General features: G+C 31.4%; 2 protein-coding genes across 2 annotated transcripts; both read right to left on the bottom strand.

The window, feature by feature from the left end:
- Positions 1-2,271: 2,271 nt before the first annotated feature.
- Positions 2,272-2,802, bottom strand: LOC117906247 (methanol O-anthraniloyltransferase-like). The gene has a single exon (XM_034819228.1). It carries the CDS (start codon positions 2,800-2,802, stop codon positions 2,272-2,274), a length of 531 nt encoding a protein of 176 aa, XP_034675119.1.
- Positions 2,803-49,117: 46,315 nt separating this feature from the next.
- Positions 49,118-51,242, bottom strand: LOC117934038 (methanol O-anthraniloyltransferase-like). The gene is made up of 2 exons (XM_034855633.1): positions 50,764-51,242; positions 49,118-50,123 (listed from the first exon to the last, which is right to left on the bottom strand). The coding sequence occupies exons 1-2, from the start codon at positions 51,208-51,210 to the stop codon at positions 49,215-49,217; spliced, it is 1,356 nt and encodes a 451-aa protein (XP_034711524.1). The 5' UTR covers positions 51,211-51,242; the 3' UTR covers positions 49,118-49,214.
- Between the last annotated feature and the right edge of the window lie 20,847 nt (positions 51,243-72,089).

The raw sequence follows: 72,089 nt of genomic DNA, 5'->3' as shown, positions 1-72,089 counted from the left end.
CTTTCATTTATAGCAAGGACAACTCCCATCTTTGCATCTAGCTTCCATCGCTCCAAGAAATGTAAAACCTAGCCACTCATCCCCTGAAATCATCCTCAGAGGTTGTTTGGCTAGAAAGAAAAGTGAAAACAAAATGAGAAGGAAAGGCAGAGCAGAAACTCTGTATATTTCTTACTACGGGAATTTACAAGTGTTTCATTTGATTCCCTCTTTTTGAGGTTATACAAAGAGAGAGATATATAGAGAGGTCTTTCTAACCCCCCACCCCCTTTATAGTTCCTAACCAAGAAATCCTATCATTGGTTGATTACAAGGAGAAAATAGGAAATTACACAAAATATCTGGAGATAAAAATCTAATGGAGTCGGCACACAGGAAGATTTCGCATACTGTGCAAAATTTCGCATGGTGTGCGAAATTTCTTTAGCTGCCTCTTGTGGTTTCGCATGGTGTGCAAAATTTCGCACAGTGTATGCAAAATTGTCTTTCACTCAGTCCTGCTCTCAGTCCTACAATCGCTCCTCCTCTTGATTTCGCATGCTATGCGAAATTTCCACATAGCCATGCGAAAATGTTGGTTGTTGGATTTCTTCCTCTGGTTTTCTTCCTTGCATCCCTGATTGGCTTGACAACTTATTACCAAGCTTGGAAAAGGGTTATGAAGTGCTCCAAAGCTCTGATTCTTCCTGTATTTGAGCTTCAACTTGCATTGCCATGGATTTCACAAAATTTTCCCTCATTCTTGGCTTGTTTCAATGATCAAATAGCTACTAAAAACACCAAAACTTGCCAAAAACTTATTAGTAACCCTTGCTAGGTTCCGTAATGTGCCAATTGAGTTAAAATGTATTAACTACTACTCAAAAGTGTTTAAAACAATTAGTTTCAAGCTATAAAAGAGTACTTTTTGAGTAGTAATTACTACCTTATGGTACCTTCCCAATAGGTAACTTGACCCCTAGACTTGGACTAGATTTTCAAAGACACATTTTTCTAAATAAAGAGTCATTTCTAGGGTTTTATTTCTTATTTTGTTTTTCCTTTCAAAAATAAACAAAAATAAGTGACAACTCAAATTTTTACGAAAATCAATTTTGCACTAAAAAAGAGTCTGGCCATTGAGCGGGAATGTGCATGAAAAATGCGAGTCCATACTATGGTACACCATTAGATTGTTTTTGGTTCCACCCACTAATATGTGAGGAACATCTAAAGCTACTTGCTTCCATAAGTTTCACTATGTTTGGCACTTCTATTAACAATGTATCAGAATTTTTTTAATATATGTACATTTGTCGAAAAATATATATGATTTAAGACTTTATGAAAAATAATTATTTCATATGATTAAGCTCATATTACAAACATTCTCTATTTCATTTTTTTAAATAAATATATTTGATCTCTATCCTTTATTTGCATTCAAGTTCACTCCTTTTATTAAATATTTTTAGGAATACTTGATTTTGGGAATAAGTGACATGGGTATGAAGGGTTCAAAAACCCCTTTATTTCTTTAGCTAATTGGATATTTTTTTTGTATTAATGGTTCACTTTACTACTACTTTTTGGGAGATTTCTCATAATTTAATTTATGGATTTTTGCATGAAAAGATAAATTTCTAGTTAAACCTTTTTTGTTAGCTTAATTACTACTTCTCATGTCAAACCTTTGGATTACACATGTGAAATGATCATGGTGTCCTAAACTCTGGGTTTGAGTCACATTATTAGCTCACATTTCCATGAGAAGGGTTATGATAAATTAGCAATGATGTTTCATGCTAACATGCCTTCAAATTTTAAGGTTGATGTTTTTCTAGTTGCACTATATCTCATCAACAAGATGCCTTCCACAATTTTAAGGGTTATGACACTCCACATATAAAGTTAATATTTCTCAAAAGGTATAGCAAACACAAATTCACCAAGAAGACCTACCGTTTTGTCTTCCTAGCCTATAGCTCTCTTCAAAAGAGATACAAATGCTTGCATGCATCCCCAAACAAATGGAGTTTATCAAGACATGTTTCTACTTGCAAACACTAATGCTATGCATGGAAATCGATAGCTCAGTTCCTTTCCTAAGATGATGAATGGCTCACACCACTGGCCGAAATAAGTATTCAACAGCACTCGAGCCTTCAAGCCAAATACAGTGTCATAGACTGATACATTGCCTACTATTGATATAACACCTATCACTAGTAATCTGCACCCTGCTACATTTAAACTGCTTAATTCATAAAATCCATGTAGATGCTCTTTAATTTAGAGCTTGGATGTAATAAGTCTAACAGGCTCTTCCTCTTTTGTCATTTTCTTTAGCTCCTGTTCAAACCTTTCCATGACTGTCGAAGGCAGGCATATAGGTATAACATTCCCTTCTTCTCCTTTGCTGTTCCTGAACCGCACACACAAGCTAATAATAGATATAGCCCTAGCAGGCCCACTATAGACGGGCTTCCCCCACCCGAAATCGACCTCTCCAAACCCTGCACGCGTGACATCTGAAACAATATAGTTCCCTGGCTGCGTAATTAAGGGCCGGCCCTTGATGACCATAAGATCTGCCACTGATTTAATGTACTCCTGGCTCATTTCCGCCTTGGCTTTCTTCACTAACCTTATCGCAAATTCCAATGGATTTTTACATAGCATTCCAGCCTTAGTAATTGAAGCTGGAGCCACAAAAGCATTTCCATAGTATCCTGGAGGCAGTTCGAAACCGCGCTTGCCTCGCATATTGGTTAAGCATGAAATGCGAACAACCTCATCAGGGTCTACTGCAAATGTCAACATGTGACATACCATTCAAAAGAGGATACTTAGTGAAATTTGAAAGACTACAAAATTAAATCTTACAAAATAAAAACAAATATGTCAATTGAAGTTCAAAAGAGAATTATAAATAAATATTTTTTAATTGGTAAATTTCTTGAACAAAAGAAACAAATCTTTTTATTAAAATAAAAAAAAAGAACTAAAAATAAATAAATATTCTTTTGTTAGCAAATCTCTTTAATATGGAAGACAAGTTTCTAAAATCAAAATGTCAAATTCTTTGAATTAAACAAATTAAATCTTGGGGAGTCCAAATTTAATTCTCTAACTTCACCAATGAATAATAATGACTTCCTTCAATGAAGGGAATCAATAAAATTTTTTCATATGGGAAAAATGTCTTCACAAAAAGAAAAATGTTTCATAAAATTTCTCTGTAAGTTTGAGAAATGATAAAAGCATTATACATGTGATCTTGTCTTTTGATAAAGTCATTTGGGAATAAGTCACTTGAAACCCTTAATTGATTTTCAAAACAAAGAAACACTTCATTATTGTCTATTAAATTATGATCAAAGTAAAGGAATGAGAGAAAAAAATATTCTTTTGTAAAGAATATTATTAAAGAGTTTGTACCCCACAATTATTTTAATAAAAACAATTGTTAGCATATTTTTTTCAATTATTTTAATTGTTTCATTATCTTTAAAGAACAACAATAAAATAATAATATAAAATTTTAAAATAAATGTACAAATATTATTTACAATTTATTTATATTCTCCAATTTCATTCTCATGTTTTACTTTATATTGAAATACAATCAAATTATCATTTCAACCTTATCAACTTACTCTACGTGTATGGTGTCCATTGGTTTCTGTGTTTGTTTCATGACCCCCTTAAAAGCCATGGTCCTTTCCTCTACGTTATGTCTCTTTCAATGTCAACACGGTCCTCTCCTATCATAAAATTACCAGAAATTATTGTCCTCCATTGTGCAATACATGCCCTTCTCTCTCTCTCTCTCTCTCTCTCTTTGTACACATACAAAATTTCAGTTAATTAAATTATTATTAAATTCCTCTTTAGAATTTTGATTTCTTAGTGAGATGTCAACATGTGACATACCATTGAAAAGAGGATACTTAGTGAAATTTGAAAGACTACAAAATTAAATCTTACAAAACAAAGACAAATACGTCAATTGAAGTTCAAAAGAGAATTATAAATAAATATTTTTTAATTGGTAAATTTCTTGAACAAAAGAAACAAATCTTTTTATTAAAATAAAAAAAGAATTAAAAAAATAAATATTTTTTTGTTAGCAAATCTCTTTAATATGGAAGACAAGTTTCTAAAATCAAAATGTCAAATTCTTTGAATTAAACAAATTAAATCTTGAGGAGTCCAAATTTAATTCTCTAACTTCACTAATAAATAATAATGACTTCCATCAATGAAGGGAATCAATAAAAGTTTTTCATATGGGAAAAATGTCTTCACGAAAAGAAAAATGTTTCATAAAATTTCTCTGTAAGTTCGAGAAATGATAAAAGCATTATACATGTGATCTCGTCTTTCAATAAAGTCATTTGGGAATAAGTCACTTTAAACCCTTAATTGATTTTCAAAACAAAGAAACACTTCATCATTGTCTATTAAATTACGATCAAAGTAAAGGAATGAGAGAAAAAAATATTCTTTTGTAAAGAATATTATGAAAGAGTTTGTACCCCACAATTATTTTAATAAAAACAATTGTTAGCATATTTTTTCAATTATTTTAATTGTTTCGCAAGACTTCACACAATTTGTACGTATAAATTTATGGCAAGGAAAGTTGATAGAATTTTCTTTTGGTTTAGTTTTTTAGGAAAATGTTGAGAACTATAAAAATTAAAGGCATGTTTGATAAATGTTTTCGAAAACAATTTTGAAAAATAGTTTTTGAGAATGATTTTTAAAAATTATTCTCTGATTTTTATCGAACAAAAGTTTATTTAAAAACTTAAAATGTTTTCAACTTGTTCTTAATATTTTTAAACATGTTTTAAAAATAATTTTTATATTTAGTATTTTATTTTTAATCATTCTACATATTTGTATAATTATTTCTTAAAATAATTCTTAAAAAACATGTTAAAACAATAGAAAACTACACAAAGATGTTATCTAAAAACACTTTATTTTCTATTTTTAAAAATAAAAAATAGTTTTTTATTATCTAATATGTTTTCTGTGTTTTTTTTTTAAACAAAATACTATTCTAAAAAATATTTCCAATTAGGCACTAAATCTTTTAGAATACCCTGTCCCCAAACTTTCATCACCTTTTTTTATAGGAAAAATGGGAAAGAAATTCTTTTAACATTTTCCTTTATTCTTACATTTTTTTCACGTTATCCATAGATAATAAAATCATTTCCCAATCTTTTCTCACTTTCTTTCATTGGTAAATGAGGAAAATTGGTTATGCAATGCATTAAATTTAGCAGTTTGCAACAATTAACCTTGTGTAATATTTTTTTTTTATATAAATTGCAAAAATATATATGTCGATTTATTTTTATATTTTCTTAGAAACCAAATGGTGATTATTCTTACTTTATTTATTTTTATATATTTTTAATTGGAGTGTTTTTTGTCACATGTTGATCTTGCAAATCAACAGGTTCTCTTAAAAAGCTCGTCAGATTGGAAATCCACACACCGCAAAAAAAACCCATTAGATATCAAAGTTATACTCTTCATGACATTCTTCATGGTAAGTTATATTCAAATTCAACAACATAAAGTTTATACCAAATTAGATATCAAATATTTCTCAGTTTCCATGAATGCAGTTTCATGCTTAGACTTACTTAAAGAGCTCTCTTTACATGGATGAGTAGACTGACTTATCACTATTGATTTATTCTGATTAGGATGCTGCTTGATGTTATGGCCATGTGAAACCATGTTTAATATTTTAGTTTTGTACTTTAGGCAACTTAATCCAGCAAAAATCCATTTGCACAATATCAGGACATTGCTTGTGTCATTTTTGTCAAGTAATGAAGTCCATGTATAACTAGACTTCACATCGTGTGCTTTATTTGATCTAATATTATTTCTTCTATTGATCGACAACATAGTCTAGGAGATTATTACTAGGCAGAAACATAGGTAACCAATCTTTTATAGAACTGTGGAGGTATTTATTTGTTTGCTTCAATAAAAATAATATGTTTGTGTATGATTTAAGTGAAGGGAATTAAGCCAAATTCCCAACCTGTGAGAAACAAAAAAAATAGAGAAAACACACGCCAAAGAAAAACAATCACATGCACAAGACAGTATTTACGTGGTTTGGCAATTTGCCTACATCCACGGAATTGCAGGGATATCACTATTATCAGGGAAGAATACAGAGTACCACATGCGCCTACAATATTTTCTCTCTATATATAACACAACAACCACACCACACTAAAAAAACCCTAATTACAAAAGGTGGTTCCACAATGGGCTAAATGGGCCTATCGGCCCAAGCCTTCGCTCCATGGACTAAGCCTCAGTAAATCTCCCATTAAAAAACCACACAATATTATTCGGGTCGGGTCGTCAAATCGGATCAAACAAAACTAGGCTCCACAAAGCCCAACATTAAGTGGTTTGTTTTGTAAATGTAGAGATGAAGGGTGTTAAAGGAGCACAACTTGTAGAGTACCTCACCTTTGACCTAAGATTGGTGTTTTCAATGGAACCACATTGCAGGGGCATAATGGAACAAATTATGCGATTACCACAAACCATGGGGTACAACTCAAGTCAATGGTCAATGACAACTACCCTAATGAATCCTCGTACAGTTGCATAAGCTTGTACAATTGTATTCCTTATACAGCTTATATGGACAATTTGATATATTAATAGAGCATTACAATCATTCACACAAAATCTTGTATGTATATGGATAGTTGTTCCTATTGAAATTTCAATAAATTAAACCTACCCTTATGTAGATAGAATTTTTATTCATTAGGGTAATAATATCTAATCATTTTGATTTATGGTTGTGATTTTTCAGGATTATATATATATATATATATATATATTAATGCCAGAGATCTATCTTATGTTACTATCATTTCAAATGGGTATTTTCAAAGACTATGAATAGTCGTTGTAGTGGTATATATTGGAACCTCCATGTTGGTAGTATACATCCCAATAGTATTCATAAAGGAGTGGCTTCTGAATACTATGAAATCAAGCTCTTCTAAAAGTGAAAATGATGAAGAAAAGGCATATGAGCTTGATCTGCCAATGGAACACAAGGGTGAGCTCGATACTTTTGAACTAGAAAATCAAATTTCCATAGTAAATAATATAGATAGAAGTTTCGTGTTTGCTTCTACATCCTGGACTCTATCTCTATCCAGCTATCACACGGAGAGGCTTCGTCTACTGATAGGCTTCCTAATAACATGATCTACTTCAAGAAAGAATAGTTTGTAGCTGGACTATGCCTACCCATTCCCTCCTTGGTGAAGCAATTTTTGCATTTTTCTCGAATCCCTCTTACCTTTATTCATCCCAACATCATCTAGATTTTGATGGGATGCAGTGTGCTAAACACCTCTACCAATTGGATTTATCTCTGTTGGAGGTGTTGTTTGTCTACACCATAAAGATGAGCCCTAAGGAATTCTTCAATCTGTCGGCTCACACCCCTTCCTTGCAGTTTGTAATCGAATAGTCGGACTCCAATAAGGGTTGCGCCCAAGAACATGTATTAGTGTCCGATCTGTGGGATGGATCAACTGAGGGTCCGAACTGTTAGGAAGTGTCCCAAATTCCTAATTAGTATAGATTCCTTTATGTAAAGAATATTATATAGAATATTTCTAGGTTGATATATTATTGCAATATTAGACTTCCTTATAGAATAAGGAAGGTTGTTGGAAATATCTCTATAAATATTCTAGGTCATGAGGGGAAAAAGTTATGAGATGGAGATGAGCCCGTACAGACTATACGAGGTGGATAAAGATGTGAGGAAGAATGGGAGATACTCGGTGGAGCGAGATGACTCATAGTAGGGTATGGATACAAGGAGTGGGGAAACATGGGATGTTTCGGGAACCCAATAGTTGTATCTGGTTCTGTCCTCTGTAATATTCTCTATTGTATAGTAGAATCATTATCTCTCATCCGTGGACGTAGGCATGGTTGGCCGAACCACGTTAAAACCTCGTGTACCGTATGTGTGATTGTTTTATCTTTGTGTTCTTGAACTAACATTGTTGGCATCAAAGCTTTCGTTGGCACTACAACTGGTATCAGAGCTTGGGTTGAAGATTTCTGGAAGAGCAAAAGATCACAAAGCACACAAGATGAAAACAAAAGGAATTTTCACTGAAGGTGGAGTCGATTGCTCTTTCGTGGTGATATGATACAAAAAAGGTTTGTGTCATGGAGAGATTGAAGATTAACTTCATGGAATTTGGTCAAAGGTGGAGATTGTTAGGAAGTGTCCCAAATTCCTAATTAGTATAGATTCCTTTTTGTAAAGAATATTATATAGAATATTTCTAGGTTGATATATTATTGTAATATTAGACTTCCTTATAGAATAAGGAAGGTTGTTGGAAATATCTCTATAAATATTCTAGGTCATGAGGGGAAAAAGTTATGAGATGGAGATGGGCCTGTAGAGACTATACAAGGTGGATAAAGATGTGAGGAAGAACGGGAGGTACCCGATGGAGCGAGATGGCTCGTATTAAGGTATGGATACAAGGAGTGGGGAAACATGGGATGTTTCGGGAACCCAATAGTTGTATCTGGTTCTGTCCTCTGTAATATTCTCTATTGTATAGTAGAATCATTATCTCTCATCCGTGTACGTAGGCATGGTTGGCCGAACCACGTTAAAACCTCGTGTACCGTATGTGTGATTGTTTTATCTTTGTGTTCTTGAACTAACATTGTTGGCATCAAAGCTTTTGTTGGCACTACACGAACAAGTTTTTTAAGCCCACATGATCTCTGGAGATACCAACTATTGAATGCTTTCATGACTTGCATATTTCTTATTCTCATTTTTTTTTTTTGTGAGTTCAACTAATATGTGTCTTGTCCGCCTAGGAAAAGATAGGCATGGTCACTTGGTTGAGTGGGTACAGAAGTCGTCATTTGCCCGTCTCAACAAATTGTTTGAGATTGACCAGTTCGAGCCGAGTCACAGTGTGCTGCTCACTGAGAAGAACCTGAGGATCGTTCTTTCTCAAGCCAAGCCGTTTGTAATCCCTTTTCTTCCAAGGCTAGCACCACCGACCCTTGTGCTGGGCAAGCACTTCATGCTAAAAGGACTTGCCTTTCCATGAGGTCGCCCAACTCACTGACACTAAGGCAAGACAAGCTCGCCTAAACACTCATAAGAAAAAATTCCAAGACTGCACTTTACGCCAAGCCCCTGGTTCCACTTCCCGGGTGACTTCAAATCCTGTCCCTTGGCTAGCAAAGAAGAAGACCAATGACAAACGCCAAGAATGGAATGTTTTCCATAACGACCATAGTTAAAATGGAGCATGCTAGGCACACAAATTGTGCATTAATGGGTATGTGAATGCATGATGGACGATCAAGCCTTAGTTATGATGTATCTGTGTAGGATTTATTCATCTGACCTACTTTGAGATAGAGCAGTCACTTAGCCCAATGGTCGTTGTGCCATTCGACTGAGGATGGTTTCCCAGACACCTCCTTTAGCCAAATGACCTTAAGAGAATGGTGGACTTCAGGATGGCCTTGCATAGAGGGTCCCACAATAATCTCATGCAAACATTAAGCGAAGAGTTTTATTTGGAGGCTTAGGACATGCTCATTACTTTCTCAACTTGGAAGTTTGAAGCTTTTATGGCGGTATCTTTGTTTCCCAAACAAAGTATCTTAGAGACTTCCTTAATGGGAGGAAAATGCTTGAGTACTCTCACTTAAACATGCTCATGGATATCAAACCTATGAGGAACCCAATTGATGATCATCCAATTGATCAAACCCTTTATAGGTAACTTATTGGTTCCTTGGAATATCTCACATTTACAAGATAGGGTATTGTCCATGCAATAAACAAAGCCTATCAACAATTTCAATCTCCCATAGAAGCTGACTTGCAAGTTATGAAAGTATTTTGAGATATTTAAAGGGAACCATGGATTATGGACTTCGCTTTCTTAAAGAAAGTTCCTTTTATTTAACAGGCTATTGCAATGCAAATTGGGCTAGATGCACCATTTACATGTCCCATGAATGAAAACTCCATGATCTAGTTTTTCAAACAATGCCACTTCCACTCTGCCACTTACATTTGACAATTGTCACCAACTATAAATATTTAGCAACCATTGGTGACATCAATATTGGTAATCTGGTTCTTTGATAGGCTAGGACTTAATGATTTTTAACACATAAATGTTTTCAAATAAGAAAATTGTTAACGAAATTGTAAGATGATTTATTTATACTTTACAATCATTAATATGCCCCTTGATTCTTCTAATAAATACACAAACACCATTTTAAATAATTCAATGTTTAATTTTGGATCAAAAGGATGGGGTTTCAAAAATAGACACTAGATAATAAATTCTTTCAATGAAAAAATTCTTTGAATCATCAAATATTTCCCTAATAAATCTTTGATATTCTTTAACTCTTTGGGAGATCTTCAAATATTCATCTTTTCAAGAAATCTTGAATCTTGAAGGAATTTCTTTAACAACTATTAAAATTTTCATCGGTCTTCAATGTGTGCTTTCAAATAAGAGGAACCCTATACTTATTGGGTTAGAAATTTTATTTTGATATTATCTCTTGCTTTCCTAGACATAATCATCTTTTTTATTGTGATAATTATTATTTATTTTAATTATTATAATTAATTAATTAAGATAATTATAATATTCTTTTGCTTCATCACAATTAACTGATTTCTTATTATTGTTTTTGTAAGATTGTCAACATATTATTAGGTAATTATTAACACATGACTTTTAATGAGTAGACAAATCTTTTCTTTGTACATATTTCTTTCAACATTGATCATTGTTAGTTATTGGCGACAATCTACTAAAACCGGTAGGGAGTTCTTTATACACCTAATGATTTCTTGAAATATCACAAATTTCTTTTAATATTTAGGTTTATTTTTCAATAATGGTCAATGCTAAGGCTAAGGGTTGGGTTAGTTAGGTTAAGAACAAGGTTATGTTTCATAGGTTTATTTCTATTGTGATTTTAGATAGAGAGGTCCTTATGTTCTTTTGCGAGTTTGATGTAAATTTTTATGTTAGTTCCATTTCACCATAGTTTTAAATACATCTACCTTGTTATATTATATATATATATATATATATATATATATATATATATTATATATATATATATTGGCTTCTCTTTCACATGAGCTCCATTTTTTTTGCTATTGTATTCATGACTTCAATTTCATTCTTTGTTTCCATTCCACTTATGGTGGCATCTTATTGTCTAAGGTTTGTGTAAGAATTTCTAAATTTCATCCTTTGTATCATTTTCATCCCACTTCTCCAAAATAAGAGGAGAATGATTGGTTACTTTCATGGCAAGTTTTTACTTTAAGTCTTTGCACTTATACTATCTCTCCTTATTCATGCATCTAGAATTTAATACTTAATGATGCTTCATTTTCATTTTTAAAAATATGCATAGGAAAGAAAAGAGAAAATAAGAAAACACATATACTTAGCAAGCTTGAAGGAACAATCAAGGTAGATTGCCTTAGTGGAATGAAACTCACGTGAGAAGAAAATGGAGTTGTCAATATTATGCCTAGGAAGGTGGTGCAATTCTTATCCAACTAGTGTTAAGGTTGAATATGTGAAAGTAGAGCAAGATGGGGTGTTTACAAAAGGTTAAAGGTACGTGGGTTTTGTATTAAGATAGATACTATAATAGTTTAAAATCATTCACACTTTTAACTTATATTAATCCAGTCTTCCTACTTCGGTTAATTATATGGTAAAAACCCATAAAAACAAATACATTTAGACTATTGGGAACATAGATCATTCTTTTGAGTTAAATAGCATAATAATTAAGTTGCCAAAATTTTCCATTGTGGATACAAACACAACTTTTTGGTGAGCCATATGTTATTATTTTCAATAATTATAAATTTTATGTAATTGAACATAGATTGGCCATTGTTCAACTCTCATTGCAACCATGGAATTACACCTCAACATTCAATATTAAAAATGAGCAAATTCTTAGCCTTGAATTCAAGAAACTCCTAGCCATTGGTTGGGCCTTAAACCAACCATAGATTAAACTCCTTTTTGGGTTGTTTTGCTTGCCATGGTGGTATGCACCGAAGGCCCTTCCTATACGCATGCACTTAGAAGTACATTATCTCAATTTCTTTTCCATATCTTTGATCACTCATTAGGCTAGTATATATATTAAGTTGGAATGTGAGATTGTTTAGTATTCAAAATACTATATTTTGTTGAAAAAAAAGTACATCTTATTTTTACTTCGATGTAAAAAAAAATTGAATTATTACTAGTTCATTAAACATGAAACATTTTACACAGTAACCTAAAATAAGGGTTTTTTCTGATTTTTGTTTTTTTAATAATTCCTTGTGTGTGAAAAATCTTTCCAAAGAGAGGAACCTTAATATATATATATATATATATATATATATATATATATATATATATTAAAATTCAAGTAAAATCTCTTAATGTGTGGACACAATATGGTGTTAAATTGTAAAAGACTAATCACACATATTACTTGAGCATTGTAGTCCTATTATATATAATTCTAGCTAAGGTGGGACTCACTCTTCTTAGAAACCTAATACACATTGATTCATTGAACCTTAGCCTTCAAATATATAAAACCTAACACATATTGGCTAGTTGAACCTTAGCCGCCAAACAATGGTCAATGAAATTCTTAATTCTAGCATAAGAAGAAGAAGATACCAAACATGAGTCTATCTTCGATTAATAGTTTGCAAGATTGGATCAAAGACTTAGCATATGGTAATCTTATTCATGTTTAGATTGTATTACTTTGGGATTTCTTTAACTTTTGCTCATTTCAAAGTAGATCGAGTCATATCTTTAAATTTTTATAGTGTCTCTATTTTCTTATTGAAAATTGAATAAATTTTATGCTTATACAAGGAGCTAATTTGGATTTAATTTTTGAGAAAATAAAACCCTAGATTTAGAAGTATTTTTTAATTCATAAGAAATTATTATAATATTAAATTCTCTTCAATTTTCTAAAATTTACACATATACATTTTGTGAACCCTAAATTGAAAGAATAACAGTCGTAAAATGGGAAGGTCATTGTTTCAAACAAGTGGGCCTCAGTGTACTTCATACTTGAGAGCCATAAAATTTTAGTCCTCATATGAATAAAATCAAAGATGCTTTGAATTTTATGTGAGAAATGGAATTTCCTTGATTTTTTCTAGTTTCTTTAAGTTACTAGTATAAAGAGAAATAAGAGGATGAAGTCTTCATTATTATTATTATTATTATTATTACTACTACTTTTTTTATATATATTTTAATATTATTTGATGTCATTCTAAATCAATGACATCCTTTATCATTTTCTTACCTTTTTTTTTTCTTTTATGTTTTCATGGTTTAATAGATTTGACCTATGGAAGAATATGCAAGCATACGTTTTATGCATGTTTGAGTAATAGCAATGAGATTCCCTATTATCATGCTAAGAATAGTTAGGATTTCCAGAAAAAAAAAAATGTCATTCATTTGATGAGAAATAAAAAGGAATATAAAAAATTTGAGTGGTTGAAGCTAAAGCAGCTTCGAAGTAACAAAAAAAAAAAAGCAACAACTGGATGGGGAGAGTCAGAGTTGAAAAGAGGATTCCTCACTTCTTTTTCTCATTCAAAACCGTGCATGAGACTTTCCTCTTGCACGACTCCTAAGTGATAAAAGAAAGAAAAACTCATCTTCTTTGTTTTTTTTTATTACCTTCCTCGTGTATGTATAAGACCGAATCCATTCAATTTCTAAAAAGGATTAGTAATCGTTAACTTTTCGAGGAATCTTTCATTAGTGGTTGTGAATGACTGATTTTTTCAATCTTTTTTACCTTGGTTCCATAGGAGCAAGTTAGAAAGATTGAGAAATAGAAGCTTTTGATTTGATTCATTCTCAATAGCCATGAGATGATCATCTTAGGGTGTTCCTTTTGTCGATGGATGGTCCTATTACACTTGTAGTCTCTAAAGGATGAGAACCAACTATGTATCATCTACATCAAGAATTCAAGTATTGTATACGCCATTAGTTTGATCCTTTGTGGGAACTACCCGTAATAATGAACTTGCAAAATGGATCTATTTATCATAAAGAGATTCATTGTTCCTGACCCTACTTTAACTTAATTGTTATTTGAACAAGTAAAAGTTCTTGTTGATCTAAGATTAAACACTTATGCAGAATATATATTTTTCGGTTGCTGGAACACATATTTTATTGATGAAGAGTGTTGGATTTATACATGAGCTTGTAATTGAAATGGCATTAAAATAGCATAAAATCAAGCTACTAGATGATGAACAACTACTTCCTATAAAATAGAAACCAAATCTCGACCAAATAAAAACAAGAAAATATTTGTATGTTGCAGATTATGTGCAAGACTCTAACTGCAATATTTAACTTCAAAATTCAAATTCCAGTAGATACTAAGGTAAAATTCAAAATTCAACACTCTTCCTTGACTTAGTAGATGCAAACTCCAAGTCTTCCACGTGGAAACTCAAACCAAACTTCGAAAGGGGTATGCTTCTTTAACGTTTTGTTGGCAATCTGTTAAGCAAATATATTGTTGTACTTGCAGCTTCAGCCCAAATTTTTTAGGTGGATCTTTTTCATGCAGAAGGCATCTTATCATCTCCAAAATCGTTCTATTTTTCCTTTCCACGACTCCATTTTGTTGTGGATTATATGGTGCAATGAGCTGGCGAACAATGCCTGCATTCCCTTTTAAGGATGGTGTCTTTTGATGTCCACCAACATCAGTATGCACCAGTTGCAGTTTTTGGGTTGCTCTCCAGGATGTTTTCTTTAGATAGGGAAGTTTAGTTTGCTTCCCATATTGACAAGTAGCACATATAGGAAGTTTTTTTTCTAAGTCAGGAAGTCCTTTAGCTATTCGATTTTTCTTCATGTACAGCACAACATCATGATGAAAGTGCCCGAGCCTACTGTGCCAAACTATTGTTGTGCTATCTTGTTGTAAAACAACAACATGCTCATCTTCCAGTAAATTCAAGGAAAAACTCTTGCCCTTCATTTTTTATGCTGAATACCTCTTTGCCTTCAACATCCTTGATAATGCAATTCCTATATTCAAAATAAACTTTAAATCTTTTCTCAATGAGTTGTCCAACACTGAGTAAGTTTTGGTCAATGTCAGGTATAAACAAAACATCATAAATGAGTTTCAAACCTGTTTGTGCAACATAGTCTTTAACAGCATCAGACTCCCTCATTTTCTTCAATTCAAATTCTCGAATCAATTTCAGCACCTGCATGTTCTTGATTCTTTCCTCTCCTTTGTATTCCTCCTTGAGATACTCCCAAATTTCTATAGCTAAATCAATTTTCGTGATCTTGATGAGAATTGATGGTGAAACTGCAGCAAACAAGCAAGCCTTCGCTTTAGCCTTTCTTGTCTTTCTTTCTTTATGCAACTTCATTTGAGCCATAGTTGGATTGGCTCCCAGGGGAGGAACTTCATAATTTTCTTCCACTACTTCCCAAACATCAAGTGCTTGTATATGAACTGTCATTCTAACAACCCAAGTTTCATAATTGTCTCCATCAAGAATTGATGGTGCAGTTGTGAAACTTGACTCCTCCATTGCTAAATAATTTTAGAAGGTGTTTGGGTTCACTTGTGGTGTTTTGGGTTCACTCACCTCATGGGTCTTTACGTGTTTAGGCACTCTCAAGGTATTCAGGCTCACTCAACTCACTGGCCCCTCAAGATAACTTCTGCTCTGATACCACAATGTTGATCTAAGATTAAACACTTATGCATAATATATATTTTTGGCCTATTGGAACACATATTTTATTGATGAAGAGTGCTGGATTTATACATGATCGAGCTTGTAACTGATATGACATTAAAATAGCAAAAAATCAAGCTACTAGATGATGAACAACTACTTCTTATAAAATATAAACCAAATCTTGACCAAATAAAAACAAGAAAATATTTGGATGTTGCAGATTCTGTGCAGGACTCCAGCTGCAATATTTAACTTCAAAATTCAACAGCTATGTCTTGGTCCAAGTGGGGATAACATTTCTCTTCTGCATGTCCATGGAGTTTTGAAAAATCCAAACATCTCAGAGGTAGATAGAAAGGTAGGAATTTCTCAAACGAATTGCTTATATGGCTTTTTTGAGGCAACACACAAGTAAGACGAGTCATGTCATGAGTGGAAAAGCCATAAAGCACAAACCAAGATCCATAACATAATGCTAAAACCAAAATGAGAATGAGCTTGGTCTACGATCATGGATATTTGACATACATCGACTAAAGACTCTTTCCTGCTGATCTTATTTAGACCTAAAGTGGATTCCCTATTTAATTTATATATATATATATATAAATGGCTGCTTAGTAGACAAGGCATAAAATATATTCTTTCCATAGATGCCCCATTTGTTTCCGATATGCTCTTCCCTTCCATCCGAATACATTGAACTCCTCCTAAAAAAGCATGTAAGGTGCCACCCACTCTTTCCCCTTACCCCTTACCCCTCTCACTCTCTAAGGAATGAAAGGTTAGATCTAACTTGGTCCAAAAAACTTGAATAGGAATGAGATTCACAATACCATCATTAAGCTTTTCTTTTCCTTGTACAAAGCTTCTCTTCTTTTGCTAACTCACTACTTGCCTCTAAAAAAGAAGATTTTGAACCCCAATGCAACGCTTTATTAACGGGCATTTTCGGGGACTAGTCTGCCTCTTCTTTGAGAGATGAAACCCTCAATCAGAATACAAGTAAGATTAGAAAGGACATCATTAAGGCAACAATGCAATTGCTTGATATGATATGCAGCAGATCACGGGCATAGTAGAAAAAAAGAATAGAAATAAAATTATAAAACATATGAACTATGAATGGGGAACAAAGGGGCTATTTAACTCAGTTATGGTTGATAGTATGGCGTGATAATATTTACTTTTGTCTCGACTGTTTGAAAGATTTTTTAAGAATTGCTTAAGTTTCCGATTTCTGGAAACTGGTTCCAGCTCCATGGTATCGGATAACCAAATATCGATACCTGCATGGATATTGTTTGTATCTTCTATGTGCACTCCTTTTTTCTTCAAAATCTCAACCATAACTTCAAATATCTTATTGTATGATAAGTTAATTCCTAAAGGTTAGGTTAAGGAAGTGATCTTGTTTCAATTCTTGAAGAAAATCTTGGCGAGTCCTACCATGTCCTTCTGAAGTTGCTGTATTTGTTGGATCCTGGGACTCGTTTCCCTAAGCTGGAAGAAAGAAAGAGGGCTCCCCAAAAGCACCTAGTGGTGTACATGATCTACCATACATTCCCCCCGACGTGGATGGGTAGAATTGAGCAACGACTTTATGGAGCTCATCCATGAGGAGATACCTAAGGGAAAGGACCACCTTTAATAGAATAAGAGCAAAGGGGAGGGTTCCAAAAAAAAAAAAAAAAGAAAAGAAAAGAAAAAGATTTTAACTCATTTTGGAATTTGATTTTTCAGTGTTTGAGAAAGAACACAAATAGATGGAATAGTAGCAAATAACATCTTTCTAGCCTGCATATTCGTGGAACTCAATCTCATTTATTAGAGAACTTATCTCTGTCTTTCAGAAAATGAACGAGAAGTGGTTTAAGAAAGGACTTTAGAATCGGATGTGCTCGCCCAACCAGAAAGGCCCTACCAACCAAGTCCAAATAAAAAAGAAAGAAGAGAATGAAAAGAGAAGAGAACTTCGTATTTTGGTAATTCTCTGGGAGTCATGTTTAACCTTGAATGCTATTAATAGATTCACCCCTTCGTATTAGTATGTCCTTTGATACATATCATTTGGAGGATGTAAGTCAAACATGAGTTTTTGAATTAATCCTAAACTTACATATACTTTCCCTATTCTTTATATTTCATGGTTAATTGTAAAATGTGATCTATATTAATCCTAAAATTACATATGGTTCTCCTATAATTAATAGTTGATTATGAACTTTGAAATTTGTTATTATTCCAACTCTAAAATAACTCATTAAATAAATGTACCTTCTTATTTTATTTGGGCTAGATATTGATCTCTATGTCCTTTTACTATTGTCATTTTAAATGTTATTAGTTATTTATTTTGATTTTCTTGTCTTCTAATACTTTGTGCAAATACTAGCACCATGTTTAACTTCAAGAAGATTGTGGTCTTGCTAGCCTAAAACTAATAGAATTAAGAGAACTAAGAAATAGAAATTTCCCTTGCAAATGTTTTACTGAAGGTAATTTCCATCTCTGAGAAGATTCCAGATTCACACATCATGTTCAGGCATGGTTAGTCTCCACTGAAGATTAGAGGAAGATTTGGGCAGCTTTACACAATTTGGATAATATGGACTAATTCAATACTAGTTCGAAATGAAACAATAAAACCATAATGTCTATTGGTAGGTGTTTAAGCATGGATAAAATTGCTTCTATGTGTACACCATGTGTACATAAAGGTAATGTAGGACCCTTTCTGCAAGGGCATCCAACAACCATTCGCACTTGCGGCTGTCTAGGGGAAATGCACTTACGACCGTTTGCCAGAAGGGCCTTAAGGTCATATGACTGATCTATCTATCCCAAAACTAGAATGCAAACGAACGATCCTTAGACAGAAACAACAAGTCTAGTGCCTGAATAACCTCCAAATGTAGATTGTGCACCAGGCCTGCTCCATAATAAATATAATTGTTACAAGGAAACATTCCATTATTGGTGGCTCATCAAGGCATGACAGCCATTATGCATCAATAGTCAATGCCATAATATCGCATAATCAAGTGCAACTAAGGTGTTATTAAGATGCCTGAAAAAGGCGTTACACATGAAGAAGAATAAATAGCCACACAGAATCCAAGAAAGGTATGTTGCTTTCTTTCTACAAACACCATTTTCTTGCTTAAGCCAATTATTGACTTAAGCATCGGAGGAGAGTGTCTGGACAACCTGTTTGGACATCCTTTTGTGTAGGGAACAAAGTCGGCCATGTCTCGAATAGGCTAGACGGGCAAACATAGTTGATCGCTCTATCTAGCCCTTGAGATCTGGACGACACACTACATTCGAACCATGCACCAATAGGTAGGACTATAGATGGGACAAAATAAACAATGACAAGGCTCAAGTTAGCATGGGTATTCGAGGACTATTGTAAAAAAAAATAAAAATGACTCTATGCTTGTGTTAAATATAAATATGTAGTTATGCTTGTAACATTGTGTTGACAATATTAGCACCTAGAAAGTGCTTATATATATATATATATATATATATATATATATATATATATATATATATATCACCTCAATTTTACATCATAGATTGTTCATGGTTCCTACTCATGGGATATCTTTCACCAGAATTGATAATCAAAAGCAATATAGAATATTTTCTCTACTATTGGTTCACATGTGATATGAGGGAAAATACTATGATCATGTTTGTCAAGCAATGTCAATTTTATTCCACCATTTACATCTATCAACTGTCACAATTATATATAGACATTTAGCAACCATTGGTGACATCAACATTGGTAATTTGGTTCTTTGATAGGCTAAGGCTGATGATTTTTTACACATAAATTTTCTAAAATAACAAAATTGTTGACAAAATTGTAAGTTGATTTATTTATACTTTACAATCTTTAATATGCCTTTTGATTCTTCTTATAAAGACACAAACACCCTTTTAAACAATTTAATATATAATTTTAGATCAAAAGGTCAGTGTTTTGTAAATAGATACTAGATAACAAATTTTTCAATAAAAAAAATCTTCAAATCATTAACTTCTTCAAGAAATCTTCTCAGATTCTTTAACTATTCAAGAGATCTTGAAATTTCATATTTTCAAGAAATCTTGAATCTTGGAGGAATTTGTTCAACGACTGCAAATTTTTTTATCTGTATTCAATGTGTGCTTTGAAATGAGAGGAACCCTTTACTTATTGGGTTGAAAATTTGATATTATCTCTTGCTTTCCTAGAGAATCATCTTATTTATTACAATAATTATCATTTATTTCATTATCACAACTAATTAATTAAGATAATTATAATATTCTTTTTCTTTGTCACAATTAATTGATATCTTATTATTTTTAATTTGTAAAAATATTTTTTTATAAGGCCCATCTAACAAGTGTCAACATATTATTAGTTAATTGTTGACATGCAATATTAATGAGTGGAAAAATTTGTCTTCATACATATTTATTTCAACATTGATCATTGTTAGTTAGTGGCGGCCATTTACTCAAACTAGTAGGGAGTTCTTTATACACCTAATGATTTCTTGAAACATCACAAATGTAATTGAATGTTTAGGATTATTTTTTCAACAATGACTAATGTTGAGGCTAAGGATGGATTAGTTATGTTAAGAACAAGGTTATGATTTATATGTTTATTTTTATTGTGATTTTAGATAGGGGGGTCCTTATGTTGTTTTGTGAGTTTGATGTAAAGTTTTATGCTAGTCCCATTTCACCATAGTTTTAAATATCAACTACCTTGTCATATTTTATTTTATTTTATATTTTTTTTGGGTTTTTCTTTCATATGGACTCCATCTTCTTTATTGTTGTTTGCATGATTTTCATTTCATTTTTTGTTTCCATTCCACTTGGTGTTGGAATCTTATTGTCTAAGGTTTGTGTAAGAGTTTTTAAATTTCCAAAGTAGAGTATGGTATTCATCCTTTTCATCATTTTCACCACTTTTATAAGATAAGAGGAGAATGATTGGTCATTTTCATGGAAAGGTTTTATTTTAAGTCTTTGCTCTTATACTATCTCTCCTTATTCATGCTTATAGAATTTAATACATTAATGATACGTTATTTTCATTTTAAAAAATATTTATAGAAAAAAAAAAGAGAAAATAAGAAAACATACTTAGTAAGCTTGAAGGAATAGTCAAGGTAGATTGCCTTAGCTAGCAAAATGAAACTCATGTGAGTAAAAAATGGAGTTGTCAATATATGCCCCCTAATAGGGTGGTGTAATTCTCAACCAACTAGCTAGTGTTACAATTGAATATGTGAAAGCAGAGCAAGATGTGGTGTTTACAAAAGGTTAAAGGTACGTGGGTTTGTATTAAGATAGATACTATAATATCTAAAATCATTCACAATCATTGAGATATGTTTAATTTATATTAATTCGGTCTTCCCACTTTGGTTAATTATATGGTAAAAACCTATAAAAACAAATACATTTACTGTTGGTAATATAAATCATTCTTTTGAGTTAAATGGCATAATAATTAAGTTGTCAAAATTTTCCATTATAGTTACAAACACAACTTTTTGGTGAACCATATGTTGTTATTTTCAATAATTATATACTCTATGTAATTGGACATAGGTTGGCCATTGTTCAACTCTCATTGTAGCCATGAAATTACACCTCAACATTCAATACTACAAATGAGAAAATTCTTAGCCTTGTATTCAAGTAACTCCCAACCACTGGTTGGGCCTTAAACCAACCATAGATTAGATTCCTACCTGGGTTGTTTTGCTTGCCATGGTGGTGTGCACCGAAGGCCCCTCCTATAGGCTCTTAGAGGCACATTATCCCAATTTCTTTTCCATATCTATGATCACTTATTATGATAGTATATTAAGTTGGAATGTGAGATTATTTTGTATTAAAATACTATATTTTATTGTAAAAAAAGTACAACTATTAATAGCTTCAATAAATATAAAGTATCTTATTTTTACTTAAATGTAAACAAAATTCAAATTATTACAATTTCATTAAACAAGAAACATCTTACACAATGACCCAAAATAAGGGTTTTTTTTTGAAATTTTTTTATAATTCCTTGTGTGTGAAAAATCTTTTCAAAGAGAGAAACCGTAATATATATATATATATATATATATATATATATATATATATATATATATATATTAAAATTCAAGTAAAATCTCTTAATGAGTGGACACAACACAGTGTTAAATTGTAAACGGCTAATCACACACAATACTTCAGAATAGTAATCCCATTATAGATAATTGTAGCTAAGGTGGGCCCCATTCTCTTTAGAAACCTAATACACATTGATTCATTGAACCCTATCCTTTAAATATATAAAACCCAACACATATTGGCTAGTTGAACCCTAGCCGCCAAACAATGATCTATGAAATTCTCAATTCTCGCATAAGAAGAAGCAGAAGATACCAAACATGAGTCTATCTTTGATTAACAAATTATGAGATTGGATCAAAGATTTAGCATATGGTAATCTTATTCTTGTTTAGTTTGTATTACTTTGGGATTTATTTAATTTTTGCTCATTTGAAAGTAGATTGAGTCATATCTTTAAATTTTTATAGTTTTTCTATTTTCTTATTGAAAATTGAAGAAATTTTATGCTTATACAAGGAGCTTCTTTGGATTTAATTTTTGGGAAAACAAAAGCCTAGATTCGAATGTATTTTTTTAATGCCTAAATTATTATAATATTAAATTCTCTTCAATTTTTTGAAATTTACACATACATTTGGTGAACCCTAAATTGAAAGAACAGTAGTCGTAAAATGGGAGTGTCATTGTGTCAAACAAGAGGGCCTCTATGTACTTCATACTCGAGAGCCATAAAGTTCTAGTCCCCATATGAATAAAATCAAAGATGCTTTTAATTTTATGTGAGAAATGAAATTTCCTTGATTTTTTCTAATTTCTCTAAGTTACTAGTATAAAGAGAAATAAGAGGACGAAGTATTCATTTTTTTTTTTACTTTTTCTTTATTTTTCTTTATATTTTAATAATATTTGATGTCATTCTAAATCAATGACATCCTTTATCATTTTCTTACCCCTTTTTAGGTTTTCATGGTTTAATAATAGTTAGTATGCTCTTTGATACATAACATTTGTGGGATATATGTCAAATATGAGTTTTTGAATTAATCCTAAACTTACATATAATTTCCCCATTTTTTATATTTCATGATTAATTGTAAAATGTGATTTATATTAATCCTAAACTTACATATGGTTCTCCTATAATTAATATTTGATTGTGAATTTTGAAATTTGTTATTATTCCAACTCTAAAATAACTCATTAAATAAATGTACATTTGTATTTTATTTGGGCTAGATATTGATCACTATGTCCTTTTACTATTTTCATTTTAAATGTGATTAGTTATTTATTTTGAATTAGCACATTGCAGTAATTGGAAGTCGGATTGACTGAAACAGAGGGTTGATCACATCCATCTGTAAACCTTACAGACCGACCACCCTCAAAGAAAAGGTCTCCAAGAAAAAGGGCTTCATCTTCATGACAGACAGCATTCTCTATTTCAGAGTTGCAACTGGCCCTGTTATACCACACCATGAAGCAAGCAAGATTCACTATAACAGGATCTAATAGCAGCAACAAAAAGGGTGATCCTGAAGTAATGTGCATTTCGAACAGAGAACCCCAAAAAATTGAAGCAACTTCTGCATCCAACTAAATCATATCCGGAACCCGGTTTAACGACTTTCTTGCCTTGAAGAGGAAATACCCAATTTGATTCAACAATCTGCTATCATGTGCCAAACCCCACAAACGGCCCACGTTCTACACAGCCTTTATAAAGTTTCTACCTTTCATGAAATACTCATGCCATCATGGTCTCCATAGCCTAGAACACCAAAGGGGAAAGGGAAGAAATATGGATGCGAAAGCAAAGAAAAAAAAATAATCCAAGAAAAACAAAGCAAGGGAAATAAAGGTGGGTAAGCGGATAAACCACATTCCATTATTTTCAAAAGGGCTTTGAAGAATTTGAACATGTTAAGACAAGCTTAGTTAAAATTATATCAAGATTCCACAAACATTAAAGTTCAAACATAGGTCTCTGTTTCAGCTATTTATAAAAAAAATATCAGAGAAATCAAGAACTCAATCATAATAGAGCAAGCTTGAAGGAAAATTTCGATTCAACAACGCAAATAAGTGGCCCTCAATGTCCACTCCAATCAGCATGAACAACTTCTCGAAAACAGCCGGAGAATCTAGAGTGGAATGTAAACGGGAATACCCAAAATTAAAAAAAGAACAAGAAGCGTACCTGGCAGAACCCGGCTGCAATCTCCCTCTTCCGCTCTTGTGCACCTTTCCACCTTTGACCATCAAAGAATCCCACCTTTCTTCTTTTCCCCTCTCACGTATATATATCAGCCTTCCCCAAAGAACCCCCCAAATCTGTTGGAAGAAAGTCCCCTCTTTTTCTTTGCTTTTCCTTTTTTTTTTTTGTCTTTCTACCAAGATCCTCAAAATAAAATAAAAAATCTCCCTCTCTAAAAAAAAAAAAAAAAGAAATCCCCTTTCCTTTCTTATTTTCTTCCCTTTTATAACCGATTCCCCTATGGAAATAATATATGTGCTATCCTTCTAAAAACAAAATCTCCTATTTTCCAAAATTCTGTTGATTCTCCTTCCAAATAGATGGCGACCCGTTTCCTCCTGTCCAAAAAGCCAAGAAATACGATTTAGAAAACTTATAATAAAATAAAATAAAAATAATAAAGAAATCCATATAAGCTATACAAGTCATGTAGGTCATGCAATTATGCAAGTCATATAAAGAAGTGGGTTTAGAAGTACTTGAATGGGCCTAAGGTGGCGCCTAGTGGGCCAAATGTATCTAAAAACTATCCTAAAAATGAATGAAAAGCCTAATTCTAACTTAGGGTTGCCAAAGGTCATAATAAGGGATTAGGCAATCCCTCAACCAAAGTCTCTGAGGTGGTTCAAGAAAGGTAAGTAGTATGAGTAGCTATGGGCCACCAAGGAACTACTGTAAAGTATCGAATAAGTATCTAATAGGACATGTGCTAGGAGGAAAAAATTGAGGGTCTACACTATCATATGGGCTCCATCTTCTTTATTGTTGTTTAAATGATTTTCATTTCAGTCTTTGTTTTCATTCCACTTGGTGCTAGTATCTTATTGTCTAAGGTTTGTGTAAGTTTTTAAATTTTCAAAGTAGGGTATGGTACTCATCCTTTGCATCATTTTTATCCCGCTTTTCTAAGATAAGAGGAGAATGATTGGTCATTTTCATGGAAAGCTTTTTATTTTTAAGTCTTTTCACTTATACTATCTCTCCTTATTCATGCTTATAGAATTTAATACATTAATGACATTTCATTTTCATTTAAAAAAATATGAATAAGGAAAAAAAAGAAAAAAAAAGGAAACATACTTAGCAAGCTTGAAAGAACAGTTAAGGTACATTGCCTTAGTGGAACGAAATTCATGTGAATAAAAAATGGAGTTGTTAGTATTATGCCCCCTAAAAAGGTGGTGCAATTCTTAACCAACTAGTGTTAAGGTTGAATGTGTGAAAGTAGAGCAAGATTTGGTGTTGATGAAAGGTTAAAGGTACATGCATTTTCGTGTGGGGAACGGGCCAAGCCCAATAAGGATAGCACACCCCAAGAGTCATCTCGTCTAAAACACCCTATCTGAATTTTCTAGTATGAGGACAACATGGTTAATTAAACTAAGATAGTACTATAATATCTAAAATCATTCATAATCATTGAGATATATTTAATTTATATTAATTCATCGTTTCTACTTTTTTTAATTTATATCTGTGAAACTTTCAATCTAGTAATCAAATGTACAAGGATTCATTTGATCCTCTCACTTATAGTCTCTTTAAAATGGACTATGAGGCAACTATATGTCAATAATGCCTTTTTACATTGGTTTCTCAAGGAGTAGGTGTTCATGGAGTAGCTAGCCCATAGCTTTGTAAATGAAGACTTTCCCAATCATGAATGTTGTCTTAATCATTCTCTCTATGGTTTGAAACAAACTTCGAGAGCCTAGTTCAATAGACTCTCTTAGTTTCCTTCTCCACATGGGTTTTCATTGTGCTAAAGTTGTCCTATCCTTACTTATCTAAACATATAGGTCACCTCATTATTCTAATATTGATTTACGTGGATGATGTTATAGTCATCGAAAATGATACAATCACCATTGATAATCTCATGCATACATTAAGCAAATAGTTTTCTTTGGAGGACTTGGGCAAGTTCATTACTTTCTCAGGTTGGAAGTTCAAAACTTTTATGGCAATATTTTTGTTTCCTAAACAAAGTATCTTAGAAACTTACTCGGTGGGATGAAAATGCTTGATTACTCTCACTTAAACATGCTCATGGCTATCAAACCTATGAGTAACCCAACTAATGATCATCCAGTTGATCAAACCCTTTTATAGGCAACTTATTTTGGTTCCTTGCAATATCTCATGTTTACAAGACATGTTGTTATCCATGCAATAAAAAAAGCCTATCAACAATTTCAATCTCCCATAGAGGCTAACAAGCAAGTTGTGAAAGTATCTTGAGCTGTTTAAAGGGAACCATGGACTATGGACTTCGCTTTCTTAAAAAAATTTCCTTTTATTTAACAGGCTATTGCAATGCTGATTAGGCTAGATGCACCATTTACATGTCCCATGAATGAAAACTCCATGATCCAGTTTTTCACATAATGACATTTCCACTTTGCCATTTACATCTAACAATTGTCACCAACTATAAATATTTAGCAACCACTGGTGACATCAATATTGGTAATCTGGTTCTTTACTAGGCTACGACTTAATGACTTTTAACACAAAAAAATTTCTCAAATAAGAAAATAGTTAATAAAATTGTAAGGTGATTTATTTATACTTTACAATCATTAATATGCCCCTTGATTCTTCTAATAAATACACAAACACCATTTTAAACAATTTAATTTTAATTTTGGATCAAAAGGATGGGGTTTCATAAATAGACACTAGATAATAAATTCTTTTAATGAAAAAAAATCTTTGCATAATCAAATATTTCTCCAAGAAATCTTTGATATTCTTTAGCTCTTTAAGAGATCTTCAAATATTCATCTTTTGAAGAAATCTTGAATCTTGAAGGAATTTCTTCAACAACTATAAAATTTTTCGTTGGTCTTCAATGCATGCTTTCAAATGAGAGGAGCCCTCTACTTATTGGGTTGGAAATTTTATTTTGATATTGTCTCTTGCTTTCCTAGACAGAATCATCTTTTTTATTGTGATAATTATTATTTATTTTAATTATTATAATTACTTTATTAATTAAGATAATTATAATATTCTTTTGCCTCATCACAATTAACCAATTTCTTTTTATTTTTTAATTTATCAAATTATTTTTTTTGCAAGACCCATCTAACAAGTGTCAACATGCTATTAGTTAATTATTGACACGTGACTTTTAATGAGTGGACAAAATTTTTCTTTGTACATATTTCTTTCAACATTGATCATTGTTAGTTAGTGGTGACAATCTACTCAAACTGGTAGGGAGTTCTTTATACACCTAATGATTTCTTGAAATATCACAAGCCTCTTTTAATGTCTAGGTTTATTTTTCAAAAATGGTCAATGGTAAGGCTAAGGTTGGGTTAGTTAGGTTAAGAATAAGGTTATGTTTCATATGTTTATTTTTGTTGTGATTTTAGATAAAGGGGGTCCTTATGTTCTTTCGTGAGTTTGATGTAAATTTTTATGTTTGTTCCATTTCACCTTAGTTTTAAATAACATGTACCTTGTTATATTTTAATTATTATTTTTTTTTTTTGCTTCTCTTTCATATGGGCTCCATCTTCTTTACTATTGTTTTCATGATTTCAACTTCATTCTTTGTTTCCATTCCACTTATGGTGTCATCTTATTGTCTAAGGTTTGTGTAAGAATTTCTAAATTTCATCATTTGCATCATTTTTCATCCCACTTCTCTAAAATAAGAGTAGAATGATTGGTTACTTTCATGACAATTTTTTATTTTAAGTCTTTCTACTTATACTACTCTCCTTATTCATGCATCTAGAATTTAATACATTAATGATGCTTCATTTTCATTTTTAAAAATATGTATAGGAAAAAAAGAGAAAATAAGAAAACATATATACTTAGCAAGCTTGAAGGAACAGTCAAGGTAGATTGCCTTAGCGGAATGAAACTCACGTGAGAAGAAAATGGAGTTGTCAGTATTATGCCCAGGAAGGTGGTGCAATTCTCAACCAACTAGTGTTAAGGTTGAATATGTGAAAGCATAGCAAGATGTGATGTTCACAAAAGGTTAAAGGTATGTGGGTTTTGTATTAAGATATATATATATAGTGGACACAATATGGTGTTAAATTGCAAAAGACTAATCACACATAGTACTTGAGAATAGTAGTCCCATTATATATAATTGTAGCTAAGGTGGGCCCCACTCTTCTTATAAACCTAATACACATTGATTCATTGAACCCTAACCTTCAAATATATAAAGCCAAACACATATTGGCTAGTTGAACCCTAGCCTCCAAACAATGGTCTATGAAAGTCTCAATTCTCACATAAGAAGAAGAAGAAGAAGATACCAAACATGAGTCTATCTTTGAATAATAGCTTGTGAGATTGGATCAAAGATTTAGCATATGGTAATCTTATTCATGTTTAGTTTGTATTACTTTGGGATTTCTTTAACTTTCACTCATTTGAAAGTAGATTGAGTCATATCTTTAAATTTTTATTGTTTATCTATTTTCTTATTTAAAATTGAAGAAATTTTATGCTTATACAAGGAGCTTCTTTGGATTTAATTTTTGGGAAAAGAAAACCTTAGATTCGAAAGTATTTTTTTAATGCCTAAGAAATTATTATAATCTTAAATTCTCTTCAATTTTCCCAAATTTTCAAATATACATTTTGTGAACCCTAAATTGAAAGAATAGTAGTAGTAAAATGGGAGTGTCATTGTGTCAAACAAGAGGGCCTCCATGTACTTCATACTTTGAGAGCCATAAAGTTTTAGTCCCCTATGAATAAAATCAATTATGCTTTTAATTTTATGTGAGGAATGAAATTTCTTGGATTTTTTCTAGTTTCTCTAAGTTACTACTATAAAGAGAAATAGGAGGATGAAGTCTTCGATATATATATATATATATATAATACTTTTTCTTTAGTTTTTTATAATTTAATATTATTTGATGTCATTTTAAATCAGTGAGATCCTTTATCATTTTCTTACTTCTATAGGTTTTCATGGTTTAATACTAGTTAGTATGCCCTTTAATACACAACATATGTGGTATGTAAGTCAAATATGAGTTTTCTAATTAATCCTAAACTTACATATACTTTCCATATTCTTTATATTGCATGATTAATTGTAAAATGTGATTTATATTAATCCTAAACTTACTTATAGTTCTCTTATAATTAATATTTGATTATGAATTTTGAAATTTGTTACTATTCCAACTCTAAAATAACTCATTAAATAAATGTACCTTTGTATTTTATTTTGGCTAGATATTGATCACTATGTCCTTTTACTATTTTCATTTTAAATGTGATTAGTTATTTATTTTGATTTTCTTGTTTTTTGATACTTTGAGCAGATACTAGCACCATGTTTAACTGTGAGAAGAGTGTGGTCTTGCTAGCCTAAAACTAAGAGAACTAGGAGATGGGAGTTTCCCTTGCAGATATTTTATTGAAGGTAATTTCCATCTTTGAGAAGATTCCAGATTCACACATCATGTTCAAGTATGGTCAGTCTCCATAGAAGATTAGAGGAAGATTTGGTGCAACTTTACACAATTTGGATAATATGGACTAATTCAATAGCAATCTGAAATGAAACAATAAAACCACAATGTCTATTGGTGGGTATTTGACCATGGACAAAATTGTTTCTATGCTTACACCATGTGTACATGAAGGTAGGACTATAGATGGGACAAAATAAACAATGACAGGGCTTAAGTTGGCATGGGTATTCGAGGACTAGTATAAAAAAATATGACTATGCTTGTGTTGAATATAAATATATATATATATATTATCACATAAATATCACCTCAATTTGCCATCTTAGATTGTTCATGGCACTTGCTCATAGGATATCTTTGGCTCATAGAATATCTTTCACCAGAATTGATAATCAATAGCAGTATAGAATCTTTGCTCTACTACTGGTTCACATGTGGTATGAAGGAAAAATACTATGATCAAGTTTTTCAAACAATGTCATTTTTATTCCACCATTTTACACCTAACAAGTGTCAACAATTATATATTGACATTTAACAACCATTAGTGACATCAACATTGGTAATTTGGTTCTTTGGTAGGTTAGGCCTAATGATTTTCATAAATTTTATGAAATAAGAAAATTGTTGGCAAAATTATAAGTTGATTTATTTATACTTTACAATCTTTAATATTCCCTTTTATTCTTCTTATAAAGATACAAACACCCTTCTAAACAATTTAATATATAATTTTAGATCAAAAGGTCAAGGTTTTGTAAATAGACACTAGATAATCAATTTTTCAATAAAAAAAAAAAAATCTTCAAATCATCAATTCCTTCAAGACATCTTCTTATATTCTTTAACTATTCAATAGATGTTCAAGAGATCTTCAAATATTCATCTTTTCTAGAAATCTTGAATCTTGAAGGAATATGTTCAACAATTTCAATTTTTTTTTGTCAGTATTCAATGTGTGCTTTGAAATGAGAGGAACCTTTTTACTCATTGGGTTGAAAACTTTATTTCGATATTATCTCTTGCTTTCCAAGAGATAATCATCTTATTTATTGTGATAATTATCATTTATTTTAATTATCATTGTTAATTGATTAAGATTTTTTTTTTTTGCTTTATCATAGTTAATTGTTTTCTTATTATTTTTAATTTATAATTTTTTTTTTACAAAGGCCTAATTGACAAGTGTTAACATATTGCTAGTGAATTATTGACATGCGACTTTTAATGAGTGGAAAAAATTGTCTTTGTACATACTTTTTTTTTTTTTTTTAATATTTATCATTATTGGTTAGTGGCTACCATCTACTCAAACCAGTAGGGAGTTCTTTATACACCTAATGATTTCTTGAAACATCACAAATGTATTTCAATGTTTAGGTTTATTTTTTCAACAATGGCTAATGCTAAGGTTAAGGTTAGATTAATTTGGTTAAGAACAAGGTGATGTTTCATATGTTTATTTTTATAGTGATTTTAGACAAAGAGTTCCTTATGTTCTTTTGTGAGTTTGATGTAAATTTTTATGCTAGTTCCATTTCACCAAACTTTTAAATATCAACTACCTTGTCATATTTTAATTTTTAATTTTTAATTTTTATTTTTATTTTTATTTTTATTTTGCCTTCTCTTACATATGGGCTCCATCTTCTTTATTGTTGTTTTGCAGGATTTTCATTTCATTCTTTGTTTCCATTCCACTTGGTGCTATCATCTTATTGTCTAAGGTTTGTGCAAGAGTTTTTAAAATTTTAAAGTAGAGTATGGTACTCATCCTTTGCATCATTTTTATCCCACTTCTCTAAGATAAGAAGAGAATGATTGGTCATTTTCATGGAAAGGTTTTATTTTAAGTCTTTGCACGTATACTATCTCTCCTTATTCATTCTTATAGAATTTAATACATTAATGACATTTCATTTTCATTTTAAAAAAAATATGTATAGGAAAAAAGAAAAAGGAAAAACATACTTAGCAAGCTTGAAAGAACCGTTAAGGTAGGTTGTCTTAGTGGAACGAAACTCATGTGAGTAAAAAATGGAGTTGTCAGTATTATGCCCCCTAAGAAGGTTGTGCAATTCTCAACCAACTAGTATTAAGATTGGATATGTGAAAGTAGAGTAAGATTTGGTGTGTAAGAAAGGTTGGAACGGGCCCTGCCAATAGGGACAACACAAGTTAAGATTCATCTCATCTACAACACCCTATCCGGATTTTCTAGTATGAAGATAACATGGTTAAGTGAACTAAGATAGTACTATAATATCTAAATCATTCACAATCATTGAGATATATTTAATTTATATTAATTCAGCCTTATTAATTTGTTTAATTATATTCTAAAAATTTATAAAAGCAAATACATTTAAACTACTAGGAACATAAATAATTATGATGAGTTAAATTGAATAATAATTAAGTTGCCAAAATTCTCCATTGTGCATACAAAAACAACTATTTAGTGATCCATATGTTGTTATTTTCGTAGTCTATGTAATTGGAAATAGGTTGCCCTTGTTTAGCTCTCATTGCAACCATAGAATCATATCTCAACATTCAATACTACAAATCAGAATATTATCAGCCTTGAATTCAAACAACACTGGATTGGGACTTAATTAACCACAAAGCAGACTTTTTTTTGTGTTGTTTTGTTGCCCATGGTGGTGTGCACCAAAGGCCCCTCCCATAGAGAAGCACAATATCTGAATTTCTTTTCCATATCTTTTATCACACATTAGGCTAGTTTCTTAAATTGGAGTGTGAGGCTGTTTGGTATTAAAATACTTTATTTTAATGTTTTTTTTTTAAAAAAAGTAGAGCTATTGATAGCTTCAATAAACATAAAAACATCTTATTTTTATTTTGATCTAAAAAAATTGAATTATTTTTATTTTATTAAACATGAAACATCTTACACACAAAACTAAAATAAGTTTTTTTTTTTTTTTTTCAATAGGATTCCTTGTGTGTGAAAATTCTTTTCAAAGAGAGAAACCCCTAAAAAAAATTATTAAAATTCAAGTAAAATGTCTTAATGAGCTGACACAATTCGGACTTAAATTGTAAAAGACTAATCACACATACTACTTAAGAATAGTAGTCCTATTATATATAATGGTAATTGGGCTGGCGGGCCCCACTCTTTTTAAAACCTAATACACATTGATTCATTGAACCTTAGACTTCAAATATAAAACCAAACACATTGGTTACTTGAACCCTAGCCGTCAAATAATGATGTATGAAATTCTCAATTATCTCATAAGAAAAAAAAGGTACTAAACATGAGTCTGTCTCCGATTAATAGCTTGCGGGCTTGGATCAAAGATTTAGCATATGGTAATCTTATTCTTATTTGATTTGTATTACTTTAGGATTTATTTAACTTTCACTCATTTGAAAGTAGATCAAGTCATATCCTTCAATTTATATGGTTCCTCTATTTTCTTCTTGAGAGTTGAAAAAATTTTGTGCTTATACAAGGAGCTTTTCTGGATTCAATTTTTGGGAAAACAAAACCATAGTTTGGGAAATATTTTTTTAATGCCTAAGAAATTATTACAATATTAAATTCTCTTCTATTTTACAAACTTTAACCAATACATTTTGTGAACTTAAAATTAAAAGAATAACAGCAGTATAATGGAAGTATTCATTGTGTCAAACAAGAAGGCCTTCATGTACTTCATATTTGAGAGCCATAAAGTTCTAATCACCATATTGAATAAAATCAAAGATGCCTTGAATTTTATATGAGCAATGAAACTTCCTCGATTTTTTCTAGTTTCGCTATGTTATTAGTATAAAGAGAAATAAGAGGATAGAATCTTTATTATTTTCTTACTTTTTCTTTAGTTTTTCATAATTTAATACTATTTGATGTTGTTATAAATCAATGACATCCTTTATCATTTTCTTATATTTTCTTTAGGCTTTCATAGTTTAATACTAGTTAGTATGCCCTTTGATACAAAACATTGTGGGATTGATGTAAGTCAAATGTGAGTTTTTGAATTGATCCTAAACATACATATATTATCCTTATTCTTTATATTTCATGATTAATTGAAAAATGTGATTTATATTAATCTTAAACTTACATATACTTCTCCTACAATTAATATTTGGTTATGGATTTTGAAATTTGTTATTATTCCAACGCTAAAATAAATCATCAAATAAATGTACCTCAATATTTTCTCTAGTCTAGATAATGATCATTATGTCATTTTATGCTTATCATTTTAAATGTGGGTAGTTGTTTATTTTGTTTTTCTTGTGTTTTGATACTTTGTGTAGATATTAGTACCATGTTTGTCTTAGAAAATTGTGGCCTTGCCAACCTAAAACTAAGAGATGGAAATTTCCCTTGGAGATATTTTTCTTAGGGTAATTTCCATCTTTGAGAAGATCATAGGTTCTCACACCAAGTTCAAGCATGGTTAGTGTCTATAGAAGATTAGATGAAGATTTGGGGGCAACTTTACACAATTTGGATAATATGGACTAATTCAATAATAGTTTGAAATGAAACAATAAAACCATAATGTCTACTGTTGGGTGTTTGAGCATGGACAAAATTGCTTCTATATTTGGACCATGTGTACATGAAGGTAGGGCGATAGATGGGATAATATAAACAACCATAAAGCTCATGTTGGCATAGGTGTTCGAGGATTATAGTCAAAACAATGACTCTATTCTTGTATTAAACATGAATATATAGTTATGCTTGTAACATTGTGTCGACAATATTAGCACCTAGAAAGTGTTTATATATATATAAAAATAAATTTGTTATATTTAAAAAATTACATTATTTTATATGTATCCCTTGAATTTGCCATCTTACATTATTCATGACACCTTCTCATAGGATAGTTTTTGCACTTTGATGCTTCATATTCCTTTGTGAACTACTAGAAGGAATATGAATGACATGTCTATATTTAAATTATATTTCACCTGTATTGATTATTAATAGCAATATAAAACATTTATTCTACTACTGGTTCACATTTGGTATGAAGGAAAATACTATAATCTAGTTTTTTAGATAATGTCTTTTCCATTCAACCATTTACTACTAACAACTATCATCAACTATAAACATTTAAACAATTTAATGTTTAATTTTGGATCAAAAGGTCGGGGTTTCATAAAATAGACACTAGATAATAAATCATTTCAATGAAAAAAATGATCAATTTCTTCAAGAAATCTTTAGATGTTATTCAACTCTTTAAGAGATCTTCAAATATTCATCTTTTGGAGAAATCTTGAATCTTGATGGAATTTCTTTAACAACTGTAAAAATTTTGGTCAAACCCTCTATGGTTGGAAATTTTATTTTAATATTATCTATTTCTTTCCGAGATTTAATCATTTTCTTTATTATGATAATTATCATTTATTTTAATTATCATAATGAATTAATTAAGATAATTATAATATTCTTTTGCTTTTCATAATTAATTGATTTTTTTTATTATTTTTCATTTATTAAATTTTTTTAGCAAGATCCATCTGACAAGTGTCAAATGTTATGACATTGAGTCTTTTTTATATGCTGGCAATTTTGTTCCAATTTATGTTTGACCATAGAAGTCTTTTTAGATAATGACTTTCTCTCCATTGAAGATTAAGGGTTACTTTTCATCCGATTAGGAAATCAAAGGTATGTCGAAAAAGGTTTGGCTTGTGGCATATAAGGCTTCTTTGAGGTAAAAAAAGTTTGGTGTCAATTTTGGACTAAAAAGTTTTTTAAAATGCTTTTTCAAAAAGAAGGGGATGCTCATGTGGTTAATCTCGATTAAGCAGTCAGCTTGCTCAAGCGACATGAAACACTTAAGCGGAGTGCTCAAGTGGTCTAAGCCTCCTCAAGTGGTCATGTCTGTCCTGTTGAGTTTAGAAACATATTTTGAATGAATTTCACTCAAACTTTAATTTAGAAACTTAAGATACTCGGAGTCTTTTGACTTGTGCTTATATATACCTATCTAATAACCCTTTGAGGGTTAAAGATTCGGGCTAAGAGATTAGACTTGTATACATGTAAGAGTTTAGAGACCTCTTATTCTTTAGAGGGACTCTTTGAGAGAAAGCCTTATTGCCACACCATTTCTGATATCTTTTTTAAGGATTTGGATTTTTGAATGTTGGTTGAAGAATTAAATCCCTTTGAAGGTACCAGATGATCTATTAGGGAGCAACAGAGTGTTGTTGTGTCACATACGTAGATCAAGTTATAGGTACTAAAGAGTAAGTCTTTAGGGTAAAACGACTAGTTAAATCTGAGTAACTTGATTTTGAATAGTGGATTTAGATTGATAGGTCTTAGGCCTCGTGGTTTTTTCTCTACAAGTTTGCGGGGTTTTCCACATAAAAAATCTTGAGCCTCATTTTCTGTTTCTTTATATTTGTTATTATGTTTGAAGTGCCTAGATTAGGTTAATTTGATTAATCTTAATATATTGCAGGGCTTTCCTAAAAAGTGCATATCTATTTATTCCTGATTTTTTTTCTAGTTGATAACTTTGAATATCTTAGTTTGATTGGTTAATTAGTTATTGAGTTAGATGATTTGTTATCTTGGTGGTTGTGGTGGTTATACCCATAACCAATTATTGATTAATTTATTGAGATTATTGTTGAGTTTACTAGGTTGGTTATTCTAGTAGTTATTATTATTATTATTATTATTATTATTATTATTATTATTATTATCCCCAACATATCTCAACATATATAATTAATCTTTGGATATCAATTAACCATAAAAATTAGTTTTTTATTTGGAGTGAAATCTTAAGATAAAGTTTAGACATATTTTATAAATAATTTATTAAATTTTTTTTAAATCACCCATCTACCCCCATCTGGGTGTTCCCCATCAGACTTTTGATAATTATTCAAGTGGTATTTGAGCAATACCCATTTTTCATGAACATAGTATTAGTTAATTATTGACATGTGACTTTTAATGAGTAGACAAAATTTATCTTTATACATATTTTTTTCAACATTGATTATTGTTAGTTAGCAACAACCATTTACTCAAACTGGTAAGGAGTTCTTCATACACTTAATGATTTCTTGAAACATCACAAATTTCCTTCAATGTTAAGGTTTATTTTTCAACAATGGCCAATGCTAAGGCTAAGGTTGGTTTAGGTTAAAAATAAAGGCTATGTTTCATATATCTAGTTTTGTTGTGTTTTTAGATAAAAAGGTCCTTACGTTTTTCTGTGAGTTTGATGTAAATTTTCGTGCTTGTTCAATTTCACAATAGTTCTAAATATCAACTACCTTGTTTGATTTTTTATTTTTTATTTTACTTTTCTTTCATATGGGCCTAATTTTTTTAATTGTTGTTTCCATGATTTTAATTTCATTCTTTGTTTCCATTCCACTTAGTGTCGACATTGTATTATCTAAGGTTTCTATAAGAATTTTTAAATTTCCATAGTAGAGTATGACACTCATCCTTTGCATCATTTTTATCACACTTCTATAAAATAAGAGGAGAATGATCAGTCATTTTCAAGGAAAGTTTTTATTTTAAGTCTTTGTACTTATGTTATCTCTCCTTATTCATGCATCTAGAATTTAATACATTTATGACACTACATTTTCATTTTACAAAATGTGTATAGGAAAAAAAAAAGAAAAAAAAAAGAAAAGAAGAAAACATACTTAGCAAGCTTGAAGGAACACTCAAGGTAGATTGCCTAAATGGAATGAAACTCACATAAGAAAATGGAGTTCTCAATACTATGCCTACTAGGAAGGTGGTGCAATGCTCAACTAATTTGTGTTAAGTTTGGATACGTGAAAGTGGAGCCAGATGTGATGTTTACTAAAGGTTAAAGATAAGTGGGTTTTGTATTCAAATAGATATCATAATATCTAAAATCATTCTCAATCATTGAGATACATTAACATAATTTATATTTATTCAACCTTCCTACTTTGGTTAATTTTATGGAAAAATCTATAAAGGCAAATACATTTAGAATATTTGGAACATAAATAATTTTGATGAGTAAAATTGAATAATAATTAAGTTACCAAAATTCTCCATTGTACATACAAACACAACTATTTAGTGAACCATATGTTGTTATTTTCATAGTCTATGTAATTGGACATAGGTTTGCCATTGTTTAGCTCTCATTGCAACCTTGAAATCATACCTCAACATTCAATACTACAAATGAGCATATTCTCAACCTTGAATTCAAGCAACACCCAGCCATGGATTGGGCCTTAAACTAACCACAGAGTAAACTCCTTCTTGTGTTGTTTCACTACCCATGGTGGTGTGCACTGAAGGCCCCTCCCATAAGTACTTACAAGTCCATTATCTCAATTTCTTTTTCATATCTTTGATCACACATTATCTCAATTTCTTTCTCATATCTTTGATCACATATTATCTCAATTTCTTAAGTTGGAGTGTGAGACTATGGTACTAAAAATACTTTACTTTGATATTAAAAAAGAAAAAGAAAAAAGGAGAGCTATTGATAGCTTCAATAAACATAACACATCTTATTTTTATTTTGATGTAAAAAAAAAAAAAAAGTGAATTATTGCAATTTTATTAAAGCTGGATCATCTTACACACAAAACTAAAAAAAGGTTTTTTTTTTTTAAAAAAAAAAAAAAAACTAGGATTCCTTATATGTGAAAACTCTTTTCAAAGAAATAAACCCTTAAAAATAAAATTCAAGTAAAATCTCTTAATCAACAAACACAATCTAGCGTTCAATTGTAAAAGACTAATCACACATACTACTTAAGAATAGTAGTCCCCTTATATATAATGGTAGCTAGAGTGGACCCCACTCTTTTTAAAAACGTACTACACATTGATTCATTGAACTCTAGCCTTCAAATAATGATCTATGAACTTCTTAATTCTCTCATGAGAAGAAGAAAAAAGTACTAAACATGAGTCTATCTTCAAGTAATAGCTTGCAGGATTGGATCAAAGATTTAGCAAATGGTAATCTTATTCTAATTTGATTTGTATTACTTTGGGATTTATTTAACTTTCACTCATTTGAAAGTAGATCAAGTCATATCTTTCAATGAGAAAAATCTTCGAATCATCAGTTTCTTCCAGAAATCGTTAGATGTTATTTAACTCTTTGAGGGATCTTCAAATATTCATCTTTTCAAGAAATCTTTAATCTTTATGGAATTTCTTCAACAATTGTAAAAATTTTGGTTGGTGTTTAATGAGTGCAATGAAATGAGAGGAACCTTCTACTTATTGGGTTTGAAATTTTATTTTAATATTATCATTTTCTTTCCTAGAGATAATCATCTTATTTAGTGTCATGATTATCATTTATTTTAATTATCATAATTAATTAATTAAGTAAATTATAATATTCTTTTTCTTTCTCACAATTAATTGATTTCTTATTATTTTTAATTTATCAATTTTTTTTTTTGCAAGATCCATCTAACAACTGTCAATTGTTAGGACATTGAGTTTTTTTATATGTTGGCAGTTTTGTTTTAATTTATGTTTGGCCATAGAAGTCTTCTTAGATTGTGACTTGCTCTCCATTGAAGATGAAGGGTTACTTTTCATCCAACCGAGACATCATAGGTATGTGTAAAAAAGTTTGTATTATGGCATATAAGGCTTCTTTAAGGTTTAAAAGGTTTAGTATCAATTTTGGACTTAATTTTTTTTTTTAAAAAAAGCAGGGGACACTCAAGTGGTTAATTCTAATTAAGCGGTCAGCCCACTCAAGTGACATGGAACACTAAAGTGGAGAACTTAATCGGTCATGTCAGTCCTACCGAGTTTATAAATGTATTTCAAATAAATTTTACTTAAACTCTAATTTGGAAACTTAAGATACCCAAACTCTTTTGGCTTGTGCCTATATATACCTCTATAAAAACCTTTTAAGGGCTAGAGATTCGGGTTTGGAGATTAGAATCATAGAGATCTAAGAGTTTAGAGACCTCTTATTCTTTAAAGAGACTCCTTGAGAGAAAGCCTTATTCCCACATCATTTTTTATCTCTTTTTCAAGGATTTGGATCTTTGAATTGTTGGCTGAAGACCTAAATCCCTTCAAAGGTACCAAATGATCTACTAGAGAGCAAAAGAGAGTTGTTGTGTTGCAAATGTGGATCAAGTTGAAGGTACTAAAAAGTAAGTTTTTATGGTAAAGTGGCAAGGTTAATTTGTGTAACATGATTTCAAAAAGTGGATTTAGATTGGTGGGTTTTAGACCTCGTGGTTTTCTCTTTTGACAAGTTTGTGGGGGTTTTCCACGTAAAAAATCTTGTGCCTCATTGCCTATTTCTTTATATTTGTTATTATGTTTGAAGTGCCTAGATTAGGTTAATTTGATTAATCATAATATATTGCAGGGCTTTCCTAAAAAGTGCATATCTATTTATTTCTGTTTATTTTCTAGTTGATAACTTTGAAATCTTAGTTTGAGTAGTTAATTGGTTATTGATTTAGATTATTTGTTATCTTGGTGGTTGTGGTGGTTATACCCATAACCAATTATTGATTAATTTGTTGAGATTATTGTTGAGTTTGTTAGGTTGGTTATTCTTGTAGTTATTATTATTATTCCTAACATATCTTAACATATATCATGTCCTTTGGATATCAATTAACCATAAAAATAAGCTTTTTATTTGAGGTGAAATCTTGAGATATGGTTTAGATAGATTTTACAAATAATTTATTTAAAATTTTTTAAATCACTCGTTCATCCCCTCGGGGTGTTTCCTATTGGACTTTCAGTTATTATTCGAGTGGTATTTGAGAAATAACCATTTTTCATCAACATATTATTAGTTAATTATTGATTCATGACTTTTAAGGAGCGGACAAAATTTGTCTTTGCACATATTTCTTTCAACATTGATCATTGTTAGTTAGTGGTGATGAAGGGTTACTTTTCATCCAACTGAGATGTCACAGGTATGTCTAAAAAGGTTTGCCTTGTGGCATATAAGGCTTCTTTGAGGTTAAAAAAGGTTTAGTATCAATTTTGGACTTGAAATTTTTAAAAAATGATTTTTCAAAAAGCAAAGGACGCTTAAGCAGTTAATCCTACTTAAGCAGTCAACCCACTCAAGTGACATGGAACACTCAAGCGAAGCACTTAAGCTATCATATTAGTTTTGTCGAGTTTAGAAACATAGTTTGAATGAATTTCACTTAAATTCTAATTTTGAAACTTAAGATACCTAAACTCTTTTGGCTTGTGCCTATATATACCTCTCTAATAACCCTTTGAGGGTTAGAGATTTAGGCTAGGTGATTAGAGTCATAGAGATCTAAGAGTTTAGAGACATGTTATGCTTTAGGGAGACTCCTTGAGAGAAACCCTTATTCCCACACCATTTTCGATCCCTCTTTCAAGGATTTGGATCTTTGAATTGTTGGTTGAAGACCTAAATCCCTTCAAAGGTACCGAATGATCTACTAGGGAGTAACATGGAGTTGTTGTGTCGCAAACATGGGTCAAGTTATAGATACTAAAGAGTAAATTTTTAGGGTAAAGTGACTAGGTAAATCTATGTAACATGATTTTGAAAAGTGGATTTAGATTGTTAGGTCTTAAACCTCGTGATTTTTTCCCTCCACAAGTTTGTTGGGGTGTTCCATGTAAGAAATCTTGTGTCTCATTGTCTATTTCTTTATATTTGTTATTATGTTTGAAGTACCTAGATTAGGTTAATTCGATTAATCCTAATATATTGTAGGGCTTTCATAAAAAGTGCATATCTATTTATTTCTACCCATTTTCTAGCTAATAACTTTGAAATCTTAGTTTGATTTGTTAATTGGTTATTAAGCTAGATGATTTGTTATCTTGGTGGTGTGTTGGTTATACCCATAACTAATTATTGATTAATTTGTTAAGATTATTGTTGAGTTTGTTAGGTTGGTTATTTGGTAGTTATTGTTATTATCCCTAACATATCTTAACATATATCGTGTCCTTTGGATATCAATTAACCATAAAAATCAGTTTTTTATTTGGGTGAAATCTTGAGATATAGTTTAGACAGATTTTATAAATAATTTATTTAAAATTTTTTAAATCACCCATTCACCCCCTCTAGGTGTTTCCTATTGGATTTTTGGTTATTATTCGAATAGTATTTGAGAAATACCTATTTTCCATGAACATATTATTATTTAATTATTGATTCGTGACTTTTAATGAGCTGACAAAATTTGTCTTTGTACATATTCCTTTCAACATTGATCATTGTTAGTTAGTGGAGACAATATTCTCAAACCGGTAGAGAGTTCTTCATACACTTAATGATTTCTTGAAACATCACAAATTTCCTTCAATGTTTAGGTTTATTTTTCAACAATGGCCAATGCCAAGGCTACGATTAAGTTAGGTTACGAACAAGGTTATGTTTCATATGTTTATTTTTGTTTTGTATTTTTAGATAAAGAGCACCTTATAATTTTCTGTGTTTTATGTAAAATTTCATGCTTGTTCTATTTCACCGTAGTTTTAAAAATCAACTACCTTGTTTGATTCCATTTTTTTTTTTACTTCTCTTTGATATGGTCCCCATCTTTTTTATTGTTGTTTCCATGATTTTAATTTCATTCTTTTTTTCCATTCCATTTGGTGTCGGCGTCATATTGTCTAAGGTTTCTATAAGAACTTGTAATTTTCCATTGTAGAGTACAACACTCATCCTTTGCATCATTTTTATAACGTACACTTTCGTAAGTTAAGAGGAGAATGATTGGTCATTTTCAAGGAAAAGTTATATTTTAAGTCTTTGTACTTATGTTATCTCTCCTCATTCATGCATATAGAATTTAATACATTAATGACACTTTATTTTCATTTTAAAAATTGTATATAGGAAGAAAATAAGAAAACATGCTTAGCAAGGTTGAAGGGACACTCAAGATAGATTGCCTTAACAGAGGGAAACTCACATGAGAAAAACATGGAGTTCTCAATATTATGTCCACTAGGAAGGTGGTGCAATTCTTAACATGTGATGTTTACTAAAGGTCAAAGATAAGTGGGTTTTGTCTTAAGATAGATAATATAATATCTAAAATCATTCTCAATCATTGAGATATATTAATTTAATTTATATTTATTCAACCTTCCTACTTTGGTTAATTTTATGGCAAAAATCTATAAAGACAAATACATTTAGAATATTGGGAACATAAATAATTCTGATGAGTTAAATTGAATAATAATTAAGTTACCAAAATTCTCCATTGTACATACAAACACAACTATTTAGTGAATCATATGTTGTTATTTTCATAGTCTATGTAATTGGACATAGGTTTGCCATTGTTTAGCTCTCATTGCAACCTTGAAAGCATACCTCAACATTTAATACAACAAATGAGCAAATTCTCAACTTCGAATTCAAGTAACACCTAACCATAGATTGGGCCTTAAACTAACCATAGAGTAAACTCCTTCTTGTGTTGTTTTGCTACCCATGGTGGTGCGCATCGAAGGTCCCTCTCATAGATGCTTAGAAGTGCATTATCTCAATTTCTTTTTCATATCTTTGATAACACATTAGGTTAGTTTCTTAAGTTGGAGTGTGAGACTATAGTACTAAAAATATTTTATTTTAATGTTAAAAAAAAAAAAGTAGAGCTATTGATAGCTTAAATAAACACAACACATCTTATTTTTATTTTGATGTAAAGTAAAAAGTGAATTATTGCAATTTTATTAAAGATGAATCATCTTACACACAAAACTAAAATAAGGCCTTTTTGTGGGGAAAAAAAATAGGATTCCTTATGTGTGAAAACTCTTTTCAATGAAAGAAACCCTAAAAAAAAAAAAAAAAAAAAAAAAAAATTAAAATTCAAGTAAAATCTCTTAATGAGTAAACACAATCTGGCATTCAGTTGTAAAAGACTAGTCACACATACTATTTAAGAATAGTAGTCCTCTTATATATAATGGTAGCTAGGGTGGACCCCACTCTTTTAAAAAGCCTAATACACATTGATTCATTGAACCCTATCCTTCAAATATATAAAACCTAACACATTGGTTATTTGAACCCTAGCCATCAAATAATGATCTATGAAATTCTCAATTCTCTCATAAGAAGAAGAAAAATACTAAACATGAGTCTATCTTCGATTAAGAGCTTGCAAGGTTGGATCAAAGATTTAGCAAATGGTGATCTTATTCTAATTTGATTTGTATTACTTTGGGATCAATTTAACTTTCACTCATTTGAAAGTAGATCAAGTCATATCTTTCAAGTTTTATGGTTCCTCTATTTTCTTGTTAAGAGTTGAAGAAATTTTGTGCTTATACAAGGAGCTTTTTCTGGATTTATTTTTTGGGAAAGCAAAACCATAGATTGGGAGGTATTTTTTTAATGCCTAAGAAATTATTACAATCTCAAATTCTCTTCTATTTTCCAAACTTTAACCAATAGATTTTGTGAGCCCGAAATTGAAAGAATAGCAATCGTAAAATGGGAGTGTCATTGTGTCAAACAAGAGGGCATCCATGTACTTCATATTTGAGAACCATAAAGTTCTAATCACCATGTTGAATAAAATCAAAGATGCTTTGAATTTTATGTGAGCAATGAACTTCCTCAATTTTTTTCTTGTCTCTCTATGTTATTTGTATAAAGAGAAATAGGAGGATAAAGTCTTCATTATTTTCTTACTTTTTCTTTAGTTTTTTATAGTTTAATATTATTTGCTATCATTCTAAATCAATGATATCATTTATCATTTTCTTACATTTTCTTTAGGCTTTCATGGTTTAACACTAGTTAGTATGCCTTTTGATACAAAACATTTATGGGATCGATGTAAGTCAAATGTGAATTTTTGAACTGATCCTAAACTTACATATGCTTTCCCTACTCTTTATATTTCATGATCAATTGCAAAATTTGTTTTATATTAACCTTAAACTTACATATACTTCTCCTACAATTAATATTTGACAATGGATTTTGAAATTTGATATTATTCCAACTCTTAAATAAATCATTAAATAAATGTACCTCAATATTTTATCTGGGCTAGATACTTATCACTATGTCATTTTACTATTGTCATTTTAAATGTGATTAGTTGATCATTTTGTTTTTCTTAAGTTTTGATACTTTGTGCAAATACTAGTACCATGTTTGAGTTTTAGAAAATTGTGGTTTCCATACAGATTCTTATCTCAGGGTAATTTCCATCTTTGAGAATATTGTAGATTCTTGCACCGAGTTGAAGCATGGCTAGGCTCTACAGAAGATTCGAGGAAGATTTGGGACAACTTTACGCAATTTTGATAACATGGATTAATTCAATAATAGAAATAGCAATAAAGCTCAAGTTGGCGTAGGTGTTCGCGGATTACTGTAAGGAAAATGACTCTATTCTTGTGTTAAACACAAGTACATGGTTATACTTGTAACATTGTGTTGACAATATTGGGACCTAGAAAGTGCTTATCTATCTATATATATATATATATATATATATATATATATATATATATATATATATATATATATATAAAATTGTTTGGACTGGATAATTTAGATAACATTGGGTGACATTCATTTTACCATAGTTTTACATATCAACTATTATGTTATATTTTTATTTTTTATTTTTAGTTTTTGCTTCTTGCTCATACGGGCTCCATCTTCTTTATAGTTTTTTCCATGATTTTAATTTCATTCTTTGTTTCCATTTTGTTTGGTGTTGGCATCTTTTTGTCTATGATTGGTGTAAGAATTTGTAAATTAATTTCCAAAGTTGAGTACAATACTCATCGTTTGTTTCATTTTGCATTCCAATTCTTAATGATAAGAGGAGAAAGAACGGTCATTTTCATAGAAAGGTTTTATTTTAAGTGTTTTCAATTATACTCTCTCTCCATTCATGATTCTAAAGTTCAATACATTTGAGACATCTTATTTTCATTTTAAAAAATAGGTATAGGAAAAAAGAGAAAATAAGAAAACATACTTAGCAAGATTGAATGAACAATCAAGGTAAATTGCCTTAGTAGAAAGAAACTCATGTGAGAAGAAAATGGTGTTGCCAATATTATGCCCACTAGTGATGAATTTCTCAACCAACTAGTGTTACGGTTGAATATGTGAAAGTATAGCAAGATACGATATTTAAGAAAGGTTAAAGTTAAGTTGGTTTTGTATTAAGGTAGATACTACAATATCTAAAAAATCATTCATAATCATTGAGATATATTTCATTTGTATTAATTCAGCCTTCCTATTCTAGTTAATTATATCATAAAAATCTATCAAAACAAATATATTTAGATTGTAAGGAAGATGAATAATTTTGATGATTTAAATTGCATAATAATTAAGTTGCCGAAATTTTCCATTGCATAGTGAACCATATGTTTTTATTTTCAATGGTTATATAGGCTATAAAATTGGAAATAAGTTGGCCACTGTTCAACTTCCATTGCAACCTTGACATCATACTTCAACTTTTAATACTATAAATGAGCAAATTCTCATCCTCAAATTCAAAAAAAATCCTTGCATGGATTGGGCCTTAAATCAGCCATAAAGTAGACTCATTCTTTGGTTGTTTTGCTGCTCATGGTGGTGTCCACCCAAGGCCCCTCCCATGGGTGCTTGAAAGCACACTATCATAACTTCTTTTCCATATCTTTGATTGCAAATTAAGCTAGTTTGTTAGGTTAGAATGTGAGACTGTTTGGTATTAAGCTACTTTATTTTGATGTGAAAAATAAAATAGTAGAGTTGTTAATAACTTCAATAAACATAAAACATCTTATTTTTATTGGGATGTAAAAAAAAAAATTGAATTATTACAATTTCATTGAATATGAAACATGTTACACACTAAACTAAAATAAGGCTTTTTCTATATATATATATATATATATAAAATTATGATTCCTTGTGTGTGAAAACTCCTTACAAAGAGATAATCCCTTTAAAAAAAAGGACAAAGCTATTAAAATTCAAGTAAAATCTCTTAATGAGCCCAAACAATATGGTGTTAAATTGTAAAAGACTAATCCAACCTAGTAGTTGAGTATAGTAGTCCCATTATATATAATGATAGTTAGGATGGGCCCCACACTCTTCTTAAAAATGTACTTATAATTGATTCAATGAACCCTAGCCTTCAAATACATAAAAACCTAACACACATTGGCTAGTTGAATCCTAGTCGTCAAATACCGATCTATGAAATTCTCAATTTTCCCTAAGAATTGTATTGCTTTGGGATTTCTTTAACTTCCACTCATTTGAAAGTGGATCGAGTCATATCTTTAAATTTTTATGGTTCTTCTATTTTCTTCTTGAGAATTGAAGAAATTATATACTATACAAGGACCTTCTTTGGCTTTAATTTTTGGAAGAACAAAACCTTAGACTAGGGAGTATTTTTCAATGGCTAACAAATTATTATTATCTTAAATTCTCCCCAAGTTTCAAAACTTTAACTAATACATTTTGTGAACCCGAAATTGAAAGAATATATGTAGTAAAACGAGAATGTCGTTGTGTTAAACAAGAGGGCATCCATGTATGTCATATTGGAGAGTCATAAAGTTCTAATCATGTTGTAGAATAAAATCAAAGATGCTTTGAGTTTTATATGGGCAATGCAAGTTCCTCAATTTTTTCTAGTTTCTCTATGTTATTAGTATAAAGAGAAATAAGAGGATAGGGCCTTCATTATTTTCTTACTGTTTCTCTAGTTTTATATAGTTTAATATTATTTGATGTTATTCTAAATTTAAGACATCCTTTATCATTTTCCTACCTTTTCTTTAGGTTTTCATGGTCTAATACTGGTTAGTATGCCCTTTGATACATAACATCTATGATATGTAAGTCAAATGTGAATTTTTGTATTGATCCTAAACTTACATATACTTCTCCTACAATTCATATTTGATTATGAATTCTGAAATTGATTATTATTCCAGCTGTAAAATAATTCAGTAAGCAAATGTACCTTAATATTTTCTTTGTGCTAGATATTAATCACTATGTCCTTTTTACTATTGTCATTTTAATTGTTTATTTTTTTCTTGCTTTTGTTATTATGTATAGATATTAGTACCATCTTTAAGTTTTAGAAAGTTCCAGTTCTGCTAAAGTTCTTGAAGGTTATAAAATCAACATGGTTTGAAGAAAAAACTCTAAAACTCGGAGAGGTGGTGCTTTTTTGGAGTGTAACCCCGATGGGAATGGAAATATCTGTTGTAGATATTTTACTGCTAGTAATTTCCATATCTAAAAGGATGGTTTGATTCTTATATCATGTTCAGGCATGGTCAGTATCCACAAAAGATTATTCAAAGATTTTTGACAGATTTGCACTATTTGGATAATATGTACTAATTCAATAGTAGTCCAAAATGAAACAATAAAACCACAATCTCTAATGTTAGATGTTTGAATATGGAAAATGTTGCTTCTACTTGTGCACCATGTCTAGATGAAATATGGGACAATAGATGGGATAACATAAACAAAGATAAGTCTAAAGTTGACAAAAGTATTCTAGGATTACTTTCAAAATAATGTCTTTGTGGTTGTGTTAAATATAAATATATGGTTATGCTTGTAACACTATGTTGAAAAGTATTAGCACCTAGGCTATGGTTGGGTTAATTAGGTTAAGAACAATATTATGTTTTATATGTTCATTGCTATTGTGAGTTTAGACAGAGAGGTCTTTGTCTTTTTGGTAAGTTTGATGCAAATTTTTATGCCAAACCCATTTTACCATAGTTTTAAACATCTACCATGTTATATATATTATCTTTTTTCTTTTCCCTCAAATAGTCTCCAACTTTACTGTTGTTATTATTATTATTATTATTTATCCTTTTGCTTTTCCCTTAGATAGGCTCCAACTTCTTTACTGTTGTTTCTATTATTTTAATTTTGTTCTTTGTTTCCATTCCATTTTTTGTTGACATCTTATTGTCAAAATTTTGTATAAGAATTTTAAATTTCCTAAGTGGAGTACAGTACTCATCCATTGCATCATTTTCATTTGATAGGTCATTTTCATGAAAGGCTTTATTTTAAGTCTTTGAAATTAGGCTATCTCTCCATATTCATGCTTCTAGAATTTGATATATTAATGACACTTCACTTTCTTATTAAAAAATATGTATAGGAAAAAAAGAGAAAAAAAAAATTGGTTAGAAAGCTTGAAGGAACAATCAAGGTAGTTTGCCTTAGTGGAAAGAAACTTATGAGAAAAGAGAATGAAGTTCTTAGTATTATGCCCACTAGTCAAGAAGGTTGTGGAAGTCTCAATAAACTAAAATTAAGCTTGAATATGCGAACTTTTTTAAAGAGATCCTAAGCTAAATTAAACTGCTTAATTCTTAAAATCCATGTAGATTCTCTTTAATTTAGAGCATCGATGTAATAAGTCTAACAGGCTCTGCCTCTTTTTTCATTCTCTTTAGCTCCTGTTCAAACCTTTCCATGACTGGCGGAGGCAGGCATATAGGTATAACATTTCCTTCTTCTCCTTTGCTGTTCCTGAACCGCGTACAGAAGCTAATAATAGATAAAGCCTTAGCAAGCCCACCATAGACTGGCTTCCCCCACCCGAAGTTTACCTCTCCAAACCCGGCACGTGTGACATCTGAAACAAAATAGTTCCCCGGCTGCGTAAATGAGGGCCGGCCCTTGATGACCATCAGATCTGCCACTGATTTTATGTACTCTTGGCTCATTTCCGCCTTGGCTTTCTTCAGTAACCTTATCGCATATTCCAATGGGTTTTTACATAGCATTCCAGCCTTAGTAATTGAAGCTGGATACACAAAAGCATTTCCATAGTATCCTAGAGGCAGATCAAAACCGCGCTTGCCTCGCATATTGATTAAGCATGAAATGCGAACAACCTCATCAGGGTCTACTGCAAATGCAATTGTGCGGCATCTCCATACATATGCTGTTAGAACCTCAAACGTCGAGCAGGCACCGAGGCTTGCAGGAAGTCGGTTCCTAAGTGCTCTTATCTCCTTGGGGCCAAAGAAGAATGATCGATGAACCAAATTATTTTCGTCCATGGCCATTAGTGTGCCCTTGTTGTTGGTTACCTCCTCGTATTCATGATGTATACGGGTTATTCGTGGCGGATTTCGGGCATTTAACAGCTCTCTTTCCCATATGGGCAGCAGAGATGGCACAGACAGACCTTGAGCCATCTCGCTTATGGCGTTGAGGAATTGGATCAAGCCAAGAGCATCACTCATTGTGTGGTTTAGGCGCAATGCAAATATAAATCCTCCACACCTCAATCGGGTCACCTGCATTGTACCAAGATTTTTTTATCAATGTATGCTTTAGCAACATCGAATGATTTGTCAGATTAAACTTAATATTTATTACTTAATAACTTAAGTTTATTAAATTAAATTATTGTTAAGTTGTTAACTTAAAACTTATTATCTAAATATTAGGCTATTTGGTCAAATTTATTCTAAATCATCAAATTGAGTTAATTGACATATTTACCCTTATTAATTTTGATTAATATTTATTGTGATTGACTTTAATTTATATTTATTTTCATTAATTTTAAATAATAAATATATTTATAAAACATTCATATTTATGTTACTGGAGATATATGAAAATAACCATAAAATATTTATTATAAAAAGTGGTTTCAAAAAGTTATTTTTAGTATTTTAGAAAACTAAATATTTTGATTTTTTCTATTCAGTTAAAAAATTAAAAGATAAGTAATAAGTAAAAAAAAAATTAAAAACAAATAGTTTAAAATGCAAAAGTAAATTATATTTAATATTAAGTTTAAAAAAAAAAACAAATACCACCTAAGTTAACTATTTTAATTTAATATTTAAAATTATTTAAATAAAAATAACTTTAAGTGGTAAGATTAAGTTATTTTATCAAATATCATTGATGATGGAGAATATTTACCTGAATTAAGATAAGAGGAGAACCAAAAATTCCCCCGGAGCCAGGGACATCATACAGAAGCTCCTCGAAGCAGGGACACATTGGTTGAATTGCATCACCAAGATTCTCGAGTGTGGTATCGGCATCGGCTTCAATGAACAAGACCCCTTCACCGGTGCAGTCCACCATGAGTTTTCTATTATCCCCTTCAATCAGCCTGCCTGCAAATGGGTAGTAGTATACAAGCGCCTTACCTAGGGCTTCTCTAATGACCTTTACAGGGTCTTTTCCTTTCATTAAAGGATTGTTCGGGTAAAACATTATCACAGGAATTTGAAAGCGAAGGCCTTCTTGATCATCTATATCAGAAAGCTGCTTCACCTCTCGTGGGGTAGGGTTTGTAGGCCGAACAAACTCTGGAGCACACCGTTTAACCGAGAATACTAGAGGAGACCATGATGATGCCATGTCCTTCCAGGCAAGGAGCTTGTTGATAGAATGTAGAAACAATGATAAAAGAAAATTGAAGGAGTTTATGTGATGGTTTGCTTTGAGAAGAAGGTAGCTGATATTTATAGTCTAATGCTGCACTCCAATAATGTGGAACAATATATGGGTTATTTTTACAAAAAAAAAAAAAAAAAGGATATTTTTATGAAAATGAGATTAAAAAAGGATAAAGGGTTAGATTTTCAAAAATGGGTTCCCAATGACCCCTTTAATCAAATAACTCTTTAGATAATATGTAAAATTTTGGGTATATGATCTTTCGTTAGACAAAGTTCTGATACCATTATTGAAATATTAATTTCTCTAAAAGTTTAAGCTTATAGAGTTGAGTTAATAATATATATCATGCTCTTTTGGTATCTTTTAAACATGTTTTAAAACTTTTGTTCAAAATAATATTTCTCTTTTTTCTATTCAAAATTTACTATCTCAAATGTAGTTTCATTACAATTCTAAAACCACATCGCATTTTCAAAATGTACAGTCTCTATTAGTTAATTTGAACAGGATTATGAAATTATGGTTTTTTTTTTTTTTTTGATAAAATGAAAAAAAAAACTCAAATAAGCTATGACAAAATGACCATTTTGACTCAAAATTCCACGTGGAAAGTATTTCATTTACATATCTCGGACCAAGGCTAAGGTGGCTGCGTTAGAAACTATGTGGTCTGTATTCGATGATGTTTGATATCATGATGTAGGACTTGTCAGCGATCCGCACCAAGATATCAACCATACACCTGCCATGCATTAATTGATTAAGAAGGGTTCCCATTCAAAAACCACAAAAAATAGAGTGGTTGTTGATGTTGAGTTATCATTTGACTTCAGTTAAAATAGTTTTAAAATATTTTTTAATATTAGTTACAAAGTTATTAATATTTTAGGTCATTTTTTATATTCATTTTATCTTCTTTCTATTTTTCATCCAAAAAGTATTTTTTAAAATTTAAATATTTTTTCTTCAACTTTTCCATTGTATTTTTGAAAAAGCAAACATACATTTTCCATTGTATCCAAATATATATATATATAAAAAAAAAAAAAAAAAAATCATTTTCCTTAAAGAAAAAATCATTGCATCCAAACATACAAACGTGTACTAGTTGTATGCTGTGTCCTGGATTACCTTACTTTCTTAAAAGAACATGTGAAACATTCACTTGCTGCATAATAGTGTAAAGCACGACAAAACGTGTACAAGTTGTATGCTGTGGCCTGAATTTCCTTACTTTCTTACAAGAACATGTGAAACACAACAAGCATTCAATTCCTTTTTTTCAAATATTTTTGTTTTATGAATCAACGCATTATGAATAGTATGAAAAACTTCAAACCAAATGTTACAACCAATCCATAAGTAGTATTATTCACGTGGAATGTGTTGTCCATGCTAACATTTATTATAGAATATATGTGTCATGCCAAAGACCCCTCCAAGGGCGTGACTATCATTTCAAACCTCAAACTCGAAAACTCAAAGGAGAAATGACTCAAACAATTATCTTGTAACTAGAAGATCACTAATTACCAAATTCTTACTCTGAGTAGTAAAATATTATACTATAATCCTCAAAATTTAACTTAAAAAAACTAACACATCAACCACTTTGCTATTGTCCTAACAACTTCAAACCAAAATGGTTCAAAAAGTAATTAATTTCTAACATTTAAACATTGTCCAAAAATAAAGTTTAAACTAAAGCTCTAATAAAGACAAATTCCTAGCCTAACTATCACTCCTCGCTTGAATTGAAAGTATTTGAAAAAAATAATCAGTGGAAGAGAATGAGTTCAAACCCAATAAGAAATATTAATATAGTTTCATGAATAAAACATTTTCAACTATGATTACAAATAAGAGGTATAATGTACATTTTTTTTATATAAAAACTTTGAATTCAAACATGCTAAAGCATCCAAAACTTTTCAACCAAACATTTTCATTTTTTTTTAAATAACAATTTCATATTAAATCTAAATGAAATGCATTCAAAATATTTTTACTCTAATTATCAAATAACAAATGTTGCTTGATTAGGTGAGACTTTGTTGCCCAATTAGGTGAAACTTTACAAATAGGAGGCTACCCTTAAATTTGTTCTTTTTAAGTTGGATGGAACCAAATATTACTAATACTAATAACCTCTGACCTAATTCCTAGAAGATGGGCTTTAAAACAATTACATTCCCCACCAAGAAATATAAAGGTCGAATAATTATAACTTGTTGATTAAGGCAAAAAAGGTCAATAATAATAACTCATTGATTATGGCAAAAAATGTCAACAGTATAACCCGCTGACTAAAACCAAATAAACCAAAGTCAAACACTTTGTTTCATTTATTAAAACTTACAAAAACATTATATCTTCATTTTTTTATTATAAACAAAAGAAAATGTTCTTACATATTTTTCATGCAAAATATAATTCATCCATGCATCGAAACAAAAATAATATTTTACATAATATAAAAAGAAATTATTTTCTCTTAGAAAATCTATATTAATTTCTCCTACCTCAAAAAGCACTCAAAACCCTTAAAAAATTTATTATTGAAGAATCTAATTTTCACCTAAAAATAACATAAGAAATAACAACTATTACTACTACCTATTTATCTGAAATTATAAGTTTGACAATCTAAATAATTTTCTATGTTAATATTATTACCACTATTTTTATTTTCAACTTCTTAATCAATAATAATTTAATAAATGAGTTTCCAAATTTTCATAAAAGTTGCTTCATTTCCAAAATCCATTCCCAAGACTATATATATATCTTCTTTATTTTTTTCTCCTTCTCATATTTTTTTTTTTCTTTTCTTTTCCCATCTCCTAGTTTCCACATAGAACTCGCCATCTCTTCAATCTTTACACACAACACTACACATACCACACTTTCTCTCCCCGTATCAAATGCACCATTTTTTTTTCTTTCCACTAAACAAAGGATATCCCTCTTTAGACCTAGATTATGTTTTGGATTCTTAATTAGAAATTATACAATATCTGCAGGGAATTATGGTATCTCTAAGGTGACACAAAATTTTCGGAATGCATAAACTAGGGTATGCATCCCATAGGCGGATGGTTGAATTCAACTTCATCTTGTTTCTGACATCCTCGTTGGTAATATTTAACAGCTCTTCCGTCATGGTTTTGGAGGTACAAGTACAAAGTTTTTGAAGATGCAAATTGGGATTAGTGCCACACTTTGAGATGTTTCCTAAGCAATCCTTGAGAACACTTATAGAACTCACTATATTTGAAGTTGTTAAATCAACCTTCCTGAACCAAGTTAGCAATGCTACATGACAGAAAAACTAAAATTAATTAAAAGGAACACTAGTCCCTTTGACAATTGTTTTGTTTCTATTCTTCGAAACAAAAAAAATAGGAAAATATGTTTGACGATCAGAAATTTTTGTTTTCTATTTTATGTTCTTAATAACAAAAAATAGGGTGTTTTCAGATAACATATCTTAATTGTTTTAAGTTGTTTTTATTTATTTTTAATTACTATTTAAAAAAATAATTATACAAATTATGATTAAAAATAAAACATTAGATTTAGAAATTATGTTTAAAACATATTTAAAAAATATTGAAAACATGTTAAAAATATTTCAAGTTTCCAAATAAAATTTTGTTCTATAAAATATTAGAGAACAATTTTCAAAAATTGTTCTCAAAAATTGCTTTTCAGAATTGTCCTTGATTTTAGCACTAAATACACTCCCCATGTTAGAAGCATATGCTTAACATTTCACAAATTACAACACCTAGGGCTAAAAAAATTTATAATCTTAAAACTTTTTCAACAACAATGTAATAGATTCCATCTTTCCTATTTTCTTGGCAACCAAACAAAGCTTAAGACCCCTTTTTTTTATTCACTTTAAAAAAGCAAAATAACTAATAAATAAATAACATTTTTAATTGAAGAAAAAAATAAAATCACGTAATATTAGAGAAAACAGGAATAAATTGTGAGTACAGTCAACAACACAGAATCTTGAAGGAATTGGCCAAATTGGATGACATATTTCTCAAAAACAATGCATGAAACAATTTTTAGGCCCATACAGAAGAAAATTCCAGCAACATAGAACTTGATCCTTCCTAGAATGAATATTTACAATATTTGTCGTACTATAAATTGCATCAATCTAGTTTATTGCAGAGAAAAGCACATATATATGTTGAAACAATGTCTTTAAAAACCAGAGTTAAATAAAATCTCAAAAATAATGAAGATTGTCAAACTATATAAATAAATCTTCGGGCACTAGAACATTTCCTATCATAATCAGAGCCTTTCTTTCCTTACATTTCTTTTTTGGACTTTCTAATTGATCAACTGGCTCACTAGAAGTTACTGAGGGATGAGAATTGAGCACAAAGTCAAATAGGGGACAAAATATTCTAATAGTAATTGTAAATGATATCTAGTTTACAGCGCTAACTCCATTGATTGCCTAGATGGTTAAGCCATTAGTCTAACTAGATGGAAAATGAGGCATGAAGTAAGATTCAACTGCATGGAAATTTAGAACTCAAAATCTAATCGTAACATATACTTTGACTTTGAGGACAAATTTGGATCACTTTCTGAAGTCCATTTTATACATACTACATATCATTTTGAAGCTTGAGAAATCAAGAGTCAAATATTTTAAACGGTGTGCAAATCAAAGTTGAAATGAAGAAGTTATGGCCATTTGAAGACAATTGTACAAAGCTGAAGGGCCATTTCGAAATGATTCTGAAATTCAACTTATGAATTCAAAATCCAGCTTATGAATTCGAAACCCATTTTGAAATGACCCTAGTTTCGAATTCACCCACTACCACTCTTATGTTTCGCCTCCTCTACCTTGGGAATTGCATCTACAACACTCCATCGGCCTTAAGTGGGCCCTACACGACTAGCAATCACCATTTTATTATTTTTTTTTAGTCATTTTTAAGTAATTATTTTGTATTAAGTGGCCAATAAGAGTGTGCCACATGTTAGGTAATTGATGATATTATATAAGCTCTCTTAGTTATAGGTTTAGAAATCTTAGATCTTTTTTCAAAGAGTTTGACATTAAAGGTGGAAGAAGATAAGAACTTTGGTTTGTTTTCTTTTTCGTCTTTATTAAATATATTAGTTTTTAGTTTCTTTTGATTCAAATTATGGATTTTTACCCTATTATGAATTGTGAATGTGACATCACCCCCATGAGAGACTAAAAAGCCAACTTGGGGCTTGAAACATGAAAAGCGAATGGCTAGGAAACCTATAAGGACAATGGGTAAATTATTATAACAATGAGATTAATTATTGGTTGTGTAACAATTTAACAATTTTTTTATCCTATCCTTGTGAGTTAGTTTAGGGAATGATATGATAGTTTATTACCCGATACTAGTGATTTTTGGTAATTCTTGATCATTAGTTATCCTGGTCTTCCTTATCGTTAGTTGCTCTAAAACAAAGCTATAAGGAGTAGGAAAAGTTAAAAATCCAAATTTTAAACTAGTGATCAATCTCATTCATTTGATGGTTTTAGGAATCTGTTTTAAAAAAAGGAAAAATTAGGTATCAAATGTAATTTTGAGTTATGGAACTCAAGTTGATCGTGAGCGGCCAAGGATTCCAAAAACCTAAGACCACTTTACTTAAGAAATCCTTGTTATTTCTATTTCTATACCTGAAGTTAGATTGTGGAAAGCCCCAAACTTGAATCGATTGAATTAAAAATCAATATTTGTTTTGTTTTGTTTTTTTTATTTATTAATTTAGTTCTTTTACTTAGTTTCACTTCGTTCACATATTATTTATCACTTTAGGATTTAAACAAAAGTAATTCATTTATTCTAGTATTGATAATTTCCATAAGCCAGCTCTTGAGGACGATACCTGGAGTACTTCAAAAGCCATAGTGACTCTTTCTCTAGTTTTTCTTGACCAGAGTTGCTATGTAAAAGGGCTAAGTATTTTGGTACAATAGAGAAGTTTGGTCACTTAGTGGAAAGAAACTTATGAGAAAAGATAATGAAGTTCTCAATATTATATCCGCTAGCCAAGAAGGTTGTGGGAGTTTCAACAAACTAAAATCAAGCTTGAATATATGAAAGCAGAGCAAAATGTCTTGTTTGGGAAGGGTTAAAGATAAGTGGGTTTTGTATTAAGGCAGATATTACAATATCTAAAGATCATTAAGATATATTTAGTTTATAGTAATTCAATCTTCCTCCTTTGGTTAATTATATGACAAAAACCTATCAAAACAAATACATTTAGATTGTAAGGAATATGAATAATTCTGATGAGTTAAATTGGATAGTAATTAAGTTACCAAAATTTTCCATTGTAGATACAAACACAACTTTTTAGTGAACCATTTGTGGTTTTTTTTCATAGTTAAATGGATCTTTTGTTTATATAATTTTGAGAACTTTTACTAGATGGCCCATCAGGCCACATGCTCAATGAACCATATATACAAACTAATCCTACAATTATGATAAAAAATAAAATTGAAGTTCATAAATGAATGGAGGTAGATATATATAAAGTATACAAATTGATTACATGGTAGCTATTTCACCTTTTGTTGTGTAAAAATTTCCTTATTTAGGCTTTTTAGATGCTATTACCAATATTTTGGTAGCCTTGTACAAAAATTCATGGTCAAAGAATAAGAATAGAGCTAACTTCATTCATACCCCCCTAAGATTTGATGTAAATACTCTAAGCCACCAATGGTTTTAAATTTTGATGAGGTAGCACCCTTATAAATATATTTTGTTCATAAAAATATCTTTTAGAGATATTTTAGGTACCTGTGTTAAACATGCCCCAACAAATAAAATTTTATTCTCTAAAAAAATTTAATAGTTTGAATATATCTACAAGGGTGTTAATAAAAAAAAGTTGAAAGCAATGATGTTTTAGTGTATTTACTCTAAATCTCAAGTGATGAGAATGAAATTAACTTATAAAATTATTGTTCCCATAAATATTTTTATATGTTTCACTACAACTCAGTTGCAACTAGTATAGAAGGTTTTTCTAAGTTGAGTGGTTATGACTTATGCAAGGTTCTATTTATCTAAGTTATAGAATTTGAGTCCTAAAAGTTGGTTAAGGTAGACAAACTCCTATGACATCAAGCCTGGTGTATATTTTCTCCCTTGTTCTAATTTTTTTTTATTTTATCTAATCAAGTGTTTTGATTGACTACAGATGAGAGAAGGGAGTTCGAGTTTAATTCTAGTAGGTTTGCTTCGTTGGTGTTTATACAAGAGAGAGCTCTTCTTTTCTCTATACTCACAATATAAAAATACATACCTTTCTATAGAGGTGTATAGGTACAGACACAAACAACTCTCTTTCTTTGTCTCTCTCTCCATGTCTTGAGTAAGACTTTGGATTTTGGATGTTAGGTGTATGCTCATGTAAAATTCGCTACCATGGGATTCTTTTTTCACTACATCATAAGGGTATCATGAGAGTACTAAGATATGCCTAGATCTAGGTCTTTCACTATTTGTTAGTGTTTTTGAGGTTCTACTATTATTATTATTACTATTGAGTGTATTACGTTTATATTTCAACATTAGCTTTAAAGCACAAGTTGTATCATTTTTCTTTTCAAGAAAACAACCTTAATTCCCCATTTGATCATTTTGGAAATGAATTTGAAGGTGATAACAAAATATTCTACTCATCTTAAGCTTTTTTATGTAATATTTTGTCAACATTTTCGGTAAAATTAATGAAGAAAATATGATTTTTTTTTTTTCCTCTTACAAATATAAGGATCCACCTTAGGAAGAGAGTGTTTTTCTAACATGAACTTTAAGACACCAAAATTAGAAAAAAAGTAGACTAATGGAATCCCAAGACCAAAAGGAGGAGATTGGTTGCAACTGGGAGACCTATAACAATCAAGAAAGCATTGCATGGAACCCACAAACTAAGAAGGCATAACAACGTGGATTGCTATGAGGCATACGTCAGCCATGCTCATGTGCACAACTAATGTGTTATGATGCTACCCTATGTCCTTTCTTGACACCGATTGCAAGTGATATATCCCCTTTGTTTGAGTGCATTTTGATTTGGGTTGTAGTTTGTTGGTTTTCAGAGTGGTGTAGAGAACGTCAATGGCTAGAAATGGAGAAGAGGGGAAAGCCTTGGCTGGGAGCATTGGTGGTTCATTACTACTTAAAAAGTGCTATTTCATAGCTTGGAATTAACTCTTATAAACACTTTTAAGTAGTAGTTATCACCTTTTAACCCAATTAACATATTAAGGACCCTTGCAATCAATTCTAATCAAATTGTGTTAAGTTTTGGTGTTTTGATAGCTTTTTTATCATCAAAGCAATCCGAGATTGAGGAGAGTTCTTTGGAATCCATGGCAAAGCAATGGAAAACTCGGAAACATGAAGAACTGAAGTTTTGAAGTCCTTTGCCATAAGCAAATCTGGAATGCAAGGAGCAAAAGTATGTCCGGACAGGGCGTCCGGACACACCATCGGATGACGACGGATCACTTTAGTCGGACAACATATCCGGATAGGATATGCTATCATCCGGGTGTGATGTTCACGAGTGCCATGTGCTTCTCCCTGTGGGAGTCCGGATAGGGGAGCGCCCCGCATGTCCTCTTGGGGAATCCGGATGGAGTTGATCCGGATAGCCTTGCGCGCTCCGTGTCATCAGGGGGAGGGGTCCCTACACCTTGCACACGCAGACGGTACGGTCCCCCTTTCGCAGCATAACTCATTCCACCCGAGGAAGAATTCTGTCCGGATCCTCTGAGCGGATATTTCACATCCGGTCGACATTTCACCTTCTCCGGATATCTCACATCCGGATGGGAGAGGAGGACGTTTCAACTTCTCCGGTCAGACATATCTGGATCCTGTGATAGCGCTTACCCGGAGAGTTTTTCTCTCAGTATACAGTGCTGCGATGTTCTCCTGAAGCTTCCTGATATTTCTGACTGACATCTTGAGATATTTTGCTTTAGATATTTGTTGTCTAAATCCCCAAACTCTCCTTGTAACCCACCTATCATAGGATTCCTTAGTCTTTAAGTAAGAACAAAGGGGTGAATAACCTCTTATATATAGTTTGTAATTTTCTTTAAGAAAGGTGTGGAAGTGGAGTGAAGAAAGCCGGGTAAGTTTCCTCATGCATAAATTGGAAGTTTTGTTGTTTTAGTTTTTAATGAAGAGAAAGTGTGACCTGTTAATGGTTTTTATCTTTTTAGTTAACTTAAAACGCCTTTAAATAACTTGAGTGAACACTTGGTAAGGCAAGTGATCTCCGTCCATGGAGATGCACTAGTTTACCTCTTGCGAGCTTTTGGGAAGTGACTTGAAGGTAGGATTTTCTAGAATAGCCAACACTTGGTAAGCTTTTAGACTCCAAGGAGACATCCATTAGTTCTCTCTTGCGAGCTTTTAACGGGTAATCCAAGGTTAAAGATCACCTTGAATGGCAAATGCTAGGTGAGAGGCATGAGCCATTGCAAGGTGCATCAGTGATAGGGATTTAGTATTTGAACCCATTAATGGGAAGCATCTGTACTGCACCGGTTAGAGAATTAACTATATGTTAATTCTCTAATGCGAGGAAAAGAAACAAGTGACCGGAACTCTCCTTTTTGTATGAGGAACCTGAGCCTAGTAATCTAAACTCGAAGAAACACTTTTCTTTATAAGTAAAATTAGTTACTAGTTTTGGTTAGCTTAAAACCAATCCTTTTTTAAACATCTTTATGTTTTCTTTTAAAGCTAACCTTGAAATGAAAAGGCACCAATTCATCTTTGGATTAATATCAATTGTGAAGTGAAAACCCATCCCAGTGAACGACCCTAGAGCCACTATGCTATGCTAGCTAAGGCTATCCTAGTACATGGTGTAATAGGTTATAAATTTTGTTGATTACTCCCTTCTGAGGACCACAATCAAGTGACACCAGCTGGACACGTATCAAATGGCACCACTGTCAGGGACCATTGAGAGGACATGAATCAGCTGAGACACCAATTGGGAACAAATCAAATGGCGCCGTTGCCGGGGATGGTGCCACTTTACAGTGATATGACCTTTTCAGAGTACTTGTGATCTTCATCACAAGTATGGTGACTTTTCTTTTCTTTTTACTAACTCTTTTTATTTGTTTCTTTTTCTTTGTTCATATTTTAGTATAGTTTTTATTTAGTTTTTAGTTAATCTTAATAAATTTTTTTTCTTTAGAATTTTTTTCTTTTATTTTCTTTTGTTTTCTCTGTTTTTAATTCTCAAATTGCTAGTTGTGCATGCCATATTGAATACGAGATAGCAGAGGAAACCATGAACTTCATGAGATATGTGGCTGAAGTTTCAAGAGGACGGGATGAACCAAATGCTAGAGATATGGGAAGAATGACGTCTCAACCTAATGCTAAGGGTGAGATGTATATTTTGAATGACGGCATAGATATGAAGACAAAGATTGCAGCTATGTCAAGGAGATTGGAAGAGCTAGAAATGAAGAAGATGCAAAAAGTGCAAGCCATCTCTTAGACACCATTGCAAGCTATGCCTTGGTCCATTTGTCGATCATATGAGCACTTGGTGGATGAGTGTCCTACCATTCCAACGGTGAGAGAAATGTTTGGTGATTGCAACACCTACAATTCCAATTGGAGGGACCATCCAAATTTCTCTTGGAAACCACAGCCACCTCAGTACCAGCAACCTGCTCAAGCACCTCAGCAAGCCTCAAACCTTCATCAAGCTATGGTGAATCTTAGCAAGGTCGTGGGAGACTTTGTTGGAGCTCAAAAATCCATCAATGCTCAGCTCAGTCAAAGAATTGATAGTGTAGAGAGTTCATTGAACAAAAAGATGGATGGAGTGAAAAATGATCTATCTCAGAAGATAGATAATCTCCAATATTCAATCTCAAGGTTTGCCAACCTCAATACAGTGCAAGAAAAAGGAAACTTTCCTTCTCAACCTCATCAAAATTCCGAGGGTATCCATCAAATGGAAGCTCAAAAGGGAGAATCTTCAATGGTGAAGGAAGTTGAAGCGGTTATCACTTTGAGGAGTGGTAAAGAGGTTGATATGCCCACATCCAAGCTAGAGCATAAGGTAGAGAGTGAAACAGAGAAAGAAAAGAGGAAAGAAATCAAAGGAAAGAAAAAGGGGAAAAGCATAGAGAAAGATGACTATGATGTTAAGGTACAAGGAGAACCACAGAGGATAGTCATCAAGGAAGAATTGATGAAGAAACACATGCCTCCACTTTTCCTCCAAGCTTTGTATGGAAAAATCATACAAACCAAGTCTCAAGTGAGGGATGCAAACTTCATATGGGATCCGGACAAGCTAAATCAAGATCAAATTTTTTGATGGACTTAGTCTTTTTAAAGGCTAGCTAGTCCATATCTTTTTGTTTTACTTATTACTTGTTTTAATTTTGATTTCAATGCTTTAATTCTAATTTGTTTTGATGTAATATAGGTTTTTGGATGATCAAAATCAAGAGGAATGTCAAAAAAGGTGAAAGAAGGAAGTTGGGAATCAAGAGGAGCTCAAAAAGCAAGGAGAAAAGCATGGGCTGCAAAATTTCACAGCAAAAGTGAGTCGTGGCGAAAATGGCTTCCCACTGCGAAATGGTTTCGCACCCGCCCATCCTCCTCTGCGAAAATTTTCGCAGCTGCAAAGAGACTCCATGGCACACGAGTGCCACTTCGTAACACAGTACACCATTTCGCAGCTGCGAAATGGGCTGCGAAATTCCCATTTTGTTGCCAAATGATTTCCAAACTTCCAAATAGTTGTGAAATGATCTCCAAGCTCCAAAATGACTGCAAAATGATTTTCAAGCTTCAAAATGGGCTGCCAAAATGTGTCTATTTTTTCCATGGGCTGCGAAAATGTTTTTCTTTTCTTCCTAATGGTTGCAAAATGACCTCCAGGCTATAAAAATGACTTGCAAAATGAAGAGAGGTTTGCAAAAACACTTTGCAAAGCCATGGGAAGTTCAAAAATGCCAATAGGGCCCGTAACCATGCATCTAAAGAGGATAGCCCTCTCATTGAGATCACACACAAAGCCTCTCACTCCATTTCTTACCTCCTTAAACCATCAAAGCCCATAGCTCTAGTTGAGGAGACTATGACATCTAAGGAGACTACCAGAACAGAGGTTAAAGTCCTGATCCAACCCACTAAAGAGGCCACCACAGATACATCAGCTCCACAAGACCTTACCATCACTTGATCATCTCTTTACTTTTTTGTATTTACTTATTATATTAGTATAGATAATTCCATGTTTTGATGTCTTATATTCTGGGATAGGATGTATTACTGATGATGCATCATATATATACATCATTTTTTTTTGTTTAAACTTGGCATTTTTCTATTTCCTCTACTCACTAACTCTTTTGTTTGTTTTGAAACATGCGGTTTCTCCTATACGACTTAGACTCTATGTCACTAAGGAGGTACCACTTCCTCCCTATTTTTCAATCGCTTTTGTCACATTGAGGACAATGTTCAGCTTGGTTGGGGGGAGAGTTGAGGAAGGAAGTTTTTGTTATTAATGCTAAGTTATTTTGGTAATTTAGTTGCTTTTTGCTTAATTTTAATTTTTTTTTAAAAGTTTTTATTCTACTCTCCATGGTTATTAGAGTTTGTATTATGCTTACTAAAGTTGATGAATTTTTGAAACTTCTATTGAATTCAACCTTAGTTCTTCCACTCTAAGCTATTCACACACTGTGCACAATAGATTCTGATTATAAGATGAAAAACTATTTCCCTCTCGACTTAGGAAAATTTTAGACTTGGTACCTTTGACCTCATTTTAATAGTGTTGGGACACCTTATAAAAGGCCAATGAGTCTTTGAAAAAAAAAAAAGAAAGAAAGAAAAATGTTTTCTTTCCTTGAAACCCGAGCAAGGTCTGAGGGGTATATGGTGAAAATCTTTAAAACCTAGTGCCCTAAGCCTTAATTGGTTGGGAGTCACCGACCTCAATGCTCGTTACAAAGGTGGATAGGTGGAGTTTAACATACTGTAGGTGCTTGGGTATTAAAAATTCATTCTCAAAAGTCCAGGGTAAAATCCGAGGAGTTAGTGGTTGAAAAATCCTTAAAACTTGATGCCCTAAACCTTAATTGGTTGGGAGTCATCGATGGACCCCCGTTACATGGACAATTTAGAAAAGAATACCTTTAAGCCTTGTACTCCTACAATGAAAAAAAAATTGTGAAAAAAGAGGTGCGTTCTTAGCCTATTGGAGGTTGATCAGCTTGCTAAGCTTTGAAAAAGAACTAGGTTTGGGGGAGAGATTAGTTCAACATACTATATTCGGAAACTAATAAATAACACTTAGATTTTTGTGGAAGAGTAAGGTTTGAGCCTTTGGGAGTGGAAACTCTTTTAAAACTTAAATTTGCATAATGCTCTCTCTTTAAGAATTGTGATTGGACAAGTTATTTGATAACTCTTGTTGAAGTTTGAGTTTTATTTCTTTAATGTTCCATGTGAGAGTTAGATCATCATGCCACTTGAAAATTGTTTTTTGATCAGCATGATGTTGTAAATTATAGTACTGTTTATTTTTATTTTTCTCTCATTCATTGCTAAGGGACTAGCAATATGTCGGTTGGGGGGAGTGATTACTACTCAAAAAGTGCTATTTCATATCTTGTAATTAACTCTTATAAACACTTTTGAGTAGTAGTTATCACCTTTTAACCCAATTAACATATTAAGGACCCTTGCAATCAATTCTAATCAAATTGTGTTAAGTTTTGGTGTTTTGATAGCTTTTTTATCACCAAAGCAATCCAAGATTGAGGAGAGTTCTTTGGAATCCATGGCAAAGCAATGGAAAACTCAGAAACATGAAGAACCGAAGCTTTGAAGTCCTCTGCCATAAGCAAATCCGGAATGCAATGAGCAAAAGTATGTCCGGACAGGGCGTCCAGACACACCATCGGATGGCAGCGGATCACTTTAGTCGGACAACATATCTGGATAGGATATGCTATCGTCCGGGTGTGATGTTCACAAGTGTCGTGTGCTTCTCCCTGTGGGAGTCCGGATAGGGGAGCGCCTCGCATGTACTCTTGGGAAATCCGGATGGAGTTGATCCAGATAGCCTTGCGCGCTCTGTGTCATCAGGGGGAGGGGTCCCTACACCTTGCACACGCAGACGGTCCCCCTTGCGCAGCATAGCTCCTTCCACACGGGGAAGAATTCTATCTGGATCCTCTAAGCGGATATTTCACATCCGGCCGACATTTCACCTTCTCCGGATATCTCACATCCGGATAGGAGAGGAGGACGTTTCAACTTCTCCGGTCAGACATATCCAGATCCTGTGATAACGCTTACCCAGAGAATTTTTCTCTCAGTATACAGTGTTGCGGTGTTCTCCTGAAGCTTCCTGATATTTCCAACTGACATCTTGAGATATTTTGCTTTAGATATTTGTTGTCTAAATCCCCAAACTCTCCTTGTAACCCACCTATCATAGGATTCCTTAGTCTTTAAGTAAGAACAAAGGGGTGAATAACCTCTTATATATAGTTTGTAATTTTCTTTAAGAAAGGTATGGAAGATAGATCTCGGGAGCTTGTTCTTGGAGACAACCTTTTGTATAAGGAAGAAATATATTTTACAAAGCACCTGCTCTGTTTTTCCTTCATATATTTTTGTTTTTGTTTTCTTGTTCTTTTTACTTCTAGCCAATCAAACTCTGAGAATTCTTCCTCAGAGGATGAGGGGCTAGGCTCTTCGTCTCTTGGAGTGAAGAAAGCCAGGTAAGTTTCCTCATGCATAAATTGGAAGTTTTGTTGTTTTAGTTTTTAATGAAGAGAAAGTGTGACCCGTTAATGGTTTTTATTTTTTTAGTTAACTTAAAACGCCTTTAAATCACTTGAGTGAACACTTGGTAAGGCAAGTGATCTCCATCCATGGAGATGCACTAGTTTACCTCTTGCGAGCTTTTGGGAAGTGACTTGAAGGTAGGATTTTCTAGAATTGCCAACACTTGGTAAGCTTTTAGACTCCAAGGAGACATCCATTAGTTATCTCTTGCGAGCTTTTGACAGGTAATCCAAAGTTAAAGATCACCTTGAATGGCAAATGCTAGGTGAGAGGCATGAGCCATTGCAAGGTGCATCAGTGAGAGGGATTTAGTGTTTGAACCCATTAATGGGAAGCATCTGTACCGCACCGGTTAGAGAATTAACTATATGTTAATTCTCTAATGCGAGGAAAAGAAACAAGTGACCGGAACTCTCCTTTTTGTATGAGGAACTTGAGCCTAGTAATCTAAATTCCAAGAAACACTTTTCTTTATAAGTAAAATCAGTTACTAGTTTTGGTTAGCTTAAAACCAATCCTTTTTTAAAAATCTTTATGTTTTCTTTTAAAGCTAACCTTGAAATGAAAAGACACCAATTCATCTTTGGATTAATATTAATTGTGAAGTAAAAACTCATCCCAGTGAACGACCCTAGAGCCACTATGCTATGCTAGCTAAGGCTATCCTAGTATATGGTGTAATAGATTATAAATTTTGTTGATTACTCCCTTCTGAGGACCACAATCAAGGGACACCAGCTGGACACGTATCAAATGGCACCACTGTCAGGGACCATTGAGAGAACATGAATTAGTTGAGACACCAATTGGGAACGAATCAGTGGTGGTGCCTTTGTTGTTTCAAAATCTTAGGTTTCGTTGGTCTCTCAAGATTGAAGTAAGTGGTTTTTCATTTCGAGTGTTTGGTTGTAGGGAAAGTGGATAAATCGGCTAAAAATATGCAGAAAATTTGTTTCAAAATTGAGTTTGGGGCTTTGAATTTTAATTTAGTTTAATGTTTATTTGGGTATGTACAGGTTTGGTTTTGTTCCAATTTCAAAGAGAAAGAGAGTGGTGAGAGATATGATTGGGCTTTGGTGAATTGGGATAATGGGAGCTTCATCTCTGTTCGTGGTTTGAAGTGGAGTGCTCCAATTGGAAAGCAGCGATTTTGTGAGTGATTCTTCCCTAAAAAAAACAATTATAGAATAATTTTCTATTATGCTTTGGAATGAAATGATTCTTGTTGCTTCTTCCCGGTTGGAGGAGCTTTGAAGCATCCCCCACTCATAGCTCCTTCCCAAGAACGAAATGAATGTGTTTGAGGATGATTTTGAAACATGGAGTCCTGAGAGCAGTCCTAGCAGGACTCCAGAGTACATGTTGGGTGGCCACAACCCTTTGGAGCCCAGAATGAGTTCCGAATGGAACTATGGGCCTGAGCGACTGAGACACCAGTTTTGCATAGAGCGTTTTCTCAGCAAAGATTCATTAAGTGAAAATTCTGGCAATAAAGAAATTGGCACTATTCTATTTTAGCCACAATCTGAGTGATTTTGTTAAAATGAACACAAGTTTCTTGATGATAGTCATGGCATAACTGTTTGCAGGCTGGGTAGGATTCAACTTTTTACTTGGTTAAAAGTATCATTACCAAGGAGTTTGGTGGAACTTCCTTTAACATTATTTCAATAGATGTGGTTATATGGAGTAAATAAATTATCACATGCCAATACAAGTTTAATTTTGATGGATACTATTTGGGTAATCTGATGCAAGCTGGCATCCAAGGGACTAGCAAAACCTCTAGCCACGAGATAATGAAGAACTTTAAGCTGACTAGTTTTGGTTTACTACCAAGGCTGAGATTTTGACCTTTTTTGAAGGCTTGAAAGAGGTCCTTTCCTAGGGGATGATATTTTCCCTTTTGAAAGATATTCTTCCATGGTCATTTCCTGTGCCCAATACCAAGAGACATGACTTCTAAAGCTACAATCATTAGATGATAGAGATGTTTGATTTATCAGAATACATGGAAATTTCTTTCTATTGGAAGCCTAGATTAGCTAATCATGCAATTAATGGAGGAATTGGGCTAAAAAAATATGATTCACTAAAAAGTTCTAGCTTGTTACCCTCTGATTTTTATTTTATTTTTAATGGGCAATAAAAGCTTAAACTACAATTGCAACTGTTAGGATATTCAATACCTTATTTGGAGATTTCATTTGGTCAAAGCATTTAAAACTTGCAAAAATTTTCTTATATCTTTCTCTTGGTGGCAAAATTTGGGCTATTTTTTTTGTGAATATATCTATGTTTTATTCCATTTCTAGACCTTTTACTTTATTTGATCTCGAATCCTTAATAAAGTCAAAAGAGTGACATCTGTGGATCACTTAGTGTGCGCAACATAGGAATATTTAATTAAAAAATATTAGGGCGTCAATTCCTTTTTGTATATTTAATATTACTATATATATATATATATATATATATATATATATATATATATATATATATATATATATATATATATATATATATATATATTAATTAAATATATATTTCATTAATTGCATTATTTTTTAATTACTACATTTAATTAATTAAATATTACTATATATACATTAATTAAATATTTTGATACAATGTAGTATGTTAAAGAATTGAATTAAAATTTAGATGTTCATTAAATTTAGTTTTATTTTACACTTTTCTTCTTCTACTTTCTATATTTTCTATAAATTCTATTTTGATTTTGGAAAAAAGGATGGGAAAAATATAATTTTAGTAAATACATTAGTTCTCTAATCCAAATAAGTAAAATCAATTTAATAAATAAATATAATTATAACACAAATACTATTGAATCTACCTAAAATATATTGAAGGTGGTTTGGAAGCATTTATCATAATGTTGGAAGTCTATGGTAATAATTGAAAATATTTTTCTCATAAACATTTAACATTTGGTAAATTTTAATTGTGATTTTGAAAATTTGTATTACCAAATGATAATTTTTTAACTAACTCATGAAATACGCATTTTTCACACATTATTTTTTGGTAGCCTATTATATATATATATATTATAAGTTATTAAAATAATTTACTTGATTGATTATAAATATATTAAAATAATTTACCAAACCATTTGAAAATGAAAATAGTACAAATAAAATTGATAACACAAAATTTAATTATAACCTAAAAACAATTTTAGGATATTTAGCTCTAGGGGGTATTTGGGATAAATTTCCTATTACCATGATTACTTAGTTTAGATACTTAAAAGGTTAAAATTATAATTTCAAAAAATTTTTATTAAATTTTTAAAATTATGAAAACCATGTTCCATGTTCATTATTGTGTGCTCCTATATTATGATATATGGTTTAAAATTAATTCTCGGTTTCTCCATTAGGATGCACTATTTATTTATTATACATAGGCGTCTAGAATTTCTTCACATTTTATTTAGATGTGTATTATATTAGTTTTATAATAAATAGATTAAAATTTTAATCAAATAAAAAATATTTTTATTTTCATAATTTTATTTTAAATGAAAAAGATATATGTTAAACCATATATTATCCCTATAATGCTTGTGAATTCTTCTCAAAAACACAAATCTAAAAAAAAAACAAATGCAAAAACACGACATAGAGACAAGTTTAAACTATATAGTTCACAAAATACCATTATAGGCTAAAATTTAGATCAAAGGTGATGAGATATATGAGAGATATTATTGTTGATCAAGGATGTCTTACATCAAAGGTATGCACCAGTTTATTAATTTCCAATATATCAATTTTTACCTTATTTTTCAATGTAATTGATTAAATTGTTTACATTACTCCTTAATAGTTTCACGGAAAAAAATCATATAGCAAAGATGAGTTGAACGAAGTACGATCTGAATGGGTAATGCTGGTCACTCAATTGATACTTTCTTCTGTTTGAAGGCTTTGAAGACATCTTTTTGTATGGAAATAGATCATAATTTTGCCCTATCCAACTATCACTTTTGGTGAGGTTAATATTTTATTTTTTCTCTCTTTTGAACCAAACTATGATTAAAAGTAAATTGTTTGATGGAATTACAACCAAATTGATAATATTTTATTTCTATTGTCATGATATTTCTCTAGTTTCCCATAACTAAACTAAGTTGTTAATTGCATGCATGACTCATAGGCATCCAAAGGGAAACTTTTAGAAGTTGAAAGTTGGAAGATTTTCCAAGTTTCTAATAGTTCATGAGCTACTGCCATAAAAAAGGTGTTTTTCATAGGGATATCAAGTTTATTATTTCTTGCTTCCTATTAAAGATCTTCTAAAAGGGGATATACACTTGGAATTTTGTTGTTCTCATGTGATCATTTGTTTTCATTCTCAACTACAGAATGTTCTTGTTCGTTCAAAAGGAAACATGAAGATTTCTAATTTTGGCCATGGTGTTTTACCACAACATTGTAAGTTACATTGTCACCCTCATAAAACATAAAGATTTCTTCATAAAATAAATTTTTTGTTTCATTGCTTAACTTATTTATTTTTCGATGAATTTAAAACTACAAGATGATGGATTACTATATATTTATATACAACCAGTGGAAGTTCAAATGACATTGGTTAATTAACTTCTAATCAAGTTTTTTCAAGTGTCGAAAATGTGGTTTGTAGTTTAATTTTCATTTGATTAAAATTAAGGGTTCTATTTTTATCTCTTCAACCAATTTCTAGACTGGGTAACTAGTTGAGCGTAGCTCTAGAAGCTACCAATGAAGTATCTCTATGAACATAATCCCCTTTGCATAAATTTTAAGACCAACAACATACTCTTAGAAGTATGGTCTCTACTACTCTTAAATTACCATTATATTTTTTTTCATTCATAAAATTTATATTGGTGATGAAGTTTTTATTATTTTACATCCTTGGCTTGATAATCATGCTTTTTAAATTTAGTATACATGAGAAATACCAATTTAAAAAAATGAATTTTGGTTTCGCACTTTATGTGTTTGTATTATGGACATTCTTAAGCTAAAGTTCCTTAAGCTTTACTTTTATGCAATGTATTGCATGATAGGCTGATGTTTAAATCTCTATTTAGTACATAGATAACCTGAATTTGTTGTTAAATTTTTATGCAATCCTATCTTTGCCATATAGTTGTCACTTTGGATCATTCACATAATTCTAGATATTTTCCCAAATATGCCTAAATAAATATGTCTTATTTAAAAAAATAATGATAATCTTTTTAAAATATGAAATATGAGCTTTCATTAAAAAATATTCATCATTAGAAGATGTTTATCTACTATTAAGTTGTAGATATTCTTCTCTACATTTTTTTATGCATGCCAATTTATTTATTATTAAGTTGTGGAATTCATATAGTTGTTGCTAGCCTTGATAGTGATAAATAAGATGAATGATAAGTATGATACAATTGGGCACTATTTTGGATGCAATGTTGCAATGCATATCATATAGTGGGAAATGTTAATTCTTTTAACTTAACAAAAAACTTAGTTGATAAAGTATCCTAGTCTGAACCTTATTTATTTCATGTTACACCATATTCCCAAACCTTCCTTTGTCAATGTTGCGCATTCGATGATGTCTATTACTATTAGATGATGCCTAGTTGAATATTTTAATGGACTATTGATGTTGATATTCTCTTGTCCCAAACTTGGTTTGTTTTTCTATTTTCTTTTGGGCTATACTAAAGATTTAATAGATTATTGATGTTGATGTTCTTTTGTCCCGTATTTGATTAATCTCTTGCTTTGTGTTTTAACTATTGATAGTAATTTTGTTGTAATTATTCTTAGGGTCACATATGTCAATTGGTATACACATTTGTTTTCCTATTATATTTTTATTGTCATTTCTTTCTCTCTATTTCTAGAAGTATTC

Source organism: Vitis riparia, chromosome 2 (assembly GCF_004353265.1).
Source record: "Vitis riparia cultivar Riparia Gloire de Montpellier isolate 1030 chromosome 2, EGFV_Vit.rip_1.0, whole genome shotgun sequence".
Classification (NCBI taxonomy): Eukaryota; Viridiplantae; Streptophyta; class Magnoliopsida; order Vitales; family Vitaceae; genus Vitis; species Vitis riparia.
This window is presented reverse-complemented; position numbering and strand designations above follow the sequence as displayed.

Coding starts and splice junctions, on each gene's coding strand:
- LOC117906247 (XM_034819228.1), bottom strand. CDS start 2,802: ATGTTGACATTTGCAGTAGACCCTGATGAGGTTGTTCGCATTTCATGC.
- LOC117934038 (XM_034855633.1), bottom strand. CDS start 51,210: ATGGCATCATCATGGTCTCCTCTAGTATTCTCGGTTAAACGGTGTGCT. Junction 50,124..50,763: donor CTCCTCTTATCTTAATTCAG/GTAAATATTCTC, acceptor GGTACAATGCAG/GTGACCCGATTGAGGTGTGG.